This window comes from Pezoporus wallicus, unplaced genomic scaffold (assembly GCF_028554395.1).
Source record: "Pezoporus wallicus isolate ANWC-B61680 ecotype Strahan unplaced genomic scaffold, APGP_CSIRO_Pwel_v1 contig_6966, whole genome shotgun sequence".
In the NCBI taxonomy this organism is placed as follows: domain Eukaryota; kingdom Metazoa; phylum Chordata; class Aves; order Psittaciformes; family Psittacidae; genus Pezoporus; species Pezoporus wallicus.
This window is the reverse complement of record NW_026639746.1, coordinates 4,142,343-4,203,290: the sequence shown is the minus strand read 5'-3', so window position 1 is coordinate 4,203,290 and position 60,948 is coordinate 4,142,343. Positions and strand designations below refer to the sequence as shown.

Below are 60,948 nucleotides of genomic sequence, written 5' to 3'. Positions count from 1 at the left end.
ATGTACTGGGAGCTCTACGCCAACAATATTGAATTGGCTGTTGTTCCCTTCTCAGCCAGGTTGGGGACCAAGCAAAAGGAATGGCGAGCAGCTCTATGTTTCTCCACTGACACAATGGTCAAGAGCTGGCAATGCGCCCAGGAAGAAAAGGAATAAAAGGGAAAAGATCCCTACTGCCTGTTGGCATCAGAAATGATGGATGAGGAAGAAGTACAGTGAGATCTGCAAAATAGACTTGCTAATCTGGGAGCCTAAGAGTATGGGTTCTGGCATGTCTTGAAGATCCCTCTAATGTATGCATCCTCTCTCCTCTGGCAGACTTGACTCCTAGAGATCTCCTCCTCCAGTACAACTTTCTCATTTGTCTTTCATTTCCTTGTAGTCCTCAGAAGAGGCAAATTACCCTCAAATTAAGAAGAATCAGAAAAATCTCTAGAGAGTGTGAAGTCTGTGACCAGGGACAGGATCTAGTCCATTTGTTGGCATAGGTTCCTTTACTGTTTTGATCCCCCAAAGGTCTAGATTTCCATCATGCTGCTCTGCCTTTTCTCACCACCACCCCCCCACCCCCCCGATAGTTCCTTTCATACGTGGCTTTCTCTCTCAGACAAGGCAAATCTGTAGTTTTCAGTAGATTCAGATGTGATCAAACTGTGAACGCACACAGGGAAACTCTTTGTACTAGTACTACAACAGTCTCTGCTGTGAATCTGGCTTGAGGCTGAATTTGGGAAGGTTCAAGTCTATCAACCTCCCATTATACTGTCAAACTTTCCTGCTTATGTGACAATTTGATGGATGGAGGCAGTTTGCCATTTTACTGAAACACATCAGAAATATAACCATGCAGCCAGAGGGAGGATGAAAAAACGCAAATGGATTATAATTGCAGCCTATTGTCTGTATGTGCTGTTGGGGGAACAGAGATCTAAGATTCTGTGCCCATGCAGCTTGTTTTACACTAAGTAGTCACAGAAAAGAGAAACAGAGGGAGAGAGATAATTCAGGGTGTAGGAACCAGAGATTTGTGGATTTTCACTCCTAGCTGAATTCAGTAAATGCAAATCAAAATCTTTTTTGGCTTTTCTTTTTAATCTGTACTCAGAGACTTTACGCTGCCAGCCACACTGTGGCCCACTTCATGGTGGCTCCTATATTTTTGTGCACACTTCTATGTACTCCTTAGATACTCTATGGCCTTGTCATGAGGCTCCTATGGAAAGTGACGGATGCAAGTTTGAACTGTTTCAAAATCAGGAGGGAAGTGGGTTCAAGTGAGTCACTGCACCGAGGAATGGTTTAGCTCCTGGGCTACTATGTAAAAGTTGATGACCACACCATGACTACCACCGCTTCCATTATGTTCTTCAATAAAAGTGTGACTGCTCACTGTGGGTGTATGGACAACTTCAGCTCTCCTAATGAATTACACGTACAAGCAAACTTAAGGTCACTTAATCTGTAGATCTCAAATAGCCTCCAGCAACATAAAGATGGCCATATACCAAGATGATACATAGCTTCTGAGCCTGTTTAATAGAGCTCTGGACAGAAGATAGAGTACCTATACTATTTCAGATACCTCACCGAGTTAAATGAGTGTACATAGATTGTTTTCTTGCATATATACAGCAGTCCAGATTCCAGTTTTGTGTTATCTTTTAACTTCCCTTAAATGTTCTGTAAAATTAATTAAGTAAGAGCTAGGGCTGTATTTTGAAATAGGTGAGAAATGCTACACATACATTACTGTTGATTAAGAGAAGATATTGTGCGACTGCTTACAGACTTCAGTCACAGGTACAATCAGGGCTACTATTGAGCATACTCATTCAGATACATGATTTGCTGGATACCAATCCATTGTCAGTTTTATACCTACTTTATATATACATGATTTTATATATGTACAATTTATTTCCTCTATGGTTACATATTATGCTTTTGCTTCATAAGAGAATTTTATTCAAAGATTACAATGCATTCAAAATCACAAATAGTATGTGTGTCATGGTTAGAAATTAAACATTTATCATCTCTTGCTTTATCCACATCTGTCTCTTTTTCTGCATTAGGTTTCAGAAGTTGTTGAGAGGTTTCCTGCAGCCTGAAATGATGGAGAGCCTCAGATAAAGGACACCCCAATTTTACACCCAAGGAATATTGCTTAATATGTATTAATCTGAAGTAATATACTGTATGGTAAAGCATTTAATAGAGAGCCAACCTTCTAACACCCAGAGAGCATTTAGTTTTTGTCCAGTCAAAACCACCTAATGTAACTGCACATGCTACAATGGAAACTGTAAGACAAATACAAAGTTTTGGTATCTGTGTTACCTATACGTATCCTATAGCATCTGGTATGGTATTTGCCACTCTTCTAGTGTGTTGCTGCTCATCTCTGAACATAAGAGCTCGTCCACTTGTTCATAATTCACCCTTCCTTTCTATCTGGAATGCTCCTACAGAGCTTTGTACTGAAAGGACTGGAGTACAGCTGGACATGAATTTTTTTTCCTTCATTGGAAGCACACTGAAGACATCCACTGGGCAAAACATCACTCTTTTCTATCCAGACAGGCTTGGCTACTATCCTTACAAAAATGAAATCACAGGAGAGGCGTTAAATGGAGGACTCCCTCAACTCTCACTGCTGGAGAATCATTTAAAGAAAGCCAAAGAGGACATCCAGTTCTATATTCCTTCAGATGAACAATTTGGATTGGCTGTCATTGACTGGGAAAACTGGAGACCTGTATGGATAAGAAACTGGGGATCAAAAGATATTTATAGGCAGGAATCCATTGAACTGGTTCAGCAGAGAGACCTCAGTATATCAGAAGCCGAAGCCAGGATTATAGCCAAAATGGAATTTGAAGCTGCAGCAAAATCAATTATGTTGGAATCTTTAAAGCTGGGCATAGAAATGAAGCCAAATCGTCTGTGGGGATATTACCTTTATCCAGACTGTTACAACTATGATTACAAACAAAACCCACATAATTACACAGGGACCTGTTTAGATATTGAAATAGAAAGAAATAATGAGCTTAATTGGTTGTGGGAGAAAAGCACAGCACTTTATCCATCTATCTATCTAGAGACAGCCTTAAGATCTTCCAGAAATGCCCAGCTCTTTGTTCGCAACAGAGTTCAAGAAGCCATTAGAATTTCTTATGTCTCTAGTGCTACTCATCCTCTTCCAGTTTTTGTGTATACACGTCCAGTGTTCACAGATGTCTATGAGGAATATCTCTCCCAGGTGAGTGGAGATAGCCCTTGAATAAGGGTTAAAAGATAGTGAGAAAATTCTGTCCCTAGTTGTACTCCAGTAGCTTTCCAAATAGTATTTCAGCATCTCATGGGTTAGCCAAGGTTAGGCTCTGATTAAGGTCTAATCATCTTATTGCGGTTATGGCTATACTTTCCCCTTCATATTTTTATATACACCCATGCTATCAGAGATGCCGCCAATCTGGGGAATCTCTTCCTGGTCATCCAGACCATGAGGAAAGTGAAGTTAGATGTTGTAGTAATGGTGAATGCATTGTTGTCTGTTGTCGTCTCACATTCTAGATACAGCATGACCGGGCATTATCCCCAGTTCTGTGGATACCTTCAGGGAGCAAGGGGTGCTGTCAGAGTCCCTACTGGGTTCCTAACCAATCGCTTAAATCCTGTAATCCTTACATTCTTCCTTTTCATGTGCTGTGTTTTCCCCTTGTTCTTTTTCTACCCATAGTCCTCTCGCAGGCCGGATGAGCTTTAAGATTTTTGTTAGGGCTGGGTTAATAGCTGACCCTAAAAGGAGATATGAGCAGAAACAAATTTCCCAGATTAATCTCTGTAAAAGGCCAGAGCCATCCTCTGAAGAAAACTGATTGCTGTTGATGAAAGCTCTTTCTCTTGCTACTTTTCTGCTTTAGCACTTTCTGGTACCTGATACGAAGTTTAAAAAAAAATACACACACAAAAAGAAACAAACCCAAAACCCAAGCCAAACAACCAAAATAGCTGTGCTGTCCAGCTTTTGCTTCAGGCAGCATTACTGAAACCAGCTACTACCAGCTCTGAGCAGTGTCAAGGCAATGCAGCAAAACATAATTTAAAATGGTTGGAGGAGTGTATGTCATATGCCTAACCACCATCTCAGTTTTACAGCCTTGTTTTTCTAACCAGATGACATACATAAATTGGATATAGTTGGCAATGTTTTCTGGTGTCACCTGTGCAACCCAATCCCAGAATAAAACAGTGTAATTGAGAGCAGAATGTTTGCATAGTGTATAATTACTTGCTGTCCTCAAAGCAGTTATTTTGGATATGTAATTTACTATACACATTATACCCTTTGCCCTTGTACAAAGAATCATACTGATGTAAGTAAGCTATAACATGTTTCCCCTCAGGATGACCTGGTAAATACCATTGGAGAATCTGCTGCACTGGGTGCTTCTGGAATTGTGATCTGGGGTGATATGAATTTAACACAAAATAAGGTATGCCAGATTAATCATAACATGACATTTTTAAAGAGCTCTAAAGTGAAAAGGACAAAAAGCATTATGATTACTTATATAAGATCTTCTACATTTATAATAATGACTCTATATTGCCAGCAGTCCTATCGAGTCAAAAAAAGCAAGCACATTTGAGGCATATGAAGATCGTCACTGACCACACAGAGTAAGAGTTCAGTTTTTCAGATTATTGGTGTTGGATCTGAGCAACTGGACAAGCTACCATGGTAACTGTACGCAAGTTCACGCTTAATTTAAGGAAAGAATTCCTATATTCTCATTGCATTGCAGTCTTGAGGTACAGAAAAAAATTACTTGTGCTTGCCCAAAACAATTTTTAAAAGACTCTCCTACTTTTTAAAGTAGTGCATTTAGCAAGAATATTTAAAGCACTAGGAGTTAGTCTGTGAAATTTCAGCGTCAGCCTGTTGTGTGTGTTGGAAGTACTACTTTGATTAATTTCATAGTAAGAAGGATCTGGGTCAGAAAAGAGAAAAAATCTAGTTTGTTTTAGGAAGGGAAAAAATATAGTTTGAGAAACATTGTTACAAGGATGTTCAAATAAATCTTTCGAACTAGCTCATTCATACCCAGGCAAGCTAGATATCATAAACTTCTGTATGGGGAGACTCTTCTGAAGTCTTCTAAGAGCAAAGAGCTGAAACTCTAAAGCACTGCTGGGCCTCCTGTCATAGAAAGCATAGCCAAATAAACCTCCCAGTTGTTAGGGTCAAACAACCAAGAGCATCTGAGCTTGACTTTATTATATGTGCCTGCATTTGAGAAAGGATTATCAGTTGCACTTGAAGGGTTTTTTTTTTTGCCTATTAGTGCAATATCAGACCACAGATAAGCAACCACTTTTATTGCTTGAATTTTGAGATTCATGTAAGGAAACAGAACTTTCCACAGCCCAGTCAGACTATGTATTTGTGCACTAATCACACCTTTTTTTTTTTACAGCTATCAGAGTCAGTAGCCTTTCAGCAATGAACTATTACTGTGAGCCTCCCTTCTGCAAGAATTGCATCAACCAAAATTTCTAGGCAGGGTTTTTATCTATACCTAAAAGAAAAACAAAAAAACCTACCTGTACCTCATATTCACCAAAGTCATCTCCACAGGTGTAAATATTAGCTGTATCTATATGTGGTATTAGGCAAATGCCCTAAGAAGACAGTGTCAGAAACAAAGAGTTTCCAAAGCCTCTGATTATTAAACCGTGCCAAGCATACACAGAATATATGTCATCTTTGTGATCAATTCAAATGCTCAATTCTCTTAGCATACATCCAGTTTGACCATCCTCCCAAAATGTTTTCCATTCAAAAATGCTGTGAAAGCTCCCTTTTCCTGCAGCCTATTCAGGTCAGGGCAAAATTGAAGAGTCTCATAGAGATGATTTGATAGAAAAAAAATATTTGTTCAGGCTGAAGAAGTGAGATTTTCTTCCAAGATCCCTTCAAACCATTCAAGACCATAAAAAAGAACTTCAATCCTTCATGTAACTTCTTTAAATGCATCTGATTCAAGAAGCTACATGAAATATACAGATAAAATGAAAGCCTAAAGTTGTTGGCTTTCTGATGTGTTTTTCATCACATCTACAGCAACTACCCACATAAATTTGCTGTGATCCTTGAACTGTGTAGCAATTTCTCAGATAAACTTGCTTCCAACAACTAGTTGGAACTGTTATCTATTATCAAAACCTCAGAAGAAACATTCATAGATATCCACTACAGTACAGTGGTGTTAGAATGACAGCATTTTAATGGTTTCTACACTAAACTATGCAGATATGATGTTCTTTTCACAGAACACCTGCAGAACTCTGGACAACTACCTTAGGAGGACCTTGACCCCATACCTCATCAATGTCACAATGGCAGCCAGAATCTGTAGCCAGGTGTTATGCCAAGACTCTGGTGCCTGTGTACGGAAAAAATGGAATTCCACTGACTATCTTCACTTAAACCCTGAGAATATTGTCATTCAAATGACAAAGGATGGAAAATACACTCTACAAGGGCAGCCAGCGTTTCAGGATCTGCAAACATTCATAGAAAAATTTGATTGCCACTGTTATGCAGGGCAGAGTTGTGAACCGAGAGCTGATATAAATGACATCCATTACCTCCATGTTTGCATTTCAGAAGATATTTGCATTCAGATATCCTCAAATGCGCTTTCTAATATAGAAGACTCTGAAGAAAAGATCCTGTCTAACAGAACTGTATTTTCGTTACCCTCCCAGAGTAAGGTGACATTATCTACACATCCTGAAATAGAAGATTTCCAATCTACCTTTGGAAATAATATACTCAATATAACAATTCCAAAACATAGCACTGTCACAGCTGTGACTAAATATGATTTAGAAGCAAATGATACCCGTACTTCCAGTAGTTCTTCATCCTATAAGATAACCATGTTTAATCTGTTGAGTTTAATTCTAATTTTCAGAACATTAATACAAATGACCTGTGAAAGTGAGAATATTCTTTTCTCTGGCTGTGGTTGAAATTCTGTACGTTTTATTTACAAAGAAAACCATTCCTGAAAGGCATATGGTCTTATTTGTATCAGGTAACCTTTTCTATTGCATAGGTGACACTTCAGCTTGAATGTATTTCTTCAGTTTAGTTCTATAAACTACTATCTGTGCCAAAGGTATACTGATCTGTAAATATGGATTACACCAAAGGACAATCCAGAATAAGGAACTTTTTTTACAGTTTACATTTTTAACAGTTATCTTAAAAAAAAAAATAAATTGTGGATAATGCCATTTTGTATACTTCAAGTTAAGCAGTTAAATACATCGTAACCTGGATCTCATTGAGTCTCAGGAATCAATAGGTTTGATGCAGGAATTAATTTTATTCCATATGAAACTTTAGATCTGTGGGACTTTGCAGCATAAAATTTATCTGATTAATGTAACGTTTCTCCACTTTTTACCATACCTACAGGGACACTGTGGTTTTTCTTTCAATTAAATATATTCATAACTCTTCTAAAGGTTCTGACTTTAATGTAAATATTCACTTCAAATATTACAGCTTCATTATTCAGAATATGAGCTGAGCAGTTTATCCTTCTTTCTTTCCTCTTCTCCCAAGCCCTCCCCTCCTTATCTCAGATGTCCCATCCTTGGCTTTCACTTGTTTTGTCTAGCCAACACAACTCATCTGATCTGCCTTTACATTTCCTATGGGCACTAGTCACCAGCCCTAGTTTCTCCATCCAGCCAGTCCTAGCAATGGGATACAGCTGTCTATGCCATTTGGACAAAAGCCTGTGAGCATACAACTTTCCTGAGCAGTTTCTTTGGTAGTATCCAGTTTGTCCCTCGGGAAAACCCATCAGTGGAGACTGTAAGATGAGTGACACTGAGGGTCTGGGACTCCCTTTCTTCACCTCCAATGCCTGTGATTCCTAACCTCGAGACAAACTTTTTGATGCAGTCTGCTGACAGCTCTAAGGCTATTTGCTAATGTTATTCCATTGCCAAAAGCAGTGTGAAAGTAGTAGAGATACCTCAGAGCAAAACTGCTCCCAGTATCATATCAGGAGTCTATTTATGGTGTATGTGTAGCATTTAGAAGTAATTAACAGTTTAGGCATTTAGAAGCAATTAACTGCAGTTTATTTGATAAAATAACCTTTTCAAATTATTGTGTCAGATACTTAATAGGCTGCTGGACTTCTGATGGGTGAAGAGTAGCTGCTGACATGGATACATTAAAAAGTCTCCCCAGAGCTAAGCATGATCCTCATAAATCACCACCTCCCACAGATGCAACCTGCCTCACTAATGGAAATGCCTAAGATTTCAATATATAGTAGCCCTTTATTTATAAAAAGTTCATGCCTCAATCTAGCAAAAAGCACATATTCATTGCCTTTGAATTTTCAGTTGTCAGTCATAACAGACATGCATAAAAATAGATGAAGCCTTTAGATTTAACATGGAGAAATAATGTTTTATGGCTTTTGGCAGCAAGTTATCAAGAGGGGGTGACAATTTTGTCATCACAGTTATGGTGTTGAGTCAAAGCTATTTCTGCCATTAATATTCCAAGTAGAATCATGGATAAAAAAATATGTATATGTAGCAGACTGACACAAAAAAAAAAGCCAGCTGCTTTTAATCACCTCTGTAAAAACATATTTCTTTTTCACTTCAACTTTGATATTGGGTATTTGATCTTGGGTAAACAAAAGCCATGGTATCATAATTACTGTACCTGAGGTCCCTCCCCTTTCACACCATAGTTGTGATAACTGGGTTATCAAAGGGTTTCTAAAAATTGGAAACATAAAAAAAAAAAACAAAAGCAGGAATGACAAGTTGAAATCACAGAAGAGTTGAGGCACAGCCAGGACCTCCCAGTGGATGCAGAGGAAGTGAACTGCTGAAGCAAAAGAGTGAAGCAGTGGGGAATGTGAACAGACCAGTCTCTTCCCATTCAACAGTTTTTATCTACCTGGCATTTATACAGTCAGCCTTTCCCTGAGGCCCACTGTAAAGGTACAGGAACACAGTAACTGATATTGTTAGATTACACCTATCCATCTGATCCCATCTCTTTTTTTCTTGAGAGCAGCCAAGATCAGCAAAGGGATATGAAAGGCAGGAGACTATTGCAATAAAATGTCCACAGAAATGTGTCTTCATATAAATAGCTGTCTGTCATATGCTCCAATGCACAATCCTTTACAAAACACCTTTTGAATGCTCATTTGGGATATTTATGTTACCTACATATATCTGCAATTCATGCTTTAAATCCTACAAATTTCTTGCCATAGAATCAGTCTGGCTCCGTGCTGTGTAAAATTACAGTATTTTCCAAATATTTTATTTTATTCTGTATTATATTTGTCTTGCCTATATTCTATGCTAGAGTCAGATGGAGTCAGAGAGCCTCCACGGAGTCAGGAAGAAGTAAAGAACAAAAAGGGGTGCTGTGCCTTGCATCGCTGGTGACTATGTTAGGTTCAAAGCCAATCTTGTATTCTTCCGAAGCGGACTCTACCGCCCCCAAATATTCCCCTTCCATTCACAGCACCTCCTGTAATCATTAGTTGTCTCGGTAGCCCTGTAGTTTCCATTTCTTATGTTGTATGTTTCAAAAGATTAAACACTAAAGAAACATTCATTTCACTTTTGATTGCCATTCACTCTTTTGTATGTCTCCCTTCTAGTAAGCTTTCAGGCTGGCAATACTTAGGGACTGGGAAATGCTAAACCAGTTTTGATGAAATAGTCTAAAAGAAAGTTGTTTGAGTGCCTCCAGTGCTCTCCTCCAACATCTAAAAGTTCTCCTAAATTTTAACTGAAATTCCGGCTCTCTCTCTGAAGAATCTGGATCTGGTTTATTGTGTTGCTTACTCTGGGGCACCCAAAGCTATTGCACTTTTTAAGAGAGGTGCCTATGGGCACAGAATCTGAACAGAAGTGAAATCATAGTCTAGTCCTTGCCTTACAGTTTCTTGTTTCTCTGTATTAAAAATAGCAACAGGGAGAGAGAGACTGAGATGCAGGCCAGTAAGACCACTTTGTAGACAGCCTAGTATGTGACTAGCATCCCAAGGAGCCCAGCTAAATTTGCTCTAATCCCTGCATCACAATATATACATACATATCAGCAAAGAATTGTGTGGAAGATTTCCAACCTGTGCAATATGCACTAGACAGCTCCCAGACACAGATTAGATTTGTGCATCTACCTATCCATCATTTTTCAATACAAACAACAAGACAGCGAAGACAGTACATAATTTTAAAACATATTCAGTTATGGAGCATTGATGACCTTTTTAAGAAGACAACTAAATTCTGTCCTTCAAGCACACACACTTAAAACTTACTTGAAAGGTTTTTCAGTGTGCTTGTGCAAGGCCCTTTGCACTGACAGATACCTATTCTGCCAAAGCAAAACAGCCTGCAAAATTAGGGGCTGAGATTTCAAGACAGAGTTATGAGTTCCATTCCAAAGAATAACAAAGATAAAAAACGTTTATTGCATGGCTTAAAAAAAATATTATTGCCTTATTTAACAATTACGTCATCTTTCTTGAAGAAATCTCTTTTTTGTTTTTGTTTCTTGGCAGTTTTTCCCCTGTCCTACTGAAAGCCATTGTATAGGTGGCTGGAAGCAGATTGGTCTAACTTCAGCCCTTAGCACTTCTAAATGGTTTTGGATATGTGGTTAGCCCAGACCTTTCTGTCTGTTTTTCTGGAAACTCCAATGAAATTTAACCAGGCACCATGGTATTTTTCTTTATGATAGCAGTCATGTAAGCAAGCAGTATTCAAGATCAATTCTAAATTTTTGTGTATACCAGTCAAGGATTTGGGTCTGTAGAGAACAGTTCTTTGGTGTGCAAGAGTTCTGAATCTTTTGCAGTGACTTTTCACTGCCAGTAGTACACAGGACTGTAAAATCTTCTTGCATTTGTTGTCCCCTTGTTACAAACAAAAAAGTAACGGGCAAGGAGGGTAAAGGGCACCAATCAATATTATCATCTTTAAAGGAACAACATTGTATTTCATTATATTCACTAATGTGTTACCACCATCTTGGTGTATTGATTATAGTTCTCCTTGGCTAGTAGTAATCAGATGACATTTTCAGTGTATGCTTGTATAACCCTTAGTTTAAAACTTGTAAGATATTTATTGATTAGTAATCACATACAAACAGTATGAAAATTAATGTCAATTGCTACTTTACATATTCAGTCAACATTTTGTTTCTCTGCACATGATTCCAGAGCATTGTGTTCAATGCCATATTTATATGGACATCAGATAATATGCAGTCACCCCTCTCTGCCTTTGTTTTCATCTCAAAAAATGTATTTATTCAATAGCACTTCAAGATCTCTTAGAAGAACTATACCATATGTTGGCAGTGTATTTCTGGCACACACTGCTCCCTCAGGCTACTAGCAGATTGAGGCGAGATGGTAGGTTGCCAGTGTCAAGCGATGATTTCTTAAGGCAGGGACCTAACAACCACCATTTAAAGGGAGGCTAAGGGCACCCTACAGTCTCATAAGAACAATATTATTCATGTCACAACAAAGTACCTCACTGCTAGCACTGCTAGTAATTAAGGGCACTGGACTAGTAATAGACTCAGCCTGTCTTGAAATCCTATGCAGTTTCAGTACGTGCTGCATATACCAAATTTAGGTATCCAAACCACAGAGTTCTTAAGTTAAAATCTTGAATGTGGCCCACTGAACCAGTGTAACAATCCTTACAGAAATCCTTTTTCACCTCTTCTCTCACTGGAGCATGACGAAAACCAATATAGATACTAAGGAGTTCCTGACGCTCCAGCCAGCAGAGGGCACTGACAGCACAGGCAGACACTGGCGGGTGCATTGCATAGCTTTCACTGTAAAATTCAATCCAATCTCTCTATTCTCTTTGACAAAGCACCTGCTTGACTCTGGCCTACAAACAGAAAACACAACTAGACTCTCACTAATGCAGTGCCTCATTAGCAGAAAAGATATGTGGCTTATTCTACACGTTTTTTTTCCTCAAACACCTGGTATATCAGGACTGAAAATACCGGAGAGAGGCATCACCTCTTCTCATGATCTCCACTCGGAGGGGATTTCATTCAACTGAAGGCTTCTTCTTGTTAAGATCTTCAGCTGTCACTGAAATCCCCGCTTAAACTACAGATAATGTGATCTGATCTCTTTGGTACCACTCCAAAGTAGAGACGTGGGTCCCAAACATCTTGTTTCTCTCCAAATGTGGAAATATCTGGATATTCAGTGTTGGTTCAGTCAAGCTTTGCTGAACATGTATTGCATCAACACCATCGTCACCTGAAATGTAAGATACATTGTTATACTTTTTCATAGCATAAATAAGCCTCTGCAATGGAGTATGCTGCCTTACTATCACTTCATCCACAAAGCGCTTGAAAGACTCAGTGACCCCATAACACTGCTGAAGTGTGTAAATCTCTGTAGACAAGACAGGAAAGTGAAATACTTGATCAACTGTCAAATGTTTCCCAGAGATTAAGGGGCTTGTCTACAGTCACACTGAATAGTTAATTGTGGCCTTCTGTGCTCCAGCTCAGGCTTTTAGCTACAAGAACATACATCCTCTGAGCTGCTAATGGTAGCAAGGTAGCAATATTGTATTTTTACATACAATATTATCAAACTGTCTGCAAAGTAAAGAATTGTCCTTCATAATAATTTAGTTTTGCAAAGGATATATCATATTTTAGATCAATTTAACAGATCTTTCAACTTGGACAAACCCTCCAAGACTTGTTCATATATTATATGTTGACCTCCTAGATACTGTAAGAGACTTCAGTCAGTGTACAGCTGAATTAATGGTTTAGATTTATCAGCCCATCTTCTGCCGGATACGACAGAAATGTATTTTTTCAGAATATGTTACTGTATCTGCAATATATTGTTTCTTTAAGCTCCCGCCACTAAGAGCCTTCTATTGAAGAATTAAAAACTCTTCAAAAAAGTCTTGCAAAAACAGAGACTGCTCAATTTCATACACGTTTTCCCCCGTTCAGTAATCTGAGCCACTTGATTCCCAGAAACCACTCTCACAAATTGACTGTCTTTATTCTGCACATTGCTATCTGGGTGATATGTGGAGATGGGAGAAATTATTTTATTTTTCATTTTTTAAGGCACCCAGAAACACTTCACCTATTCACTGAAAATCTATACTTGTTTTGGCTGAAACAAGCTTTTAAAAATAACAAGATTGACAAATAATACTGTTTTGCCAGTGAATTATTTCCTGGTCCTTTTACCCCTGCAACCAGAATAATTCATTTCCTCAATGTCAACCTTTTGACCCATGTCTCCAGTGAACCCCCAGTTATATTTACCATAAACAGTAACTGGTGGGTAAACTTGTGACCAGTGCCTGAGGATGTATGTATGTAATGAATGGCCATCTGGCTGCTACAAAGAGGCAAGTAAAAGAGCAGAGTTCTGCTACACTCTCTCTCAATGCAGGATCTGATCAGGTTCTTTTTTCACCATGCCACCCATTTGCAAGAAACTTTGAGAGCTGTACCATGCTCTGAAACTGCTGACGACACCCATCACTGCCTCAGTTTTAACACAGACATTCAAAATTCTGACTCTAACCCAAACCACCAATGCTAGGCTATAACGTTAGGACAAAAGGACTACCTGTGTCAAGAGCAGAATCTTATGAAACTAGGGAAAAAAAAACAACCACCCAATTCCTTTTGTTTGTTTGGGCCTGGCCACTTAGATGTGTCTGCTTTCCTCAAGACTTTGTATTAAGAGAAACAATGAAAAATAACTCCCTTACACTACCTACTGGGTAGCAGGGCCAACTCCAGTGTCCAATTTCCTTCTGGAAATGTTCAATTAAATTTACAAGAGTAAGTAAATGAGTATCTGTAAAAAAAAAAAATAATCTTAGCATTACCCTATGAGTCACTTTTACTGTATCTACAACCAGAGCATGAAAAAGCATATAGTTTTTCACCTTTGCAGCTAGCTCAGAACCAATTTCTCTTGACAGCAAAGTCACAAGAGCTTCCAGTTTTTGTGGCCTGACGTAACCAGCTAGGTTTAACACAAATTGCATTCTCCCAAATGCTGAATTATGTCTCTAAAAAGGGCATGAAAAACTAATTTCAAAATGTTTTGATGAATTTGCTTTGTTTCAATAGTACAAGTATCCATACTAAATTTTTGAAGTGCCTTGTTTACACCTCTGTGAAGGTCCTCCACCAAGCAATACCATCAGCATTGTAATCTTCTACAGCATCATGTATAATTTCAGTGATGGATCCAGGTTAAATGCTAGCTCTGCAGTTACAGAGAAACGCAGCCTTTCTCAATGATGTGTGGCAAGACTGTATGCTAAATGCTCTTTATCCAGTAGGTAGAAGATTCCTGGTGAAGTTGCATGTCCTGTCTATACAAAACCACTGTCACAACCATCTCTTGTTGAGGCAAGGAAGCATGCTAATAGAGACTTACCAAAAACTGTTGAAAAAGAACCCAAGTAAAACCACAGTAAACCTTGAATGAAACACTTCTCCTATGAGGAAAGGCTGAGAAAGCTGGGGTTGTTCAGCCTGGAGAAAACTACAGGGAGACCTTATTGTGACTTTTCAGTTCTTAAAAGGGGCCTATTTAGAAAGATGGGGAAAGACTTCTTAGCGGGGCCTGTTGTGACAGCATGAAGGGACAATGATTTTAAACTAGAAGAGGGGAGATTCAGGCTGGAAGAGAGGAAGAAATTTTTACAGTGAAGGGGGTAAAACACTGGAGCAGGTTGGCCAGAGAGGTGATGGATGCACCATTCCCGGAGGCATTCAGGGCCAGGCTGCATGTGGTTCTGGACAACCTGGTCTAGCACAAGATGTCCCTGCTCATTGCAGGCGGTTGGACCAGATGAGCTTTGAACTCCCTTCTGACGCAAACCACTCTGTGATTCTATGATGACCTGTCCCGACACGATAAAACAATTCAAGAGTGTCATAAGAAGAGTGGAGGTCCAGGAGTGTGGGAACTGCCACAACTACAGGTGAAGGACCTACAGCATCGATGCTGTCAAGATGTAAATCCCACCAACTCTCATAAGCCAGCGGTGCACATGTGGCCCTGGCCCACCCGTTGCGTGCATGGTGCTGGACGGACAGCCCACAGCGGCAGACCTATGCCGGGCCACCGCGTCCTGCCACACTCCCGCCAGGCACCAGCTCTTCACCTCACACCGCGCTGCCCTCGTCGCGCTACCGGGAGCCACCCTGCTGCTCCCCGGAGACTGCGGTGCCGCCATACGACCACCTCATGCCCGTAAGGCCCGTGGGATGCCTCAGCGCCCGCTATTCCGTGCGAGAGCTGCCTCACCCGTGAGCACCCCCGTCCCCCGCTGCGGACACGGCCCTATCTCCTCACCCTGCGGACACCGCCCCACCCGGCCCCGGCCACCTCCCGGCCCTGCCTCACGCTCCCCGCCCCCGGCCGGGCCAAACCCCTCCCCCGTCTGCAGCAAGTGGCAGCGGGAAGGGCGGCGGCGCCATCACGTGAGGGTCGTTCCTGCTCCCGGACCCGGCGCAGCCTCGCCGCCGTCGACCCCGGCCCGGTCCCCAGCTCCGCCGCGCCTCGCCCCGCGCTCCCATGCCCAGCAGTGAGGCGGTGCCGCTGGGGCTGGGCGCCTGCCGCAGGTCGGGGGCGCTGGGCGGGATGCTGGCGCTGGTGGCGCGGGTGCTGGAGTGGCTGCGGTCGCTGTTCTGGAAGGAGGAGATGGAGCTCACCCTGGTGGGGCTGCAGTACTCGGGCAAGACCACGCTGCTCACCGTGCTGGCGGTACGCGGCCCCCGGTCGCAGGGGCAAGGCGGGGGGCGCGCAGGGCGGCGGCCCGCGGCGGGGAAGCGGTGGCCGTGGGCGGTGAGGCAACGGCCCGGCGGTGTGGTCTGGCTGGAGGGGGCCGCCCCTCCCGCCTCGCTTCACCTCCCCCGGCAACAGGTGCGGGCTTTGCCCCCGCTGCGATGCTGCCGCCTGTCGTGAGGCCCCGCGCTGCGCTGCGGAGAGGGGGGCGGCGGGCGTGAGGCAGCTCCCGCATCGCTGGCAGCCTCGGGAATTTCACAGCAGGATCGGGTGCGTGTGAAATGGGAGAGACGGGGGGAGAAAGAAAATGTCTCCTCTGCTGACTGCAGAGCGTGCCCGTTCTGGGCATGGGCTCTTGCCTGTGATTGAATTGGCTTTTCACGGCCAGTGTATCCCGGAGTAACTCAGAATGTATCCTGCATCCAAGGCCACAACTCCCTTGTCAACTGAATTCTCCCCTCCCATCAGTTGCATCAAGGTTAATGCCACACACGGTTCCTTGATAGCTCTTTCCCAGCATTCCATGTCTGAATTTGACATTCCCTACCCCCTGTGGTGATGGCCTTGCAGCCTTGTTCCCCTCTAATGCTGATGCTTGCTATGGCGTTTTCCACTTTATTGCCGTCTTTGTTTCTCATCTTTGTTTACTGTGCTCTCTGACCTTCATTTAGGTCCATCCTGAAGATTTACTTTCCATCGGGAAGTGGAAACAGCTATATATGTCAAGTATGGCTCCTGCTAGTCAGGAAGCTTAGCACCTACTCTTGCTGCACATCTTGTCTGGTGAGATTTGCAGCTTCACCTGCCATGAGATAAAGGTTTCCAGATGTTCTTTAGCCCTTATCCTGAAAAGTTGCTAGATCACAGATCAGACCAAACTGGGATGTGTATGACCTAAAGCCAAAGAGATTGAGGCAATGATGACATGAGTATATGGTATTTGTTGTTTGCTTTTGCAAACGATTCTGAGTTAAGGGAAAAACAGAAGATTGTAACTCAGCGGGAGTGAAGAGGTGGAGGCAGAGTAGGAGATGAAGCGGAGTAGGGAAAGTGTACAGTAAAAGTATGTTCTGGGGAGCATCAGCAATCAATAAGCAGAAAATACCTGGATTTAGTATGTTAGTTTGTTAGACACTCAGCACAGGCCTTATCACTCTTTGCGCCCACTGGAAGCGTTCCTCTCCAAAGGATGGGCTTTGCTGAGTAAGGGGGAAAAGGCATGATAAGTTGCATTGCTTCTTGGATTGATTTCATAAACGGAGCAAAAAATACAGCACTTCAGAGACCTTGGTTCAGTTGTGTATGGTGTTAGATTTTGTGCCTATAACTGCTTGTCCACTCACTTATGCTAGACCACCAGTGGTATGGCATCGTATGTTTGTGTCTCTCTCATGCTAATACCTTTAATAGCAAAGCACTGCTGTTACTAGAGGTCTGATTTTGCCAGTATATGTATTGTTTAAGAGTATTCTGCCAGGCATCCATGTTCTGTGGCTAGAGTGTCACGGACTGCAGGTTTTGTAGCTTTTGTATTTTTCAGTCTAGAGATGACACACCATGATAATCAACAAAGAAAGGTGGTTAAAGAATTTGTGAGTAAACAGTTTAAGATATGGCAGATATTACGCTTGAATACAGTTTTACGGGGATGGCAAATTGACTGGGAACTCTGTGTTTGTGTCTATGTGGCTAGAATGTGACAAGATGAAACTAACCGTTACAAAACAGTGGATACTTAAAATGCAAACTGCAATGGATCATATAAACAAGTGTTAAGAAAATACTGTATTTTTCCACTTTGCAAGTGTATTCAGGGATCTTATCAGACTAACATTGAATAAATACCCTTTGAGACAGCCTCCTCTCTTAAGAATTTGAAGATTATGTAGTAATCCTTTGTTACTAGTGGAAACCTTGGATAATGTCCCTGTGTGGTACTATGGCTCTGCACTAATATAATTGAGTAGAATCTGGCCCATGGCTATGGATGTGGTAGGGGATAATGACAGTGTTCATTGTCAAATCAATATTCAGCAACATTGAAAGAGGACAGCATGTTGTAGCATCAGTTACTTTCATCTGTGTCAGGATGTAATCTCTTTTTTACTGAGATACAACCCTAAACTTGTTTGCACATCTTGGATATTCTCAAAATAGGTAATTTGTCATGTAAAACTTCCTTAGCAAGCAAAATGGAACAGATTTCTTACTTTATGGTGCTTATAGCACTTGAAACAAAACACAGTAATTAGAGGTTTTGTACTAATGTCGGCAAAAGATTTGACATATTACTTTGTTTCCTTCATTGTGTGAGGAAAATAAAGAACTGTAAACATAATACTTTCTTTGTTGCTGTTTTCATTCAACCAGAATGGAAAATTTGTAGAAGAAAAGACTAAAGACCAGTAAAGGGGACACTAATTCTTTGCATTCTGTTGCTGATACCAGAGCAGTTATGAAGGATTTGTTTTTTTTTTTCTGATGTCTGTCTTCCAGTTTAGCATGTTACATATGGCGTATAATTTGCTGGCAAAGTGTAATCCTGACTTTCTATGAGTTTGTTTAAACAATAGCCTTCTGAGTTGACCGGCTGTTTTTCGAGGCATTCTTGTGCTTGAGTAATGATGCTACATTCTCAGGGTTTATGTATTTCTATGTGTTTATACATCCGGCCTTCACAAATAAACGTGCTTTATATTTTAAGAAATTAAACCAGTACGTGCTACAGGAGATAGTTACTGATTGTCTTTGTTTTACTCCATCCAATTAAGAAGTTGTGTCACTGATGGCTGCTTATATCTGTATGAGGCTGCAGGTGCATTTGTCTTCACTGTTTTTTTTATATTGCTGTTGACAAGTCACTGAAGCAAGGAAAGAGGAAGGAAAAAAAAAAAAGACTTTCAGAAACAAAAGACGGGGAATATTGTACAGAATAGCAAGAAGGTTCCCATAGGTGAGGTTGAACAAGTAACTGATGGAAGAATCTAATTCCAGACTCCAAAATCTTTGGGGGGGGGGGGGTAAGTACCTGTCAAAGGTTGTACAGCTTTTAAAATCCCAGATTAAAAATAATTAATCTTAGTTTGTGAAGACAAGCTAGAGGCATCGTGTGTTCTCACTCTGCCATGAACAGGGAAAATTTGCAGAAAGTATATAGCAATAGCACCAGGGCGAATTGGTGGCAGTGTGTGCTCTGTGAGGCACGTAGCTGCTGCAGTGCACTGTGAAGCTATGATCACCCACTCTCAGATGGGAGAGATGTATTGGAGCATGCCCATATTTTCTTCCAAGAAAACACAAAGCCATGGCATACGGGATGATGAGGTGGCTGAAGGGAATATGGCCAGATATAGATGGAAGAATGCACCGTGCCTGGGAGACACAATACTTTGTTAACAATACTTTTTGAAAAGAAAGAATGAATTATCCGCTAAGGTCTGAGTTTCACCTTTCTTCTCAAAAGCTGTCTCCTGTAGTGGGTACATGTGTGTAAGGTTCCCGTTATCGTGATGACAAGCATCTGTCTTGTAAAAACATTTCTTGAAACTGGGGGAGGAGGTAGCAATTTGATTTTATCTTTTGGGTTTATGCTGTGCTGCGTTAGTACCTTGTATTTTTCTATCTTTATGGCATTCTCTTAGCTTCCACAGCAGGATTCCTCTGCTGGCATCTACTCAGAAGGAAAGGGTCTGCACATAATACTTTCTACAAAGTACTCCTTTGTCGTTTATTACATTTGGAGTTGAACCATTGGTAACAGTAGTGAGAAACTGTAAGGAAAAATCCTGCTATAATCAGTTTTATCATGTTTTATCATACTGGGGGCTGGACTAGATGACCTTTAAAGTTCCTTTTCAAGCCAAACTATTCAATGGTTCTGTGATTCTCCGTTTTGACCATGCTGCTTTCTGGCTTGCTGAAGGAGCAGATGAATTATCCAAGGTCTTATGGTTTCTGGGCTGACCTTTGTCACTGAGGAGAATAAAAGATCATTTGAAGGGCTGATATGAACAGTCTTTCTTGGCGTGACAGTGCATTAACGTCACTGCTGGCCGGTGCTCTTGCAGAAAATTAATGTGATATTTTACAGTGTTGTAAGATAAAAATTCTAGATTGCAAATGAGAAACTTATCTGCTGTGTATGAACTGTTTTATAATACTTTGTTCTTTTTTTTTTTGTTCTTTTTTTTGTTTGTTTGTTTGTATTCTAGTCAGGGCAGTTCACAGAAGATATGATTCCTACAGTAGGCTTCAATATGAGAAAAATAACAAAAGGAAACGTTACCATAAAGGTAGGTGTGCATGTTTGAAATAAATCCAGAGTGACTAACTAATAGAGGAAGTGATTTCAATTTGGAATGTGAAAGGACAGGAAATTTCTTTGAAGATGGTGGGATTCTTTATCTGTTTTTCTAGCTCAGAACTTTTAAAAGGCATATAGTTGTATATTTCTGTGTTACATGAATCTAGAAATAATGAATTTTGATTTCATTATATCCATGCCAGGCAGAAACTTTGTTGCACTCTTTTGGGTTAGAAAGGTCAGAACATTCTGGGATATTAAAGGGTTGGAGTTGACTCCTGCAAGTGCCTTCTCTCTCTCCCCTTCACAACTCTTAACTGAAATCTGAAGCAGCTTCACTCCCAACTTACGCATCTCAGCGGAGAGTGCAGTTCAGTTCACGTAATGTTGGCTGTATGGGAATCAAACATCTAATGTAATTCAGTTGTCAGGGAACCATCTCTTAGGCGTCTAGAGAAAAGAAGATGATGCCAGTTTGATTGTGATTCATGCCATAGGCATCAAAATAGAGATAAGTAACTCCTGTAGTGTTAAGGCTCTGTGTTGTTTGGTTGTGAAGGGAGCCTGGTTGGTTAGTCCAGATCTTCATAACTTCTATCTAAAATGATGTAAAGGATATATAGGTTTTTGCCTCTACCTTGACTTTTCTCTCAAAAGGGAAAGTAATTTTCTCTTCTTTCTCTCTCAGTTCTAAAGATAGAATTTTTCGTCTGGTTTGGTGTGGCTCCTAAATCTAGGGAGGACTTTCTGAAATGACCTGTAATGTGAATATAAGCAGTTGTTAACTGTTTGTGCATTATCTCTAAAAACGTTAACAGGTAAAGGGTGGTAAAAGGGATCATTTACTTCTGTTGGTTGGGAGATGTTAAAGCTGAACTAGAAAACCCTAAACCTAAAGTTACCATAATGGTGTAAGTGCTGTGAGTGCCTGTTATTTCTGGTTTTAGTATCCTGCTATACTTTTTCAAACTCCCACATGACCATAGGGCCTTCCACTGTACATTCCAATTGTGTGTCTACTTCCTGTTACAAGCTTGCAGAGTAATCAATGGCTTCCTCTATGTCTGTTTGTATGTTACAGTGCCAAGCAGAATCTTCCTTGTAAGGGGCAATAAAACCAGCCCCTCTTACAAAAAAGTCGCAAAATAAACTTCTAATGCATCCACTTTTCTGCCTGTAGTAGCACTTCTAAACTTCCATATAATGTTCCTCATGTAAGAGGCATACTAGATTTACCTTCTGGGAAACCAAGAGAGAATCAGGCAGGTCTAATGCGGGTGGTAGAGACTTAAGGTCAGCTTTTACAATCGGCTGAAGTACATCATAGTGTGAGGTTTTACATTCTGCTTTGAACACCCTGCGCCCTTGCACCCCTTTTCTGTCTGCACCAGTGATCACATGGTAGATCAGCCAAATTATTTAGATGAAAGCAACGCCTAAATAAACTCACCCACCAACCAAACCAAACCTGCCCCCACCATGCTAGTTTCTCCGCAGTCAGTGCCCAAGTAGTGTGCTCCTCAAACAGCTGTGTGATTACTGGTGCCACCACTGTGTGGGAAAGTGGGATACAGACATGGGCAGAATGATGCATTTTGGGGGCAGCCTGGATAGATTGACTTAGATAGCTGCAAACCACCATATTTAGAGTGCAGAATCTGGACAGGGAGAAAGCAGTCTCTCCATTTGGTGAGAAAAATTAAATTTTCCTTCATCCTTCCACTCTGGTAGCTGCAAACTCTTAGGCAGAACTAACACTGCGTGTTGCTAGAGGGCTGCCAGAATTACATGGTCAGTACACACAGACTGCTTGTGGCTTCAGATGGATCAGTGACAGTATTTTAAAAAGATAAATATTTAGTGCTATATTGTTAGAATTTACAAATTTTGGATGGTGTTATGTGTTCTAGTCCTTATGGTTAATTAATGATTTGTATTAGTTATGAAAGAGAATTTATGGCATTGATATCAAAAGAGCATTCTGATTGATGTGGTAATTGTATAGGTATTCACCCCCAAGATTCTGTTTGTTACAACTAATTAACATGTACACTAGATATGACAGCAAATCAAATAGTGTATTTATAACAAGAATTTTAGAGGTACTGCCTCTGATAGTATAGCACTCTACAAATGCAAATGCATCCTAAGGCCATCCCATGCTTTTTTGACCTCTTGCACATCAGCAGCAGATGTGTAGAACAGGAGCAGTGACAAATTTGTGATAGGACACCTCAAATGCAGACTTACAAGCAGAAGCTGTTTGTTTCACATTAAGTAGTCAAACTGTCTTAAGTTTCCACTTCTTCAAAGATGTATTTCTTTCCTACTGTTCTTTCAGGCATGCAGGTGTTCTTTGTTCTCCTACCTGAGCCCTACTGTCTCTTTCAGAGGAGTACATTTGTACTGAAGTAGTACCTTCCACTTGAGCTTTAGTAATGCTTCCTAATTAATCAGGAGAGGATTCTATTTTAATTATTTCTAAATGTCAGTTTCATAAACTTTTCATCTCATCTGCCTTAGATCAAAGAAGATCTGTCAATGATCAAAGAAATCCATATATGCAACAGTCAATAAAAAAGTTACTGCATTCAACCATAGCTAATAAATAATACACAGGAATAGGAATTTCCTTTCAGTTCCCTTGTTTTCTGTCTTGCATAGGAACAATAAGGCCATATAGAGAAAGCATAAGGCTAATTGATCGCTGTACTGATGCTGTGACAGAATTGTCAGATGTGGAAGAAAATGAGAAAGTTGTTAATGGTTCATTCGACTAGAGAAGCAAATCATTTACAAGTAGGCAGTATTCAAAATAAAGTAGTTTTTGAGCCAGGATAGTTCAGGTAAGTGAAGGAAATGACTAATAAGTTTGTACTCCAGTTGTCTGTGCAAACGGTACTTCAAGATCACATTCATATAGGGAGGAGGTATGTTAGTTTCTGTGGTACTGTGCTTTTTTATCCTATGATCTCAAAAGTCATGTTACATATAGTTATTATAATAAGGTTGTAAGAATAAGGAAATAATGCTAAAGTTATTTATATGTTTACTAGTTTCAAAAACGATACTTGGTTTGGAAGCCAGTCTGCACAGGAAACCAGTTCTTGTGATCTCTCTCCTATGACAGCATACAACGAAAGTAAGAGGTGTAGCAAGTATGGCTCTTATGTATACTTATTTCCTTAAAAGCCTGTCAAGATGAAGTACTTGTGCATCGCTATTCCAGTATCTAGGTAAGCTGTTAAAATCTTACAGCCAATTGCTAGATATGGTTTCCAAAATTATTTTACTATGAGAATAATGACATCAGTTGTTGATAAGTTGATGGCTGAAGAATGGTGAGGGGGATGCCTCATACTAGAATCATTTGATGAGCTGTTTGCAGCCTATTCAACAAGGATTCAAGAATGGAATTTTCTTTAACCTATTCATCCCAACAAAGCAGGTTACCTTTCTCATAAAAAATACTATGATATCCAACTGTCGGCTATTATTAAAATTCCTGGATAAAGCATTATGTTACTAACTCTATGAAGTCTTTCAAACGTGGTAGGAAGGATCTTCATAGTAAGCAGATAGGCCTTGTGTCTGACTTTTTTCAAAGGTCTCAGGCGACACTGCAAAACAGAAACAGTTAAACTTACTGTAACAGTGCGGCTGAGAAACCATCTGGTCAAAAAGTCATCAAGTGAAAAAAAAGGCATTCTGGAAATGTAAGACTGATCACGTTAGGCAAAGTGAGCTGCAACACCAACAAGTAAGCGATATTAATTTTTAGCTGTTTGGTTGTTTTTTTTTTCTGTATTTTGGGGCAGGCCGCTAAGAGGAAGCACTGTGCTAATGCAGTGTCACTGCCTGGTTTCTTCACTACAGCTCTCTCTGTAGGTTCCATACCGTTTCGGCAGGCAACAAGAACTAAGGAGCCCCTGCTCTTTATTTTCTTATGATTTTGGCAGGCATTCCTGGAAGCCAGTAGATTTGTTCTCATACTTAGTCTCTAATCCTAGTGTGTGAAAATATGGTCACCGGCATGCCTGTATGTATGAGTAGTTATCTGAACCACACTGAAAGGAAAACGATTTATGCAAGGAGAAACATTTTGTCCGAAGATGCCAATTTCATGTGCATTTCAGTCCAAGCTGAGGATTAGCAGAAATGTAAAGCTGTCCGCTTTAACCATGAATTGTCAAATTTTGGCTTGTGTGTTTAATAAAACCTGTCGCCTGTTATTTCCAACAAAAGAAGAGGCAAAGAAGAAGGATTGTTGTACTGGCCAGTATTTGAAATCTAAACAGGAAGTTTTATGGATTTTGAGGTTGTGGTTGAGGTATTAAATTACGGGATGGTATCTAGCATTGAAATACCTAATGTACAACAGCTTAGAGATTTGTTAAAACTAATTTGATGAAGTTCATAACAAACCTAATGACTTACCACTTTTTTTCTGACCAAAAAAAAAAATAATTATTACTGAATCAATTTGGGGGTTTAATTCCAAGCAGGTTTTTTTTTGCTGAGTGATTTGATTTTATGGAATCTGTTTTTTAATCAGCTCAGTTTCCCTAGTCTTTTTGCTTTGGTGGGATTTACTGTTCAATAACCTGGACAGTAGCTAAAAACTTTATTTGAACAAACTCAGATTTTGAGAGCCTGAGAAGATGTGCACGCAAACTGTTGTTTTAAATGACTGAAGCTCCAGCTAACCAATGTTTCATTCTTACAGTGATAGAGTAGACTCAGGTATAAAAAAGGAAGGGAGCAACACAAGCCATCTATACGCACAGGCAATGCAGCAGCTTCATTTTCAGTGTTCTTGCAGTTGGTTTTCTTGACGTAGCACCATCAGACAGTCTGTGTACCCCGTGGACATCGAGGCTGGAGCCGGCCGCCCTGGGCCGTGCTCGGGGGCTGGAGCTGCGGAGGGTGGCTGGACTGCGGTCCTCCAGCTGTCACCACTAGAGGCCAGCGTCCTTCCACGGGAGCTGCAGCCCTGTCTGCTGGAGGGCGAGGCCAAGTTTGCTGCTTGCTGTGTGCTCTGATGTCAGAGAGGGAGGAGGAGGATCCGTGCTCTGTGCGTTCTTCCAGCTTCCGTAGTTCCAGCACTCCTACGTTCTCTGGAGAGTTGCCAAGTGTCCAAACATCCTCACAGAAACAGAATCCTTCTGCTTTTCAGTAGCAATTAAAAACCACCTTACCTGTCATCATGTGTCATTCAGTATTACCAGCCTCTGTGTGTACTGCCTGTATAACGCTAGCAGTGTTGTACAGGCTATTCTGCATGGCTTGGGTAACTTTGGAAAGGCTGTGCTGTATCTGGGCTGATTTCAAGTCAAAATGGTCATTTCTATAAAGAAGAATTTCTGTGAGATGTCCCAGTGATTTGTGATAGTTGTGTGTAAGGAAAATGTACTGCTGGACTCAAAAGGGCTATGATCCACAGCAGAAAGCCCAGTTACTAGTGATACGTGCCAGGGATTGTTTAGCCTATTCCCTTGGATGATGGGGCAGGTGCTGATGATACAAAACTGGGAGGAGTGGCTGGATAACAGCAGAAAGTTATGCTGCCATCTAGAGGGATTTTAACAGGCATGGGCTGACGTGACCTATGTGAAGTTAGAGACATGAAAGTACAAAGTCCACCGCAGGCTGACTGACTGAAAAGCACCTTTGCAGAAAGGAACATGGAACAGGTTGCCCAAGGAAAATGTGAATGCTTCATCCCTGGCAGTGTTCAAGGCCGGGTTAGACAGGCCTTTGAATAATCTGGTCCAGTGGGAGGTGTCCCCCCCACAGCAGGGGGCTTGGAACTAAATGATCTTAAGATCCTTTCCAACCTAAACCATGCTATGACTCTGTGATCTGGGGGTCCTGGTGGATACCAAGTTGGCCATTGGCAAGCACTGTATCTTTGCAACAGAGACCAGCAAGCATCCTGGGCTACATTAGGAGAAGCTTTGACCACTGGTCAAGGGAGGTAATTAATCCCTCCCTTTTACTCAGCACTGATAAGGCCATACCTGAAGTACAAGAGGGATGTGGAGCTACTGGAGAGTACAGCAAAGAGCCATGAAGATAATTAAGGGACTGGATCATCTCTCATGTGGAGATGCTGAGACACCTGAAACTGTTTAGCCTAGAGGAAGAGAAGGTTCAGGGAGATCTCATCAATGTATCCAAAAAATGTAGTCAAACTTCTCAGTGGTGCTCAGTGACAGGACAAGTGGCAATGGGCACAAACTGAACTATGAAAAATTCAATTTAAACCATAAGAAAAAGTATTTTTACTGTGAGGGCAACCAAACACTGAAACAGGTTGACCAGCCAAGTTCTGGAATCTCCATCCTTGGAGCACTCTGTTGTAGGTGATGCTGCTTTGACCAGAGTGAGTTGGACTATACAGTCTCCAAAGGCCCCCGCTAGCCTCAATGGTGTTGTGATTCTGTGAAAAGGAGTTAAATAAGGGTTAGAAAGTGTCTCAGAGAATGAGTATGGAGCATACTCAGAATTACTCAGTGGTCAGCTAAGAAGGAAAAGTATGAAAGCACTGTTCCATCTCACAGTTTGGGAAGAGAAGCCTTGGAGACTGTATCTGTGCTGTGAGTTCTGTGCTGCAGAGTATGAGTCAGCATCATAACTTTGATAGGAACCTCTGCAGTGGTTGGGGCAAACACGTGGAGCCCCCAGACACGTGGGCAGTGTCCTGAGTCAGAACAGGCAGTGATGAATGTCTCACCAGTGATTCAGAGTAACTGTTAGGACTGCTGAAAATGAGGACCAAAAGTTGATCTCAGGGAATCATCTAAACCAAACTTGTGTTTTGAGGTGAATCAGATATTTACCCAAATATCTTGGGTAACTGTTTCTTAAAATCTGTTCTTCCATGAAGAAGGTTGTACAATGTCGGTTGTTTTGTACAGTGTTCTTTCACTCTAAGTGTTGGAAAGCTTTTTTCTAATGTCTGATATGGGTTGCAGTCATCACAAATTGAGCTGTTTTTCTTCTTCTATATGTGGCAGCCATTTTCTGGAAAGCATGATGGGTTTGCTCCCCCATCCCCTCTTTATAGGTCATATTTTCAAAATCTTTTTTCACCCTTTCTTTTCTCATCTGGACTTTTATGTCTGCTCTATAGACTGATGCTCTGAGACACTGAGGACAGGGCAGTACATACTTCTAAAATCATACATAACATGCTTCTGCTCTAGTACAGGCTGATTTAAGGTTTGCAACACTGTTGAAAATCTAGTTTGTGAACAGCTTAAGCTTTTTCTCCTTCACCTCTGCTTGCCTGCTTCCACTTTGTGCTGGTGCACTTGGTTCCCTCTATCCAAATGGACAATTCTGAACTTGCGTGTGTTGAATTTCAGCCGCCTTATTTCAGACCACTCCTCTAGTTGCTCTGGATACTTCAGGATTCTGATATTTTCTTTTTATCCACTCTCAGCATAAAATTACCTGTAGTTCATATAAAGATATGTTCTATTCAACATCCTGTTAGGACACCTGGGAACCATAAATGCTGCCCCTGGTTAGCACTGTTCTCAGCAACTTTGTCTGATTAATGCTGGGAATCTGTCGGGATTCCTCAGACTTGAGAGGCAGCGGCAAGGAGAACACATGAGGAGAATGCCAGAAAGTTGCTCTGTGGGTTTAAATCTGTCATGAGAGAATGTCCTTCTACCAGTATGAAAGAATGTCTAATCTACCAGTATTAGATTAATTTTGCTTGTCCTTGAAGAACGTACAGCAATGAAAGCAAAAATTACTATTTGCTCAACAGCACAGAAAAGTCAGGAAGATGTGCAACAGTGTATATGCTGTGAAAAAGTAATCACTACATTAGTATTGATCATCTCTTTTGAGATATCAGAGTCCTTGCTTCTGGTCTCATTGCCATCAGTCTTCCAAGTGCAAGTTCTGCCTATAACTTACATGCCTACTTTCACCAGAATATCTTGGATTTCGGTGTCTGTAGACTATGTGAAAAGAGGGTACAAAGGACTGTACATGGTCATGCAGAATTAAGGCTTTCTGCTTTAGGGACAACACAATATTGAGGATAGGATGGGTTGGCTCTTCTGCTTAGATGTGTGCTACATCTTGATTGAGAGGATTGCAGTCTTCCCTCTAAAGCTGCATTCCCTGGAACTCTCCTGCCTTAGAACAACATGGAAGTAAGCAGCATGAGGTTCAAAAAGCAGTTTCTGAGGACAGACTTTGCTTTTGTGTCCTGTTTAAAGTCCACATGTTGATCCTTCCAACATTGTATCTTGTATCTCTGATAAAATGTCAAATACACCCTGATCATTGAGAAATACCCCTTCCCATTAAAAATGCCTCCGTGCTTGTTCTCAGGAGTTGAAGATATTCAACCATTTTGTGTTGCAAGTCGAAGTCTATTTCCAGTTCTTCAGTGAAAGTGCTATGATTAAATTAACAAATTATAAGATGTGAAACATGCATATAGGGGTTTGTTTGGTTTTTATTTTTTGCTGTCTGATGCTACTAAAATAAAACACCCAGTTGAAAAAAAAAATGCTTAAAACTTGGACTTTATCACCAGTGAGGAGTAACAACAGGGTTCTTAAAGGACCAAGACTGATTTCAAAGAACACGGTATTCTGGGAACAATTGCCCACAGAAAATGTAGCCATGTGGCTTTTTTTTTTTTTTTTTTTTTTTTTTTTCAGCTTTAAGGGGAACTGTAAAGGCATTTCTGAAATACAAGGTAGTAGGTGGATGGTAAGTATTCTAAGGAAGTAAGGTATTCTAGCTTCCATAATAGGTTACATGGCTGGTACTCCTAGTAAGGCTCTAGAGTTATGTGTCCACAAGGCAATTTATTAAAAACTTTAGGGTTATTTGGTTTAGCTTTTTATTTTTTCCCTTTATTAGATGAGGAAGCTGAACATTACTGATTGAAGACTCTAGTCTAGTATAAATGACTGTTTCAGGTTTGTCTCCCTGGAATTTAGCCAGTTGAAAGAGGAGAATGCCAGCCTGAGCCAGATTATCTGAACTCAGTGGAGAGCAGTGGGTGCTTTGCAGGAATGCTTCATCTAGTAGGCAAGGTAAGACAGATGCAATCATTAGAATTTCCTCACTTCTTTGTTCAGGTTAGGTTTTATGGCTGATATTTTCTGAATACTTCCAAGCAGAAAGATACATGTGAGTTCCAAGTATTTGTAGTGTTGGATTCATCTTGTAAGTAAAGATGTCTGAATGTAAATAGCTATACATCTGCAGTGAGGGTTAAGCTCCTTTAACAGTAGTCAGAGGAGCTCTAGTCAGTACTGTCAAGCCTAGAGCGTAATTTTGTCATCCTAACAAAGATGTTGCGTCTGGTCAGCTGAATGGCTGTCTAGTCTTCACTGACTGCCATGAGATCCTGGGTACTGAACCCATGCAATGACATTGAGATACATGTCGTTGTACACATCTCTGCCCATAAGAAATACCTACCCAGCATGGCTGAAAAAAGCTATGTGAACTGACATCTAGAAAATAATTTTTCCTGAAACTGTCTGATTAACCGACAAGCCTTCCCACAATATAAGCTGATTAGCAGAAACACAAACAGACTTTTAATGAGCCTCCCTGTAACTGCAAGCCTTCAAAAACCTTTGAACCTATTCCCCAACTGCATTTTTGCTCAACTGTCATGATACATCTCTGTACAAAGGAGAAGGATTTGCTCCTCAGTGTACTTGGTAGGTGTGGTCTTAAGAAAGAGCCTTCTAGCCACAGAAATAAATTGAAGAGACATATCCAGAGAGATTCCTGTTTTAGGAGAATTTGATTTAACAAGTATGTATAAACACTAAGGTAAATGATGATTCCAAAGTATGGTGATTAATCTAGTTTAAAAATTAAAACATTGCATTATTTTATGATAGTGTAGACCTGCAAGCACAATTAGAGGTACTACTTTATAGGAACAGACAGGAACAATAATTGTTGACAAAATGCAGTAGAAATGAGATGTATGCCTTTGAGACTGAGCCTAAACGGCAACAACTTGATATCTTAATTTCCTGTGAGACAGTGGGGCTGGGTATTAAGGAAACTTTTTCTCTCTTTAGTTTTGTCATTCTGTAGGTATTTTCTGATTCTTAAAATCATCTGATCTTCTAGGGATAAAATTGCCTCTTAAACATTATAAAAATCTTATTGCCGAGGGACCAATGAAAGCCATGGGAGAAATTTGAAGTCATGTCTCTTTTAAAAAACACCCAGACAAAATAAACTTATTTTTGTAGCTGTTTATTCTGCTTTTAAGGTGTAGTCACGTGCCTTTCCCAGTTCACACCCAGAATATACTTTTACCTGTGTATTAAATACTGAGATACAAAAATAGGTGATTTACAAAACATGAAAGGCTCACACAAGCTTTAACATTAAGGACTCTCCCCCTTCCTTCCTGGGTGCCACTTGTATTCTCACAGTTCTGGCTGTTCTGTGATGAACAGTGGAAATGGTTTCAGGCAGAGATTTGTGTTTTGAATAAATTAGTCAACTCTGTCGCTAGTTATGCAATGTTAGAAAGAGGATTAGAAAGTTGTTACTGTAACCATCATAATTTCATAGGCAAAGAGGTGAAAATTGTTTAAAATTTATTTCATGCATTTATTTTTTTCCTTTTTCAGATTATTGTCATTTAATATATTAAGGTAAACTGGGTTCCCAAGCACTGTTAAAAACACCTAGTCTATGTGGTGTCCTCCATGTTGTACTTTAACGAATAGCTGTAAGCCTTTTTAGGGAAACTGATTGGAAATGACTTACCTTTCCATTGTTTTGAGGTGACTTTTTCTGCTAATGATAATCATACTTGCAATTTAATGTAGTATAAATATTGCAATTTAATGTACTAGAAATATAGTATATCATCAAACAAGGGCAAAACCAGTATTTTTCTGTCTTATATTATTTATGGTGTGATTGGTCCAGGCTACATCATCTTGTAGATTTTTGTGGCTAACAGGAATAATTGTCATCAGTCTCCAAGAATCTAATCTTACTACTGGCCTTCCCTGTCCTCTTTCCCCTTCTTTCTTCTCTAATCTACCAAGAAAATAATTTAGTTTCTTTTTCCAGACACCCGGATGTGCAGCAGATGGTTACTGATAGTTTCAAGGTCCTGATGAGTTATTGGTATAGTGTTGGTGTGAGGTTTGTCATCTATCATAATGAACTGTGTACTCAAGTTTTTAAAATAAAAGGTTTATTTTATTAGTACTTTTAAAATAGCACTTTAAATGTCAGTGCAGTTAGTATTTGATACCCAGTTCATGGTCAGAAGTTCATGGTCAGAAGTTCACTCAAACCTCTTCCATATGTAAAATTCTTGATCTTATAAAGGGGATCAGAGGCAGTCTACATTTAGGTGACATACTAATTTTATGCCAGAAGGAACAGTAAGAGCAGTCAGGAAATTATTTTAATGGTGAACTGGGAAATACTTCTTTCTAAAATACAAACATAAGGTGTTGAAAATGATAGAGAAATTAATACCTAAATATGACTTAATTGTGGAATTAAAAATATAGTCCACAATTTTAGTTGAAAAAGGTCTTATCCCGAGAGTCTATTAAGTCTTTGTGCAAGTCTTTGTTGTCACAGCAGGTTTAATATGTATGGATTTATAAAGTAGAAATATGGAAACAACTCTTAAGAAAATTTTGCTTCTGTGTATGTTACTTCCAAATTTAGTTTGTACTGTAGTGGATATGCCTCCTAGATCTGCTGTATGGTACATAATGTTTTCCTAGCTAAATCTGATTAAAATAGGAAATGATTACTTATCTTTATCATTAATGTATGAACAGTTCAGTTCCTTCTATTTTTCAGTGTTCATCACTATTTTGATAGGTGTGCCACTAGTAAAACAACTGTCTACATAATCATGTAGCCCTTGCCTGCATAGTTTAAATCCTTTCCCTGGTATTTTGATCTTGGAAGTAGTTTTGAAACCCAAAATACTGATTTTCTGCAAGCAAAGGAGAATAAGTAACTCCTGTACAGATAGATAATGTGTTAGCCTTTTAACCATAAAGGATTCAGTAGGATTGCCCGATACCAATAGCATGCTTAAGTATTGCAGGATTGAAGCTTTATAAAGTCTCAAGCAGAATGTGAGCTTTCTTAAGATTCACTGATTAATCTTTCAGACCTACCATATACTATTGTTTCCTTTCTGGTTCTGGTCAGTTAATCCATGTGTCTTTTAAAGCACATTTGATGAACAAATGTGAGATCTGTGGAGATATCGGAGCACCCTAGAGTATATTATCCTTTTCGTGGATTTAATTTGCTCTCTGACCAACTCTTTACTTAATATCTTTATTTACTTAATATTTTATAGGTCTCCCTAGACCCATAAAAAATGCAACTTCATAACTGTTTTCATACAATGGTACTATTCTTTCTGGGTTTTGAACTGTGTATTTGCAATAATTCACTTTGGTATCTGAGGAAGACTTTTCTTGGAGTGGGAAGGGCAGCATTCTCTAAATGGATATTTGGAGCTGCTATTGTCACAGGACTGACTTGCCCTGTGAATGTGCCTGTCCCACTCCATTGTCTGGAAGGGGCTGAGAAGACCAGTCTCTCGAGGAAGGTCGCTTGGGAAACTGCCTTCATCTAGGCATTGTCAATGGAATCTGCCTGCTGCATGTAAGAGTTCTGCTGTTACTACTGTGTAGTTCAAAAACATTGTGGGGTTGAGGTGTTCTTACCTTTTCCAGGTATGGGACATTGGAGGGCAGCCAAGGTTTCGAAGTATGTGGGAGCGTTACTGCAGAGGAGTCAATGCAGTTGTGTAAGTTTTCTTCTGTATGCCTATACAAAATATATTTTGAAATATGTATTATTTCTGTAACTATGCTTTTCTTTTTGTCCACGTCTGCCACATAGGAAGACCCAACATGATAAAAGTAGTGTGTTTTACACATCCAGCAACCCAGATGCATTAGTAATAGCGTGTTCCAGGCCTTTTTTTCCCCATGGCGTGTATTTGATTCTGTATCCTTGTGTTTTAATAAATCCAGGACTTATGCAACTTTGGACTGTTCTAATGCTATTGTGAATGTAACCATACTTGTCAAATTTCAGATGTTTTAATGCAACTTTCTTCAGGAAATGGTCATTATCATAAATAACTATATTCCCATTGCAGTTACATGGTGGATGCAGCAGACTTAGAAAAAGTAGAAGCTTCAAAGAATGAGCTACACAGTTTGATAGATAAACCACAATTGCATGGAATTCCAGTAAGTGTTTTGATTATTATTCTTACCTGAATGTAGACAATGTAGCCTAAATCCTCATGAATTGGTTCCTCTAGACTCTTAAAAATATTAGCCTGGATGTATTGAGTGCTGTTACAAAAATTATTGTGATATTTTTTCAGTCATCTAAGCCATCTTATCAGTGCTGCAGTGTGGTTGTAGGTTTTCTTCTCTAAAGGTCGGAATAGATTTGGGAAAAAATCATTTTCATATGTGGCATTATCGGACAGTAATTACTTCCAGTCAGTCCCCTTCTTGGCTGGGTTTGAACCAGTGACCCAGATATATTTCTGGCAGTATCTTAAGGCATATGAGGTTTGTCTTTCTGAAGGTTGGCAGATGCATTAGATAATGTCATCTGCTTCCAGAGACTGTGGAGGAGTTTGACTTTTTAAGTGTCTCGACTTTTTCGTGACTGTTTAGTTTTTCAAACCATGTGGAAAAAAATGCAAATATACATCTGTTCTCCAACAGGAAGTGTCAAAGAATAGTATATTCTGCTGAACTTCTAGTGAGGAACTATGAAGTTGGAAACTAGCTGATTAATTAAATATAATCTGCCAGTTTAGACTAGAAGGAATCCATCAGGTTAGCACTAATCTTTGCTGATATCACCAAGCAAGCGTTTGTAGCTTTGATTATAAGAAGGAAAACAATGGTACATACAAATCAGGAAGAAGGTACAACTTGATGGCTGCTGCTTGGCCCCTTTTTTGTAAGCAAATATTGGGAGATTTGGCCACTGCATGTGATTAAAGTCAACTGAGAATGAGTAGACAGCCAGCCAACATGAAATCATTGTGAGAAAAAGGTTCTTGCACATCCATCCTTGAAAAAGAATTTTTCAAGTGACTCTCAATAATTTTTATAAGGCTTGCTGTTACTGTTGTGTTTCTGTATGCTAAGTGTATATTGAATATATCCTGCAGAAGTCTATAGTCACGCTATTCATGGTGAGTGACATTGTCCTTTGTGCTGTCTTCACATCCTGTTTTACTTCTCACTTTTCCTTCCTGAAATGATAGGTCTTTTGTATCTTCAGAAGTATTTAATTAAGTTCCTTTCCTTTTATATGTTATAATATCACATTCCAATTGCCCAGCCTGACCAGCACAGTAATTTCCAAGATGCAGTAATGTGTTTTTTACTTACTTCTATTTCATAGGTATTAACTAGTATTGAACTTCCTCCAATTTATTGTATGCAGGCTTTAGCATTATAGATTTTAAAGTAGCTTTATTAATCTGAGTCTGCAAGTAATGAGTTTTAATGTGTTCCAGATTCATGGAAAATAGTGGGACAGTCTTGACTCAGAATTGTAACACATCTGGAAAACAATAATGCAATCATAATTAGAAAAGCCTTCCATTGCTTACTTTATCTTACAGTGTGCTCAACCCATTTATCTGACCTTAATTTATACTTGAAGCCTTAAGCATTTTGTAGCAACTTTTAAGTTCTGACACCTATTCAGTAATTTTTCTGCATTTCTCAGACTTAATTCCAAATGGCTGCCTTTCTGATTTCTACCATGGATGCTCGAAGTGGAGGGCAAGTAATCAGTCATATTGCTGGTGCTTTGATGATACAGGGTTTGGTTGCCTGACTGTTTAGTATGTCAGTGTTAAGATTCTCTAGAGAGAATCCTGCCTGGGTCTCGAGGACCCAGCATCTATTGCTGGGGTCCTACTTTTGATTAACATTAGTCTGGTCTTGTGAATTGAATGTCTGTTGTTGGTTGAGTGCACCCAGGGCATGCTCTCTGCAAAGTTTAGTTGCATTCAATCTGACACCATCCCATAATGCCATTCAGAAAGGAGATTCACTTCCAGAGAAGACTTCTGGTACTGATACAGCCAGAAATAATTGGATCCAGAGAATGTGCATACAGTATCTGACCTGGATGAGGAGCAGGATTTCCATGATGCTTCCACAATCATTAGTCATTTTGAATGTGTGCTGTTGCAGAACTACTTAGATGCAAGATCCAAAATAATGCAAACAAATGGTTAAAGACAAAAATAAACTTTCATTGCTCTTGACTTTAACATGCATATGAATGATTTCTTTCAGGTGTTAGTCCTTGGAAATAAAAGAGACCTCCCAGGTGCACTGGATGAAAAGCAGTTAATTGAGAAATTGTAAGTAGCTGTAAAAAGCTGCAGCACTTTGAAATTTGATATGTAAGAGAAAATCACTAGTAGTATATGGCAATAACCAGCTATAACAGATTCCATTTTACATTCTCAGATACTCAAGCTCTCCTGGCAACTGAAATAGCAATCTAGGCTGATAACTGACTGCAGTAGATTTGAACCTCTCTTGATTATTATTTCATTTGTATAAAGTTGTTTCAGATAATCCTGTTTTCCCATCACTGAAGATACAGCTGCTATACATAGCAATAGGCTTACTTACACTTTTCAGAGTACATTGCTCAGTAATGCTCATATGGCATTAGAACAGAGTCATTTCAAACTACTGCCTGTAAATTTAAGCAATTCAAATATTTTGGGCTCATATCCAAAGCATATACGTATGAATTACTGAAACTAACTTAAATTGATGCATTGCAAGGGTAATTATAAAGGAAATACACAATTTTGTAAAAATGGCCAATATAGCACTAATTTTGCAGAATAGGGTTCTGCATCTCAAATCACAGAATTTTAATTAGTAGTCAGTGAAGTTGTATAGAAGGCTGGGGAGGCCTGTCAGAAATCTGGAGAGGGACTTCTTACAAGGACATGTAGTGATAGGACACGGGGTGATGTCTTTAAACTGAAAGAGGGGAGATTTAAATTGGATACTAGGAAGAAGTTATTTACTGCAAGGGTTGTGAGACACTGGCACAGGTCGCCCAGAGAGCCTGTGGCTGCCCTATGCCTGGCAGTGTTCAGGGCCAGGTTGGGTGAGGCTTTGAGTAACCTGGTCTAGCAGAAAGTGTCTCTGCTCATGGCAGGGGAGTTGGAACAAGACAATCTTTAAGGTCCCTTCCAACCTAAACCATTCTGTAATTCTGTGGTCCAAAGGCTAAGCAACTAAACTAGGACTTAGGAAACATAATGGCTAAGGTTGGAAGGAGCCTCCTTGTCGACCCACCTGCTCAAGCAGAGCCATCTAGAGCTGATTGCCCTGGACTGTGTCTGGACAGCTTTTGAGTATCTTAAAGCGTGGAGACTTTGCAACCTCTGTGGGCAACCTGTGCTAGTGCTCGATCACCCTCAGAGGTAAAAAGTATTTCCTTATGTTCAGAGGGGGCCTCTTGTGTTTCAGTTTGCAACCATTGCCTCTTACCCTGTCACTGGGCTCCATCTTTACAGCCTTCTTTCAGATATTTGTACACATTAATAAGATCCCCCCTCAGCCTTTTCTTCTCTATGCTGGAGTCCCACTTCTCTTAGCCTTTCCTGATACATGAGATGCTCCACTGCCTCAGTGGTTTTAGTGGCCCTTCACAGGACTCTCTCCAGTAGCTTCACACCAGTCTTGTACTGGGTAGCTCAGAAGTGGATGCAGCACTCAATTATAACCTTACCAGAGCTAAGTAGAAGGGAAGGATCACCTTCCTTGACCTGCTGGCAACACTCCTCCTAATGCAACCCAAAATGCCATTAGCCTTTTTTGTCACATTGCTGGATCGTGTTCAACTTGGTGCCCACCCATCTTGCTTTCTGCAAAGCTGCTTTCCCAGACACTGCTCTTCCCTCATCTACCAAGCTGTAGATCTCATTGTAGAAGGTTATCAGGTTGGCCAAGCATGATATCCCCTTTGTGAATCCATGCTGACTACTCCTGATCACCACCTTACCTTTCACATGCCTGGAAAGAGTTTCCAGGATTAGTTGCTCCATCACCTTCCCAGAGATCAAGGTGAGGCAGACTGTCATGTAGTTCCCTGGGTCCTTCTTCCTGCTCTTTCTGAAGACAAGAGTGCAATTTGCTTTTCTCTACTCTGGAGGCATCTCTCCCAGTCGTCATGATCATTCAGAGGTTATCAGGAGTGGCCTCACAAGGACATCAGCCAGCTCCCTCATTCCTCCTAGATATATCCCACCAGGGCCCACATAATTCTCTCTGTCTGGTTTGCTGTGTATTTCCTGACCTGATTTTCCGTCAAGAGTACAACTTCCTTGCTCCAGACTTTCCCTCTGTTTTCTGGAACATCTGATTCCTGAAGGCTAATCTTGCTAGCAAAAGCAGCATCCAGCACTTCTGCCTTTTCTGTGTCCTGTGTAACCAGGTTGCCTGTCTCTTTGAGCAGTGGGCCCATATTTTCTCTTCCATTTGTTGCTTATGTACTTACAGAAATTGTTCGAGTTGCCTTTGACATTCCTCCAATTTCAGTTGGGCTTTGGCTGTCCTAACTGTGTCTCTGCATGCTTGGACAATGTTTCTGTGTTCTTCCTAGGTTGCCTCTCCCTGCTTCCACCTTCTGTATGTGTCCTTTTTGTAACATGGTTTTGCCAGGAGCTCGTTGTTCATCCACTTATGCCTCCTGGCTGTTTTTTTTCTGGACTTGCTAGGATGGGCTGCTTCTGAGTTTGGAGATGATCTTTGAATATTAACCAGCTTTCTTGAGCCCTTCTTTGCTACAGGGCCCTATCCCATGGGACTCTTCCAAGCAGGTTCCTGAAGAGGCCAAATCTGCTCTCCTGAAGTTCAGGGAGGTCACTAGCTCTTTAGAGTCTCTTGTGTGATCTCAAAACTCTTTCTTTTTTGGTGCCTCCACTCTACATCTCATTTGAGTGCTGTTGCTTGATTAAGAGTTATTGGAGATAAAAACACTGTATTCCAAGGGAAAAGAGTAGAAGATGAATGCTAAGTTAAAGAGATGTGGGGGGTTTTGTGTGCAGTAGCATATTTTAAAAATTTAATATCTGAGGATAGATTTGAACCTACTGAGTAAAAAGCAGGAAGCATGTAATTTAATGGAAATTTCTGTTGTCAGTTTTTGTGGAGTTGCAGTACCGCTTATTTTATTGTTTCTGTTTCTGCAGAAACCTTTCAGCAATTCAAGACAGAGAAATCTGCTGCTATTCCATTTCCTGTAAAGAGAAGGATAACATTGGTAAGCTTTGGTTTGTTTTTTTTAACAGCATCATTAGTGTATATTTTGTACTTTGGTTCAGATGTTAAAAATGTTAATGAGATTTGAATATCTAATTCCAGCATATAACTGAAGATCTCTAAGAGTTTGTTGCAAATATTGCATGCAGTTGTATCTGTTTAGACATCGAATTATGCGTAATTTTAAAGTCACTTGTAGAACTATTTAGTTCCATGAGAAGTTAAGAAATTAATTTGACAGGAGCCTTGGAAAAGCACATCTAAACCCCAAAGTATTTGAATCCCTCACAAAATAGTAACTGGATATGAAGGCCTTCCAGTTCTTAGCTGATACCTAAAAGATTTTGTAATTGTTTTGTTCCATGTGTGGTTTTACTTTGTAAGTGGGTCTTAACATGCACGTGGCTGTATGGCAGTGTTCCTCAAACTGAGGGACTAGTGCTTTTGTCCTGTTGGAGACTCAAAGAGTGTATCCTGAAGTCAGGATGAGTGAAGGGCAGCAAAGGTGATTGAGATTTAGAAATGCAGTGCTTGATCCTCATTGAATTGGCAAGGCTGCAGTGAAGGATCTCAAGAGTTCTATTGAGACTAGAAGTTGGTAAAAACAGCTTAATTTCTGAAAGGATCCTGGAGAGAATAGGTTTTGATCCTGGTTCATTTATATGGATGGCCTGGAGGAGAAAAGCATGCAAAAAAGGCATGCTAAAATTTGCAAATAGGAAAATAGTGAAAAGAATGATTGCTAGTGCAGAGGGATGTTGATCACTTACTTGTGGAAGTCCTGGGACTGGTGATGAAAAAGACTCAAATCCTAATGGAGAATCACTCAAGTATCTTTCAGTGTAACATTGTGCCTAGAAAGGCTAACCTGGTTCCTGACAATTTGCCCGAAGAACTAACAGATGGGATCAGACTATATATATCACATGTGACTGGAACTGTGTGGGCATTACTGGAGCGCTTGTGTGCTGTCTTTTGAGAAAGACCTTGAGAAACTGAAAAGAGGTTGGGCAAAAACCTAGGGAGATCAAAAGACTGAAAAACATATTTTATAGTGAAAAACTAGAATGAAAATGTTTAGCTTATTAGTGATGAAACTACTAGGCTGTTAAAAAGACTGGCAGCTGTCTTCTGCTGCATTTTTGATTGATGTTGTTGCAGTTGAATGAGATGATAGTGCAAATTGCAGGCTAATGGGTCTCATCAGGAAGTGTAGGTGTAAGACTGCCAGTTACTGTGTCCTGAGAGACAGAAACTGTATGAAGATGAGTATATAGTTATTAGCTTTGGTTTAGATTCTGCGGGGTGCTTCTCTCTGCAGTCTTGGTGCCTAAGCTGGTCTGCCAGAATATTCATGGAATGCTGTCTGGAATTTTGGACAGATGTGGCAACAAATTTAAATTTGGGGCTAGAGCTGTTGCTTCCCCCCTGGCATTCTTCCTACCTCCCTGACAGATGTTACTGCCTTGAGGCAAAAAACATTTAAGCTGCTCATGAATCAGTTTGTGAACTGCTGCCGTTTTCAGCCCAATGCATTAGATTGTATCAGGAGGGTTACCAATTTCAGCTATCAAATTTGAGTCCAGTATTGCATGTCTTTCAGAGACCTTGGACTCATACAACCTGCCTTAATGGCTTCTTAATGCTTTGTCAGATGTTTGTCCTTCACTTCTGGTTGTGTATTTCTGCCTTTATTCCCACACTGCATTTCATTCTAGTCTGGATTTTACCATTCCTTTTATGGTAAATTTAAATCTTTGCTTTTCCAACAGTTCTTCATCTGTAGGTTAGAGAACTTGATGTCAGTCATTGTATTTCAAGAATACAAAATGCACATAATTTAAAAACAAACAACAAGATTAAAAAACCCTTACCTGGAGTTTTCAATACTGAATTTTTAATGAGGTGTAAATGAGGGCCTGTGGTTTCTGGAGTTTTGTTTGTTTGTATTAACGTGCTGGTTTTCTGTTGTCCTTTTACATTCTGCAAACAGGCTGTTGAGTTTTTTCATTTTGTTTTATCTATCCTGGCAGACATAACACTACAATGGCTTATTCAGCACTCCAAATCAAGACACTGTTGAAGAAACTTTTTCCTGAGGATAACTCCCAATCACTTTGACTCCTGTCACCTACACACAACTGAAAAGATAAAGAATACAACTGTGTATTACCAGGGCTCACCGTGGTCGTATTTGTTAACAGAAGTAAAACTGAGTTATAGCTTGTCTCTCTATTTTGGTTCTTTTTATTGTTTTTTGTTTTTATTTTTGTTTTTTTTTTAAATCCAGATATTTGTTTGTCTAGGTGAAACTCCTGAATGCCTTAATACAAGACTGAAAGAAATCAATACTTTTCGGGGCTGAAATGTTTAAGTTTATGCATGTGAATTGTCAAATACTTAGTAATTTTTTCTAATTTGAAACTGAATAAACTGCACAGTGGAAACATATGTCTGGTTTTTTTGAACACATCATGTAATTATTCATACACATTTTGCCTGCCAACATCTGTACTTAAGTATCAATAATAAATTAAAACCACTATTAAAAATATCTTATTCATAAAAATACTGTTAATCAGAACACTTTCAAATACTCTCATCGGTAAGAAGTTATTTCCAAAGTTGGGTATCTGTAGTTATATAATTTTTCAGGTTAATAATGTGAATTATTTGTATGAATATTTTTTTTTGAATTGACACATAAACCAAACTCTAGGCTATTCTGTTCTCTATTGGTGGAAGAAAGAGTCTAGAACTGCAGCGGATATTTTTCTCTCCTAAATACGGAATGAAACGCAGAGAGAGAGCAGATCATAGAATCATAGAATGGATAGGAGGAAAGGATCTTAAGATCATCTAGTTCCAACCCCCTGCCATGGGCAGGGACACCTCACACTAAACCGTGTCACCCAAGGCTCTGTCCACTCTGATCTTGAACATAGCCAGGGATGGAGCTTTTACCACTTCTTTGGGCAACTTGTAGTGCCTTACCACCCTGACAGTAAAGAACTTCTTTCTTATGTCTGACCTAATGATAGGTCATATGCATCTTTTCTGAAATTATTACCCCCCCAAATTAATGGATTTTCTAAGCATTTTTTACTGTGAATGAAATAATTTTCACAGTGCTTCTGTACTACTCTTTCCATTCCTCAGCTATGCAGAATTTCTGAGCATATACCATAGCATAGCTGGGCTCTGAAGTAGGATTATTTATTTTGAAACAGATTGAAGAAGTAATTCACTTTATAAATCTTGATGCTTTGCTAATATCTTATAGGTACTTGCTTCCAAGTGCTTCACTAATATCTTATAGGTACCTGCTTCCAAGTGCTTCACTTAGAGGCGCTGTGATAGGAATTCTGCAAGCTTGGAAATTCTTTTAAATATGGAAAGTTCATGTCAAGAAGCAGTAGAGAAAACTTTCACAGGATAGATACTCAGTGGCCAAGTGTTTCAAGGACACTTGCAGATCTAGGAGGGAGAAGTTCTGGGATGCTGGTCTAAAGATATGGTAAATAAGGTGATTGCTGCAGTATTAAAAAGGGTATTAATCATTTATGCAATTCTTGCACTTAAGTACATGAACTGTAAAAACAGCAGCATTTTTTGTCATGTCTAAGGTTGCTTTTAGGTTAGTGGCTCTGATAAGCTGCTTAAAACATGTACTGCATAGATATGATAAAGTCTTTCTTGAGTGTCACAGGAATGCTACTACAAGCATGGTAGTCAGGTGGCTCTTGTTCAGAAATGTTTGCAGAAATTGTCTACAGAAGTCTGGCCCCAAATTTTCTATGGTTACATAAAAATAATTTGACTATGTAGTGAGTGCTCAGTAAATAACTAAATTAAATAGTGGATGTTCCTGAAATGGGATGTTGGAAATGACCCTCCAAAATCTGCCATTTAATCCATCTAGTGATATTTTGTATGCTGAAAATCCAGCATTAGTTGGCTAAGGTGATGAATTTTGAACACTCTTGTTGCTCATGGACTTCTGAAGTAGTAGAGCTGTTGCAAAATGCACTGGAATTGCAAGTGTTATGCATACAACAGAAGAGCCATTTCTATACCAGTGGTCTCAATACCTTTCCTGTAGTTGTGCTTTTTGACGGCGGTGCCTCATCCTTCCAACCTACTGTCCCGGCATGCAAGGCCATGTTTATGGCATAGGAGCTCCATAGCGTATCTTACTGCATCAGTCATTGATCCAGACCGTTCTTGCCCCTTTGCTGCAGAAGGTTTGTGGCAGTTGACACGACCTCTTTGCAGATTGATTGGAACCAGACAGTTTTCCACCGCTGCTTTGATAAGAAAAACGGTGTTGGCTCCTATCCTTCCCTCACTTTACTCAGTGTAGTGTTTCCTTGGGGAATGACCAGAGAAGTTAACTTCCAGTATGTAGTACACACATCACCAAGTACCAAAGCAAGCTAAAGATAACCTGTGGCAGGAGGACATTAGGTTCTAGGTTGGCTGAATAAACCTCTCTTAATGAGACGTGGGAATGAGCAATTTTGTTATTATCTCATTATGCAGCATATGCTGATTTTTTTCTCATTTCTCCTACTGTGTGACCTTGTGTCTGAACCTAAGGTGAATCAGCATAGGTACTGGCCTCACTGCTCCCATTTGAAACAGCCTGTCTGTGCTTCAGCATCTTGCCCTCAAGTAATTTTTCAAAATGGGCTTAGCCGAAGATGAGTGTTTACTGTCACACTCTGCAGCGTTGTGGGAAAGATTAATTGTAGCTGACTGACAGCTCTGACATAGTATTTCTGAGGCTCTGTATGGCCATGAACTGTTAGATCTAGACCGCTGGAGACAGTATTGCAGCAACGTTGTTTGGAGAGGTCACAGGCTTTCTCTGTGAAGGAGCCTCTGTGCAGGGAGTATCTCCTTGCTCAGACAGCAGCACATAATGCAGCGCCTTGCATGAATCCACATCAGGTGTGTTTCAGAAGCAGGGAGGACCTGGAGATAGGTGGGGTGGCCGCACTGTGATTGCTTTCTGCTTCTCAGCACACCCGAGAAGCTGACTGCAAGGCAGAGCAGTAGAGGCTGCTCTGGCTTTGCCTGGGAGGTGGTCAGTGCCATCCTGTGCTCAGAGGTCCTGATCCCTAGGCATGCATGAATCATGGTGGTCATCTGGCCTACAGGCACAACATCCTCCAGGCTATGGGAAAGAGCAGTGTTGGAGAATGTAGGCAGCTGAGGAACTAGGGCTAACCTTCAGTCCAATCACTGCTTGTAACCCCAGACACCACAGCATCAAGATCCCTAAAATAGCACAAGTGCAACAGTGATACAGACTTGTTTTCCTTCCCTTTTTTCCTTCTCCAGGCATAGGAGCGGCTTAGCTGCCACCCAGGGCCATACAGAACCACCAGGTGCTGACCATCTGTTTTACTTGCAGCACATTTTATTATTTTTTTTTTGCTGCCAGCCATGTATTTTTCCCCATATTTTTCTCCTCCATTTGCATTGTGTATTGTAGAAAGAAATCACAAGCATAAAATTTTAGTTAAATGAGATAAAAAACCCAAATCAAAGTCCAATTTTTTATCGAATGTGCTATAAAACTTTCTACATTTATTGCAGAGAGCGCTGATGTATGTAATTTGCTCCTGAGTTACCTCTTTTGTAAAGGCAGGTACCTCAGTCACCTGAGAAGCATACAAAATGGAATGTCTGCTCTGTGCTTTAGGACAGGGTGTATGTACTGGCTGTCAGGAGACTTTTGAACAGAATGGTGGAACATACACAAGAATTATGTATAGAGGCCCCAAAATTTTAAAGTAGAACAGGCCATACCCTTGGCTGGCATCTCCAGCAAGGCCCTTCTGCCTCTTGCTATGACAGTCTGGTCTGTGGCACTCACACTGTGATCCTGCGAGGGCCTGCTTCCAAACTGCCTAGTTCAGGCCACATTATCATAGCTTAAAAGGGACCTGAGGGTCCTGGTGGACAACAAGCTTTGAATGAACAGTGTGCTGCTGCAGCAAAAAAAGCCAACAGGATGCTACATGACATCAAGGGCATAGCCAGCAGAAATAAAGATGTCGTTATCCCGCTCTGCTTGTCAGGCCACACCTGGAATACTGTGTCCAGTTTTAGTTCCCACTGTACAAAAGAAAGATATGGACAGGCTGGAGAGGGTCCAGAGAAGGGCCACAGAGATGATTCAAGGACTGGGAAGCCTCTGGTATGAGTAAAGGCTGAGAGAATAGGGTAGGCTCATACTAAAGAAGACTCAGGGGAAACCTTATCACTATGTTCCAGCATTTAAAGGGTGGCTACAGAGAAGGTGGGAGATTCCCTTTTTATAAGGAGTCACATGGAAAAGACAAGGGGTGATGAGTACAAGTTACTCCTGGGGAGGTTCTGGTTGGAGACAAGAGGAAAATGAGAACAATCTCACAATGAGAACAATCAGCCACTGGAGTAACCTCTGCATGGAAGTGGTGGTTCCCTAACACTGGGTACTTTTCAGACTCAGCTGGACAGGGGACTGGGCCATCTTGTACAGACTGTGCTTTTGCCAGGAAAAGTTGGACCAGATGATCCTTGAGATCCCTTCCAACCTCATATTCGATGCTTATGTAAGGGCAGTGGGATATGGGTGAAGGGTTGATTTTTAGCTATTACTTTTGTGCACCATGGTTTCCAGACCAGTTCATGCCTTGGAGTCAGTATGTGGCAGCCCATAGAATATGTAGTACTTCTTCCTATGGGTTTGTCTTACTCAAATGCCTTCAAAGAACAAGACACATTTATACTTTTGCCTTCAAAGATTCTGGGGTACACTGACAGGAGCCATGGTATCTCTGCATTATAGTTTTGTGCTTGGGACATAGGACATGAACACACTCTCTTATGTGGAGTGCTTACAAACCTGTCTGAAAGCCAGAGGTCATCAGCATGGAGTGATGCAGGACAACATACTGAAAGCGAAGAAGTGTGAGGAGAGCTGTCCTTGCATCCTCCTCACTTACAGAGAAGGATGGTTTTAAGATCTGTGCGGCAATGAATGAAAACAAGATCATGTGTCACCTTCTCTTGCAACTCAGGCAAGCAACCTCACACTTGCCTGTTCTGGCCTCACGCTTCAGCCCTTGTCAGGAGCTGTTTGCAGTGCTGGCAGTAGCCAGTATATTTCACATGGCTTGGCTTGTGGTATACCAGCAGAGATATTACTTTTACCAGCCCCTAGTTTTGCCAGGACTATTGATCTGTCTCATGGCATGGCCTGCAGCATTTTTGCCCTCTCCCAGAACGTGACTGTTGTGCTGGAAAGGTCATTACATGAGCATCTTGCAGATAGACCTACCATAGAATAATGTCAAGACTGGACAGGCAACAAATGCTGTTTTGATAGCACTGTTCTGTCACAGCAATCTCAGGATGGATGAACAGGAGCAATGCAGCTGACCCATGACATAAACTGATGATTATGGATGTTCTTAGCCTGAACATAGAGCACTTCTTCATCTGTTTTGCTTTGGTCAGCATGGTCAGTTGAGTTAGAAAGTACATTTCAAGAGCTATCCATGCAATAAGAGCATTTGAAAGCTGAGTGTCCAAATGTTCCTGTCGTGGTTTAAACCCAGTCAGGTAACTCGTTCACTCACTCCCCCAACTTCTTTCCCTTCCCCTACTCCCGGAGGGACGGAGAGGAGAATAGAAAAGAATGCAACTCCCACAGGTTGAGGTAAGAACAGTTTAGTAACTAAGGTGTAACACAAATCACTGCTGCTACCACCAATGATAATAATGATAAAGGAAATAACAAGGGAAGAGAATACAACACCTCACCACCAGCTGACCGATAACTCCCCCCCCCCAGCCCGACCAAGCACTGACCGATACCTCCTCCAACCCCGCAGTCCCAGCCCTTCCGGCTCCCAGTTACCTCCTGGACATGACGTGCTGTGGTATGGAATACCTCTTTGGTCAGTTTGGGTCAGGTGTCCTGTCTCTGCTTCCTCCTGGCTTCCCCTCCTCCCTGGCAGAGCATGAGGCTCACAAAGTCCTTGGCCAAACCAAAACATCATTGTTATCAGCTCTGTTCCCGAGCCGAAAGTCAAAACACAGCACTGCACCAGCTACCAAGAAGGAGAAAAATGACTGCTGAACCCAGGACAGTTCCTTAGAAAGTAGACTTTTCATGGAGAAAGAGTCTCATAAATCAGTCTGGGGTGTGGATAAGTGAGGTGTGAGGTAGGTGCAAGGCAGCAGGCAGAATGTTTGAGGTGAAGCAGTGTCTTGCGCTGATTCCCATCTCCCGAGTTCCTTTAAAAAAGGGGCATAAAGCCATTCCTGATGACCCAAACTGTTCTTCCCTCTTTTTCTGATATGGTCTGAAGTAGCACTTCTGTGGGTGCTGTTCATGGTCATGGTCTTTGGAGCCAGTGCTCAGCACGTCAGCAGCTTTGGCTTGAAGGAGAACAGTGGCTCTGGCAAATGCTGCCTCTCTTGCCTTTCCAGGTGTGGATGCCAAGCTGGTCTCTGCTGGTTGGAGAGGAAGGGAAGAAAGCTCATGCCACCACAGCCGTATGGCAGCTAAGAGGACAGGGGCCAGTTGGCCCTCCAAGGGTCAATGCTTTGCCAAGCCTGAATGATTTTCAAGACATCAATGCTTTTTCAAGACTCTATGGCTTGAAAAGGCAAAAGGAGAGATGCGCAGCTCACAGCAGCCATCTCTGCTCTTCACTTGGGATGGGGGGAGCATGACAAAGAAACCCCCATGTATATTTCCCTCTGGCCCCACGGAAAGCTGGATGCCAGGCTCTCTGTGGCATTGTCTGGTTGTTCTCCTTGCAGGCATCTGTTGCTGGATGGGAGCACACTTGGGGTGATGAAAGAAGGGGCTGGGATCACTGCTTGTGCCCAAGAGATTTTGAAGAAGCACAGGTTTTAAGAGAGGGGCAAACAGTTCTGTTCATCCAGTGGTACAGGCTCTGCCCTACTGCTGCTGGGTGTGACTCGTGGCCTTGGCCCCTTTGGAGGGGGCTATGTCTGCTTCAGCATTTAAATTTGCTTTGAGAAAACCATTGAGAAGGTTTGGCCACCCCTGTGTAGATTTTCTAAGTGTGGACAATGGGGCCTTGGAGCAGCTCAAGTATTTCTGGGCACCTAAGCCCTTGACTGAGGACTGGATGATTCTGCTTTTCATGGGCTTGTCACGTGGTGTCCAGCACATCCTGGGAAGGAGTCAAAGCTCTGCACTCAGGAATTGTAGAAAGAGGGAGGTGATTTCTCTGTCATGTCTGTAAACCTAATCCTTGCTGGTGACAACTCATCCCTAGGGCCCACAGATAGGCATTTACAAAATGCTTCTGTTTTATGACTGAGTGGACCAGATTGCACCTAGTGCATATAATTTTGCAAAATGGTCCCCAAGGAGAGTAGCTCATCTGCCTTCCAGTTTCACAAATTGAAGCACTATGATACATCTATGTAGGCAGTGCAGTTTTTCAGGAGCAAGGTATTTACAGATAAGTGCACTTAAAATAAGTGGGTTTGTTAAGCAGCGTTGCCTGACTCTTTGCTCATTGTTATCTATAGATTGCATGGCAACTGTTCTCACTGAAGTAGAAAAGAGTCAATACATTTCCCTAATTCATCCTCCAGTGTAAAAGCAGGCACATGCGCTGCTGGTGTTCAAAGGTATTTACTGATTAAAGGACAAGAAATGCAAATTTGCAGCATGACACTTGATTTGGAGACTGACATATTGGACCAAGAACCTCATTACATAGATTCAAGAATAGAAGACCTTCCATGTTTTGAATCAGATTTTCCCTCCAATGCTGATAGCATTGCAAGTAATTCCTAAACAAGGCTGTCCCCCTCATATGCTATGGACAGGTTGTCCTCCAGTCTGAAATAGAAACCAGAGTGCATGCCAAGGCAGTCAGGACCATTTCTGCAGCATCTTGTATACCTTCCTTAATCTATCATCTTCTCCCTCAAGTTTATGGCAGTAGAACTTGAATGTAGTCTTTGAAAATACTCATGTAGCTGCATTTCGGTTTTAGCAGATGTGGTGAAACCTGGTGGAGTGGTACTGTATGTCAGCTTTTCTTCCCCATTTTACTTGCACGTAGATACAGAAATCCTAAGGATTAGTAGATTTCACATAGAGTAAAGAGCTGCTTCTGTATCTAGAAATACAACTTTCTGGCTAATAAAGAGGTGATCTGATGCCTCTACAGTTCAGAAGACAGCATAGACAGGTGTATATTAGAGCATGAAATGGCAGAATGTGTATCAGTTATGGATGAAAAGGATTTCTTGACAACTGTTGGACAATATGTAAGTGTATTCTTCAAGAAAGAGCTAAAATGAGACCTTTAGGAAAGCAGTCATTCATTTTCAGTCTCTAGAGAGCAGTAAACTGGGTTTTATAGACATACAATTTATCTTTTTTTAAAAGCCTTTAAACCAAACACACGCACACACCAGGTTTTGATCCATGCTCAACCCCAAACACACATGCAGCTACTTTGATCTGATGTACAAGTGTACATCTGTGTACTTTACATTCAGTTGTACATGCAGATGGCTAGTTGGCTACCTTCTTATTTGAATAAGATAAAAATTAGTGACATTTTTAGAAGGATATGTCATCAGTCACAGAAAGAAAGAGCTCAAAATGACCTCTCTTTTGTAGAGATTAGTGAGGATTAAGTGTAAGTATTTTTGCTGTACTCATGCTGCGCGGATGTCTGTAAGTGCTCCACAAAGAACCTATCAAGATGGTCCAAGTAAATGTCAATATTTATTATACACTGTGCCACAAAATTCAGCTTCCAGATCAGATTAAGAGCCTGTGATACCATGCCACAGCCTTCAGTATGTGCCATCTTGAACAGAAGTTCCATTCCTCAGCACTCCAAAGCTCAGCCTCCAAACCATCACTCTACCCATTTCCTTAGTGCTTGGTATGCAGCAGATAGAAGATGCCTTGAGGACCCTGGGGCTGAATGCTAATCTGAAGACTGCCACGTTAAGGCACATTTCATGCTCCTGCAACCTCAGCTTCCATACTGAGTGAAAGAAAAGTTTTATGATGCATCTGTTTATCAGCCAGTTTATTCCCTTGTGCTATACAGAAAACTCCTCTGGAGGACCTCCTGAGGTGTGGAGAAATGACTTGGTCAAAGCGTAAAAAGTTTGTACTTGCCGTACAAAACTGTATCGTTTTTGAGAAAGGTGAATTACTGGCACTGTAAAGCAAATCTGCCATGAAATGGAATAGAAGAAAATATGTTTTCATTATAAACTACTCAGGAGGGCTGTCTTCTATTTCTAGGACCTGAGAGCTTGATTTTGTTAGTTTTGCTTGCAAGGAAGTCAGATATTCCAGGCAGCAAACCTTTTAACCTTTTTATTACCTCAGGGCTAACCTCTTTGACTCCACACAGTCATCCCTGCACTCTGAAATTATCTATGTTTATGGCCCAACCTTGTACTATATTTCTGCAACCTTATGAATTGTGAGTTTCAGCCTTAGGTTTTAACAGCTGCCTCTTTTGTAAGTGCACTAAATGAAAAAGAAATGGATAGAACACAAAATAAGGATACTCTTTTAGTCAATATTGTGATTCCTTAATGTGCGCCTAACACCCAGGAGCGTTTTGTGTTTTGCCTACAACCATCAGCAAATGCACGTGACCCTCACTGTAATGTCCCTTGTCCCTACCCTCCCTTTAATCCTGATCTTGGAGCCCTTGGTTGGCTCCTCATCCATCCCCAGGCAGCTCTCTGCACTCCAGCTGTTGACTGACATAAAGGGTGACACTTCTCCTCATCTCTCTGCCTTGTCCTTCCTAAAGAGCCTGTATCCTTCTATTGCAACTCTCCAGTCGCAGGAGCCACCACATTTGAGAAATGAGACTCAGAAGTCACATGTAAGAAGTCTGAGAATCAGGTGTTCTCAGTTTACTGAAGCTGTACGCTAATAAATCAATGTCTTTAAAACAAGAGATGAAAGATGGGGGAACAGCAAAAGAGATTTTCACACTGTACAGAACAGAATGTATTGGTAATTGTGGTGGATAGTTTTAATTACTTTTAGTACTTTAAGTCTTTAACAGAAGATTTTTAACGGGCACTGTAAAATCTTTGCCGCTAGTTTTTGATGCAATAAAATTCAACGCCTGATGCTGAGCTGTCATAAATCAGTGAAATGTCACAGAGATCAGAGAGTCAGAGACGCACTGTTTGAACCTCAAGTCCCTTATTTTGCATCAAGTGCAGCCAATCTGCTCTCTTGCACAGTGTAAACAACAGGACATGCTGTGTAAAACCTGAAATGTGGGAATGTCACCTTTTGGGGAGGAGAATTGGAGGTCATCATTGATGGCTGAGGTTTGCTCGTTCAGGGACTAATGAAAACTGACAGATTACTCCTCAGGAAAAAAATATTTCCTTACAAAAATAACAACCATGCAAATTAATATGATACACAAAGAGGGTGAAGATTTATGTGACTGTTTCCCCTATCTCTTTTATCTGGCTTCCTTTTTTTGGTGCTGTTCCCTAATGACGCTTACTTGTCTGCTCCACTTATCACTGCCTGAGCTTTCCTCCCATGCCAGTCCTGTATGCAGGGCTCCAGAAGTGTTGGGGCACACAGGGCTGCAACTTCCTGGCTCCTAATTCATAATCCCCACTTTTATCTTCCTTCTTACTGTCCTTCTCTATCATCTGTGCTCTGCTGCATCTGCAAACAAGATTCAGGCTTCTTAGAACAGATTCTCTGGTTTTCCATTTAGAGTGCAAGATATTAGCATTTTTTAATGTTGGGAGGTGATAAATATGCCATGGAAAATGTCTTTTCTGCACTTAACTGGGGAGTAATTAATCCTAGAGCTTTTTCCTTCTTCCTGGGAACAGTACTATCAGCTACTTCCTGAGGATGAGAGGCAATTGGCAACAGGCAGTCTACTTGATGAAGTGAGATGGATGGTGTATTTCTCTGAAGATATTGATATTGGTCAGGGGCTGTTTGAGAAAAGAATGAAGCAGAAGGGAGGGAAAGGCAGGAGAAATGAGGAAAACCAGGCCCTTGCCCCGTTGTCCCTCAATGACAGGGTTCAGAGACAGCTCACCCCGAATTTTCCAAAATTGAGTGATCTCAATATAAAGCAGCAGAGCCTACATAAAAAATACACATGTGGGTGCACACATACACACACAGGTATATATATATTGTATGATAGTTGGTGCAATTTTTATTTACATATATGATATTATGTATTAATGAGCTTCAGCCTGAAGTTTGAGCTTTTACAGCACAGTGTGAAGGGCTGCTGTGGTGAAAAACATCAGCATTAAATAACTTGCTCAATTCCTTACTCAACTATGGGATAAATATTGCAAATAAGTGCTCACTACTTCTGCATATTGGTCTCTTTGTATTTTGAAAATTGTGTTTTCTGCTTCGTGTTTATCAAATAAACACATTTATTTGCTTTTGCCTTAACCTGCCATGAAATAAGACTATTTTTAAGGTCACTTTCAGATGTCATCCGCAGCATATATTACCAACTTTTGAAGTAGGAGACTGGGAAACCTAATAACCCCATGACTCCCCAGAACATTGCTCCAGGCTGGGGAATGTTTAAGAGTGATGGACATGTTTTCATATCAGCTGTACAGGTTGATTTCAAAATTATTGATATGGGATTCTGAGAGGCAGATGTGTCTTCCTGTGACTGGTAGATTGCAGGGAAGCTTGCTGACCTATAGTAGGGGATGAGATACGCATGTAAAGTGCAAGAGTTTTCAAGGCGTTATGGTAATCACAGTATTAAATGTTTGAGGAGGGAGGTGAAATCTGCTGTTGAATAAACTCGAAGAGCTTGACCATGTTGACTAAAAATTTGGGCATGTGAAAAATATTTTTAGCAAATGTCACCACAGCCCCCAGTAAAGACCTCCAAACTCTGCCGTGGACTTGTGTCCACTCTCTTTGCAAAGACTTCAGTAAAATAATGAGTAGGTGAGGAAAGAATACAACATACCAGTCCACAGAAAAAAGCTCTTACTCAATCTCACCAAATCCATAGGTTTTTGTCATAGAAGTGGAAATGTTAAAAATCTACGTGTATAGAATGACTTTTGCCTGCGTCCTTGGCAGATCTACTTCCAGGAAAAAGACTTCTGCAGATTACAAACCCAAAACGTACATAAATTGCACATGTTTTTTACAGTTGAACAACAAATTGGTTTTGGAAGTTTCAGCAACTCAGCATAAACTGTTATTCATACCTTTGGGGTTGTTATCCCACAGTCCCTTGAGTATTATTCACTTGATTCAGTCTCTTTCAAAAAGTGATGATCCTCTTAACATACATATAACATGGAGTTGATATAGCCAAGAAGAACTCTGCTGTCTGTTGGAGAAACTTCTTTTCTTTGGCATCTAGAGACATTTGTGCCCTGCTGTGTTTATTAAACTGTTGGCCTAGATATTGCAGAACTAGATAGCTTTGGGGTAACGAGGGCCTGTGTATATACCAGAGATATTTTTTACCACTCATTTGCTCTAGCTGAGGTTACACATAGAGACAGCAGATCAAAGAAAACTCAGGAGATATTATATTGCAGTCACAGAGAAATGAAACTTGCTTTGTAAGTCAATAGACTGCTAGCTCTGTTGTGTGTTTTTCTTTTCTGCTATTACAAGCTGAATATTTAAAAAATGTACTGCAAAACTTAATCTGAAGAAATTCTGATAAATGCACTATACCAAAAGCAATAAGTGATGCAGTGTATGCCCTGTTCTTTCAGCAAGAGAAAAATAAACTAAGGTTTATATACATACATGCATATATATATATATATATATACACATGCATATATATGTATGTGTCAAAACATAGTAATTATGCAAAACAGACTTCATCCTGCTTTTGATGATGCAGTTGGCATTGGGTATGGATACTACAGCTATATACTTACAGCTATGAGGGTTGAGTGGCAGAAAGATAAATTGGTTATCCAGGATCATTCACTTGTTCGTTTGCCACCAGCTGATGTACCTTCATCATTCTCCCCTGAAACTAATAGCGAGATTTGCCATTGCCTTTGTGCTTGTGAAAGACCCTGAGCTGAATTTCATGTATTGCAACAAGATAAATCTATTCAAAACAACATAAATCTCTAGTAAGGCTTAGGGCTACTATTTTTCCTGTAGGCTTTCCTGGGCTTTGCTTGGCAGTTCCTTAGTGTGTACACTATGACCATTATTGGGCTGAGTCCATTGCAGTAAGTATGCTGAAATGCCGCTTCTTCAGTGGAAAGAATAGGAACCATCACTCTGTAGCTCTGTATTTAAAATTTGAGAGAAACAAAGAAAAGTTGGACCTTTTTGTACACTATGGGAAGTCTATTCCTATCTTCACTGAATTGGATAAAAGTGGTGAAAACAGGCACTTTGTTAGTTCTTCATAGTTCCTTGAAATTATTAGACTAATTTTTTATACATAAACTTAGAGTACTGGCTTTAGCAAATACTTTTATAAAATGCAAGTGAACTAAGATCATGCAATACTCAAAGAAGGGGAAAAAGAATAGCTTTCAATAGAGGTGACTTTGCAGTGTGACAGTGACACATAAGTTTGGTGTAGGATGTAATTGCTTGTGAGGCAGACTTTATAGAGCAGGTTTCAGGCAGATCCTACTGGCGCTGTAGGCATAATGGGATGAAAGAGCCCACAGATTTGGGATGGATCAATACTGTCTCTGCTCATGCCATTTCAGAGAAAGCAGTAAATCATTTATTTACCATACCTCCAGCACATTTTGGATAAACACAAGTAAAAACTGTTGTGTATCTTTATTGCCATTTTGTAGACTATAATCACTGGTGTATTCAAGATAATAACCTTCCTTCCACCTGTTGTATCATGATAAAAGTGATAACCTTTAGTGAGAAAGAAGCTGGATGAAGATTAATTTTTCTTTTAAATTCCATTGGTGGGGGTTTTTTCTGTTGCTTGTTTTTTTGTTTTTTTGTTTGTTTGTTTTTTAATTTCAGCTTCACACCCTGGAGCCCCATGTATTTTATTTTATTTTTTTGAATACCCACAGAGAGCTGTAAATTCTCTGAAGAACTGTCAAGACTGTAGTTGGGATTTTGGAGGCCATGGGCACAATAATCCTGGAGATGTCTCCATCATCCCAGACAGGCACCATCTATGTGCACAGGCCGGCTGTATGACATGTACAGTAAAATCCAGTCAGAATCTTAGAGCATATGGCATAGCAACAACTGTCTGCCTGCACAGATGGAGCGAATGGGGTGATTTATCTGTTTACGTGCAGTGGCAGCTTCTGAGATGCACCATAGCCAGTATGGCCATAGAACTACATGTAAGATGCTAGCTGGGATGAACAGCCTTTCCGGTACTGATTAATGTGTCCTGGTGACCATTCTGAGCAGGCATTCAGCCTTATACCAAAAGATAACATTAGCACTCTGTAATCTGCGTATATGATGTCTAGCATAATAGGGACCCTGAACCAGGTTCACAGGTGTTAATATGATAGAGGGAAATACTAGCTTATATTCAAACAGTCTTGAAAGTTACCTGGTCATGGGAGCCTGGCCTCAGTGTCTCTTTCTACAAATCTTCTGAGGATCATTGTCATATTAAGAGACTGAGGAAGAGAGGGAACTCAGCTATCTTTCTTTTGTTGCTTCAGTCAACCATTTTCCATTTACTTGGTGATCTCCCCTGCAAGTCAAGAGCTTTTGCATCTCTTTAATTTTTTATATCAGAATAGAAATTAAAATATATTATTAGGAATAATAATGATAACCATGTTATTTTCATGTATCAGGAGACCAGTACATATTTCAAATCTATGTGTTTTCAATGTGTTGCTTCAAGAAACCAGTGAAGGATATTAAATCTCAAAGGGGTAAGGACAATAAAGATGTAGGTAAATGATTGCTGCAGATTTAAATTCTGATTCTTTTTCCGTTTACAATCCTTCCAGTTGCACAGATTTTCAAGAAGATGCAGTGAAACACAGCATTATGCTGTGGTCAAATAATCAAGATTCTTTGTAATCCACAACCTGAAACCTTAGATTCTTCCAAACCTTTTTTTATTTAACTAAAATAATATGGATGTTCATAACATCTTTACACGTATTTGGTAATTTCCTAAAGTTCAGCAAAGCCTTGTAAGATTAAGGTCCACAAACTAACCGTGTGTTGTGGAAGGGCCCTTAAAAACCTGTACATCTCTCTCCTGTCATGGGGAGCTTTGCCTCAAAAGCTACTTCATGGTTCAAAGACCTGGACTATTGAGTAGGGGAGGAGATTTCTCTCTGATGGGAGAAATGAACTGCTTTAGTTTTGCTATAAAGCTCCAGGCATTATAGTCAGCCAGGTAATATCCTGACTCTGCTTAAATCACTGGCAAAATGCCTGCTGAATTCAATAAGGCCAGGATTTAATTCGCAACATCTTTAATAATCTGTGTCAAAATGAGATCAATTCTTTGCTGTGGGTGGGAAGATGTGAAATTGTTCTGAAATGGAAAATGGACAAGTTGCCAATAACTAAGAGACATCAGAGAGTTTGAGAAGCTTCCATCTGGGACACATCTTCGGTTAGCCTTTCATATATATTAAAAATATGTTTCCTGTTTTCTACAGCTAATTAACTAGGAAAAAAAATATTCTTCTGGTGGGTATATCCAGTGATGAACCTATGAGATAAAATCAGCAAGTCTACCAGTGCCAGAAATGCTGCTGAAATGTTGACTTGTATTGAAGTACCATGATACCTCCTTTTTCATTAATCTGCACACCAGTCTGTGTGCATTGAAGTGAAACCTAATCTGCTACTTAGAATTGATTCATATAATGTAATATTACAGCAAGAAACTTTATACAACAGTTAAGGATAGAAGTTAGGACTTGCGTCTTCCTAGGCTTCCAATACCTTGAGCTCCAATCCAGAAAATACAGTATTTACCACTGATAATTTTGGCCCAGATGAACTGTCAGTGAAGTACAAACAGAGAGAATACGAGATTTTAAAGTCCTGAGAGTGAGGAATCAATTTTTCTGCCTTCTGTGAGAACTCAGTGATACTAAGTTAATGTTGCAAGAGGGAAGAAGTCTCAGTTCAAAAAAGTATTCTCAAAAGTTCACAGTTCTGCCATTAATTATGTAAACTAATATCAAAGAACTACAAGGAAAAATGAAGATCTCCAGTCTTACTGTATGAATCAAATTATTCTTATTTTATCAATAAATTTTTAATCTGTCAGGCTCTAGTAAGTTTTTGCCATTCTGTGGACTTCTAAATGCACACATATATATGTATATATATATATATATATATATATATATATATATATGAGGCCCTTAGTGACATGGTTTAGTGGTGAACTTGGCAGTCCTGGGGTAACGGTTGGACTTGATGATCTTGAAGGTCTTTTCCAACCTAGTTGATTCTATGATTCTATAGTTAACCCCAAAGTTAAAATATGATGACTTTGTTGTGAAAACCAACCAGATTCGCTCTCAACTCATGTTCAAGATTTGCCCAGGAATTTTTTTTTTACATCTTTACTTCTTAAGCAATAGCTGATTATCCTTCTGTACTCCTTGCAATAATCACAGCTGTCTTTTTTTCTGTTTAATGGCAATGACTATAAGAAAGCAACTGTTTGCTTTATCAAAGTGGCTTTCTTTTCAATTCCCTCTTCAGTAGAGCTTTTAAAAAGCCAAGTCAAACACCCTCTTGCATGAAAGAAATATTTCCAGTGAGCCCTTCTAGGTACAGGTTAAACAGAGAGCATCCTCTGCTAAAACTGGAGTTCTTCTGAAGCAATACAGTGTGTAAAAGAAGAAAAATAGCTCAATCAATATAGCCTCTGAAAGAGATTAATTGCTCTCTGATGTGTAGTAAAGGGAAGAAAACAATGCTACTGTAGTCTAAGAGAAAGGAATGAAGTGTTGGTTTCCTTTATATGCCCATTTATTGGGGTAATCCCCTCAGCAGGAGAACCACAATGTTCAAAAGAGGACAAACAGCATCTGCACCCACTATTTTTATAATAGCTTCTAATATAGTCACATTTAAAGTCATACAAATGTCTCGTTTAGACACACAGGCCCAGATACTGTAAATATACAACCAATGGAATAATGTTATATGTCAAGAAGTCATATTATCAAATGACTAGGAAGAAGCTATTGAACATGCTTGTAGGTCAGTCATACCTACCTGCAAGAGTGTTTATGCATCTGACATCTGTAGGCAAAAAGCAGAAATAACCCAAAGAGTATAAGACATCACATGGCTTTGCCATCTTTCAATAAGAGCATAATCCTCTAAGTAAAAATCAGATTTTCTCAAGTTGCCATTCTCCCAGCACAAGTTGTATTCTGCAGCTTTACAGTGGTCTTACTGAGCAGAGAATGGAGGAGCATTCCCACCATGAATGCCTCACCTTCCTACACATGGATACCCTCCTTGGACCAGGGACATCTGCCAGAAAATCTTCCAGGCTGCAGGCTCACCTTTGCTCAGCAAAGTTTCCTAGAGAGCAGGCTGCCACGCAGGAAGACAGGCAGCGGCACTGCTGCATTTCATATGGTAAGAGAAGATCTGAGGGCCTGTACTTAGTGCTTGCTATCGATCGACTCTAGCTGTCTGACTGCTCAGCCATGCGGGGACAAGTGGCACTAGGAGTTTTTATGTACACTAAGAAGTTGAGAAGCAAACTCCTTATTTAGGCTAAATTGTTCTCTGAAGGTGTTCAGAGCTGTCTCGTCCTGTCTGTTGTGCATTTAAAACAGTTGGGCATGTTTTCTGCACAGCTTGCGTTACATTTAAAAGGACAGTTGCCTGATTTTAAGATGAACTTAGTTTGGACACAAGCTTGGGGTGGGTGCAATCCAATTAAGGCTCACTGTGCCTATGTTCTCTACCTGTGAAATGGAAATGACAACGCTCTGCATGGAAGTTCTCTAGTTTTGTATACATTAAGCAGCTGATGTACCTCTGAATATGCTGATTTCTACAGCTGGAAGATTGAACCCCTCCATGCTCATAGCTCACCTGGGCTCTATCCTTCTGTTAATTTTAATGCCCAAAGTAGATTTGTTCAACTACATCTTTAAGGAAATGTTACAGGGGTACGATTGCAAATCTATGGCTACTAGTGGAATGTAAAATTTGTGGAAATGAGCCACTCTATTCAGGCTGTATTCACTGAAATCTTTTCCTGGAGAAACATCACAGATGCCACTTAGCAATTGTTAATAGGAACCAGAAGCCTAATTGGCAGCTCACCAGATGAGCAAAGAATAAAAAAAGATACCAATTTCCCAAGGATATGCCTAGGTATCTAGGAATAAGAAAACACATTCTGCAGCTCAGTTTTCGTAAATACTGAATTTGTAGCTGGATTCAGCAGCTCCTGTGGTCAGTAGCTCTTCAATGCGGGGCCCAAGCAGGAGCATATATCAAAGTTACAGCACATAATCTTGCAGTTTACTTTAGCACTAAGTTGCACTGTGCCACACCGCATAAAACATAATGTTGAACACAACATAATGATGGACACAACATGACCACACTTAACTGCACGCATGTAATAATGCTCAGGGTTCATGATTTTTCTTCTTTATGCTTCTCAGTATTGTCTGAGACAGAGACAGATCAGCTGGAAGTATTTCAGACTCAAGGTAATGTTACAGGTAATTAGCGCTCCAGATGGATAATAAAAGACTAATGAAGGGTTAAGGGTCAAACATTGTAACTGTTAAGAAATGCTCATCATTAAAATACTTCACAGTCTCCGGGATTGTCTTTTATCTTTCTCCTGTCACTGATGACAGAATGAGATCTCCTACCCCTCCCGTATGTATTTGGCATTGGCTTTTATTAGTCTGTGTATGCTTTCAATCACATATGGAAGTCTTTTCAAGGTCTGTATGGTGTGTTTCAGTTAAAAAAAAAAAAAAAAGGTTTTCTGGTTGTTCTTTTGTAAGGAAAAACATTTCAAGAAGCTGGGCAGTTGAGTAAAGTCCAAAAAGGGTTTGGGAGGGAGTGACCATTTTTAAAAAGAGGTGAAAGCACCGATGTTAAGAAACTCCCTGTTGTAGGAAGAGAGGAACTGCTGAAATGGTAATCAGGAAGGGTCTTGCTTCATTAAGGGTCAATTCATTAAGGGTGTTAATGAATAGAGGAATGCAATGATGAGTCTAGACAACTTCCACTCAGATTTAGTATGAAACAGTTGGTGTGCTGACTAAATAGCTCTCCTGGAAAACGTATATCTCCTGCCTGTGTCCCTTTGTGATAATTAAATACACCCACCAAAAGCTGCAGTTGTTTTTATTACCAAACTATCTTCAGAACACTTGTGTCACTAGTCATTCCTTACTATCTTAAACAAAATTCTGCCAGATCTCTGCTGGGTCCAGGTTTATGCTTTTCTTCCCTTCTGCCACATCTATGTAGACATGGTGAGTGCTATTATTGTGGGACAGTAGAGCTCAGAGGCCTCAGTTTGCAAGCCCTGCTGTGATAATGTGCACTGTAGGTCATACCAGGTACCAAGGTGAACCCTTACAGCCTGATAATATGTAAACTGACTTTGTTTCAGATATGTAAACTGAAGGAAAATCTCAATGAAGTACTTGTGCTTCAGAGTGAATGACCTGCAGTGGTTGGCATTTCATTCTGGGGATGATTTCAAACAGTCAGTCAAAAGATATTGTTACATGAAAAAAAAAGGTAATATTGAAAATAGGTGGCTTTTGGCACAGCTTAAAACAACCCCATCATACATGGCAGGTGGCTGCGTGTGCATAGTGCAGCACTCAGTGATGGTTCTGGCATGCAGACTGTCTCTCTTACCTGCCACCTCTTTGTTCAGGTATATTATCCAAAATGACCCTATTCTTTAACAGGTGCCCATGATGTTAAAATGCAAGTAGACCTACAACAGATGTCCACATTCGTTTATTGTTGCTGTTTATCTACATTTTCTTTTATTTGCCATGAAGACATTTATTGTGAATGATGAAAGAACAGGCTTCCTACCTCAGCTGATGCATGCTGATAGATGGGCGGTCTCTTGGAGTGGCTTTTAACATGGGGTACCAGAAATTTGTTACTGGAATCCAGTCAGCCTGGCTCTAATATTATAGATTCATTCCTTCATTGTAACTTGGGAATATATGTGCCTGTGTGGATCATCTTCAGTGAACAGAGGCAGCATTCCTTTCATCTTCAAAGGGGAATGGGTTCTGGCTTGCTATATCTGCTTTAGCTGACAGAGCACCATCTCTTCCAGATGCTGTTTGC

At 40.4% G+C, this 60,948-nt stretch overlaps 2 protein-coding genes across 2 annotated transcripts; both read left to right on the top strand.

Moving 5' to 3' along the window:
- The first annotated feature begins 2,258 nt into the window (after nt 1-2,258).
- SPAM1 (sperm adhesion molecule 1) lies at nt 2,259-7,287 on the top strand. Its single transcript, XM_057415816.1, has 3 exons — nt 2,259-3,265; nt 4,413-4,502; nt 6,343-7,287. Exons 1-3 carry the CDS (start codon nt 2,297-2,299, stop codon nt 7,045-7,047), a joined length of 1,764 nt encoding a protein of 587 aa, XP_057271799.1. The 5' UTR covers nt 2,259-2,296; the 3' UTR covers nt 7,048-7,287.
- An 8,284-nt stretch (nt 7,288-15,571) lies between these two features.
- Nucleotides 15,572-40,823, top strand: LOC130602665 (ADP-ribosylation factor-like protein 8B). Its single transcript, XM_057415775.1, has 7 exons — nt 15,572-15,902; nt 20,135-20,215; nt 32,976-33,049; nt 33,407-33,500; nt 35,592-35,659; nt 38,519-38,589; nt 40,622-40,823. The coding sequence occupies exons 1-7, from the start codon at nt 15,714-15,716 to the stop codon at nt 40,669-40,671; spliced, it is 627 nt and encodes a 208-aa protein (XP_057271758.1). The 5' UTR covers nt 15,572-15,713; the 3' UTR covers nt 40,672-40,823.
- Nucleotides 40,824-60,948: the final 20,125 nt, after the last annotated feature.

What these genes read in the sequence shown, in the direction of transcription:
- SPAM1 (XM_057415816.1), top strand. Translation starts at nt 2,297, where the DNA reads ATGGAAACTGTAAGACAAATACAAAGTTTTGGTATCTGTGTTACCTAT. An exon ending in ATGAGGAATATCTCTCCCAG is followed by an intron (nt 3,266 to 4,412) that starts GTGAGTGGAGAT and finishes GTTTCCCCTCAG; the next exon opens with GATGACCTGGTAAATACCAT. An exon ending in TGAATTTAACACAAAATAAG is followed by an intron (nt 4,503 to 6,342) that starts GTATGCCAGATT and finishes TTCTTTTCACAG; the next exon opens with AACACCTGCAGAACTCTGGA.
- LOC130602665 (XM_057415775.1), top strand. Translation starts at nt 15,714, where the DNA reads ATGCCCAGCAGTGAGGCGGTGCCGCTGGGGCTGGGCGCCTGCCGCAGG. An exon ending in CGCTGCTCACCGTGCTGGCG is followed by an intron (nt 15,903 to 20,134) that starts GTACGCGGCCCC and finishes TTTGTATTCTAG; the next exon opens with TCAGGGCAGTTCACAGAAGA. An exon ending in CACAATTGCATGGAATTCCA is followed by an intron (nt 33,501 to 35,591) that starts GTAAGTGTTTTG and finishes GATTTCTTTCAG; the next exon opens with GTGTTAGTCCTTGGAAATAA.